Source organism: Engystomops pustulosus, chromosome 7 (genome assembly GCF_040894005.1).
Source record: "Engystomops pustulosus chromosome 7, aEngPut4.maternal, whole genome shotgun sequence".
NCBI lineage: Eukaryota > Metazoa > Chordata > Amphibia > Anura > Leptodactylidae > Engystomops > Engystomops pustulosus.
This window is the reverse complement of record NC_092417.1, coordinates 10757361-10817620: the sequence shown is the minus strand read 5'-3', so window position 1 is coordinate 10817620 and position 60260 is coordinate 10757361. Positions and strand designations below refer to the sequence as shown.

General features: G+C 44.7%; 1 protein-coding gene across 1 annotated transcript; it reads left to right on the top strand.

Moving 5' to 3' along the window:
• The first annotated feature begins 16989 nt into the window (after window positions 1-16989).
• LOC140069975 (Fc receptor-like protein 5) lies at window positions 16990-58629 on the top strand. Its single transcript, XM_072116303.1, has 16 exons — window positions 16990-17005; window positions 17154-17408; window positions 18216-18512; window positions 18602-18850; window positions 20079-20318; window positions 22142-22402; window positions 22514-22777; window positions 25341-25592; window positions 27038-27304; window positions 42880-43158; window positions 44242-44508; window positions 52692-52979; window positions 53077-53379; window positions 53464-53613; window positions 55597-55657; window positions 58303-58629. Exons 1-16 carry the CDS (start codon window positions 16990-16992, stop codon window positions 58322-58324), a joined length of 3471 nt encoding a protein of 1156 aa, XP_071972404.1. The 3' UTR covers window positions 58325-58629.
• Window positions 58630-60260: the final 1631 nt, after the last annotated feature.

The window sequence follows — 60260 nt, the reverse complement described above, 5'->3', positions numbered from 1 at the left end:
TCTAGCCAGGAATAAATAATACTATTCTCCTATATAAATATATGTTGTGCCCCCCTTAATTAATTACATAATATATAATTCCGCTTTGAATTATTTAATATACCCTCCCCCCCCCCCCGATGAATTATGTAATTGTGGTATTTTTTGTATATAATACTCCCATATTTTTTTATTTTATGTGCCGCTTATCATTTCTTTTATAGACACTGCCCCTCTAATCAATGATTAGTACATAGTGCAAAATAGTCTAATTATTCTATATTATTTGTTCCCCCCAATCAGATATTTTCTGCACGTTTCCCTCTAATCAGTTCTTTATACATATAGTAATGTGTAATGTAACTGATTAGAAACAAACAATCAGATGAAAAAGGTAAGGACAGACATGGACAGTGAGACCTAAAGCTTGTCTCACCCGGCTGTCACTACCTACTTGCCGGCCCTACCCTTAACGAAAGGTGACAACTGGGCAACGTTCCCCTCCTTCGCTAAAGTTAATTACAGAGGAAGAAAAACAGGAAAAAACAAGTAAAGAAGGATAATAGAACCAAAACAGGTAGAAAACCTAAAGAACAACTGGACACAGAGTAAGAGATGGTCAAAGCAATGGTCAGAAGACAAGCAAGGGTCAGATATACCAGAGGGTACAGATGTTAGATAATGCCCACTTAAAGGGCCAGGATGAAGGATTGTAAACCAAGCACACTAACATACTGGTGTGTGTCCCCTCTGGCAGAATCCGCTCTTCGTTTAGCTTCTTATGCGCTACTTTAATTAAAAAAAGGCTTTAAAAATTATGCAAATGAATCTGGTGATATCAACATCTATGGAGCCTGGAGCCACTCAGGCTCATTTGCATAAATTTGAAAGCCTATTTTTCATAAAAACAAGGGCCTAAGTAGCTAAGAGTAGAGCAGGTACTGCCAGAGGGGGCACACACTGTTATGTCAGTGCTTGGTTTACAATCCTTCATCCTGGTGGTAAATATCCTTTAATGGTTCTAACTATCATTGATCCCAAGATGGGGACATCTGCAGCCTCATCTCATTTCAGACAAAATTATTTAGTTATTTTTACATGACTTTGGAGGAGATTTTATAAAGTGCTGTAAGGTGTGGAGTATTGTTACTTGTTGGCGCACACTGAGGGCACATTATTAGTGGGAGTCCACAATGAGGGTGAAGTCACACATTGGGGCACATTTACTGACTTGTCCTGTCACGATCCCCGAAAGTGCATTGTCCGTGTATAATGTGCTGTGTGGGGAGTCACTAAGATCCTGCGTCCGATATCCTGCATGTGTCGCTCCCCGCTCAGGTCCCCGGAGTTCACCTTCTTCTTCCTGGTGCATGTAAGTGCATTGTCCGTGTATAATGCGCTGTGTGGGGAGTCACTAAGATCCTGCGTCCGATATCCTGCATGTGTCGCTCCCCGCTCAGGTCCCCGGAGTTCACCTTCTTCTTCCTGGTGCATGTAAGTGCATTGTCCGTGTATAATGCGCTGTGTGGGGAGTCACTAAGATCCTGCGTCCGATATCCTGCATGTGTCGCTCCCCGCTCAGGTCCGCAGGAGTTCACCTTCTTCTTCCTGGTGCATGTAAGTGCATTGTCCATGTATAATGCGCTGTGCGGGGAGTCACTAAGATCCTTCACCCGATATCCTGCATGTGTCACTTCCCCGCTCAGGTCCCTGGAGTTCACCTTCTTCTTCCTGGTGCATGTAAGTGCATTGTCCGTGTATAATGCGCTGTGCGGGGAGTCACTAAGATCGTGCGCCCGATATCCTGCATGTGTCGCTCCCCGCTCAGGTCCGCAGGAGTTCACCTTCTTCTTCCTGGTGCATGTAAGTGCATTGTCCATGTATAATGCGCTGTGCGGGGAGTCACTAAGATCCTTCACCCGATATCCTGCATGTGTCACTTCCCCGCTCAGGTCCCTGGAGTTCACCTTCTTCTTCCTGGTGCATGTAAGTGCATTGTCCGTGTATAATGCGCTGTGTGGGGAGTCACTAATATCCTGCGCCCGATATCCTGCATGTGTCGCTCCCCGCTCAGGTCCGCAGGAGTTCACCTTCTTCTTCCTGGTGCATGTAAGTGCATTGTCCGTGTATAATGCGCTGTGTGGGGAGTCACTAAGATCCTGCGTCCGATATCCTGCATGTGTCGCTCCCCGCTCAGGTCCGCAGGAGTTCACCTTCTTCTTCCTGGTGCATGTAAGTGCATTGTCCGTGTATAATGCGCTGTGTGGGGAGTCACTAAGATCCTGCGTCCGATATCCTGCATGTGTCGCTCCCCGCTCAGGTCCGCAGGAGTTCACCTTCTTCTTCCTGGTGCATGTAAGTGCATTGTCCATGTATAATGCGCTGTGCGGGGAGTCACTAAGATCCTTCACCCGATATCCTGCATGTGTCGCTTCCCCGCTCAGGTCCCTGGAGTTCACCTTCTTCTTCCTGGTGCATGTAAGTGCATTGTCCGTGTATAATGCGCTGTGCGGGGAGTCACTAAGATCATGCGCCCGATATCCTGCATGTGTCGCTCCCCACTCAGGTCCCTGGAGTTCACCTTCTTCTTCCTGGTGCATGTAAGTGCATTGTCCGTGTATAATGTGCTGTGCGGGGAGTCACTAAGATCATGCGCCCGATATCCTGCATGTGTCAGTTCCCCGCTCAGGTCCCTGGAGTTCACCTTCTTCTTCCTGGTGAATGTAAGTGCATTGTCCGTGTATAATGCGCTGTGCAGGGAGTCACTAAGATCCTGCGCCCGATATCCTGCATGTGTCGCTTCCCCGCTCAGGTCCCCGGAGTTCACCTTCTTCTTCCTGGTGCGTGTAAGTGCATTGTCCATGTATAATGCGCTGTGCGGGGAGTCACTAAGATCCTGCACCCGATATCCTGCATGTGTCGCTTCCCCGCTCAGGTCCCCGGAGTTCACCTTCTTTTTCCTGGTGCATGTAAGTGCATTGTCCGTGTATAATGTGCTGTGTGGGGAGTCACTAAGATCATGCGCCCGATATCCTGCATGTGCCGCTTCCCCGCTCAGGTCCCCGGAGTTCACCTTCTTCTTCCTGGTGCATGTAAGTGCATTGTCCATGTATAATGCACTGTGCGGGGAGTCACTAAGATCCTTCACCCGATATCCTGCATGTGTCACTCCCCGCTCAGGTCCCCGGAGTTCACCTTCTTCTTCCTGGTGCATGTAAGTGCATTGTCCGTGTATAATGCGCTGTGCGGGGAGTCACTAAGATCCTACACCCGATATCCTGCATGTGTCGCTCCCCGCTCAGGTCCGCAGGAGTTCACCTTCTTCCTTCTGGTGCATGTAAGTGCATTGTCCGTGTATAATGCACTGTGCGGGGAGTCACTAAGATCCTTCACCCGATATCCTGCATGTGTCACTCCCCGCTCAGGTCCCCGGAGTTCACTTTCTTCTTCCTGGTGCATGTAAGTGCATTGTCCGTGTATAATGCACTGTGCGGGGAGTCACTAAGATCCTTCACCCGATATCCTGCATGTGCCGCTTCCCCGCTCAGGTCCCCGGAGTTCACCTTCTTCTTCCTGGTGCATGTAAGTGCATTGTCTGTGTATAATGCGCTGTGCGGGGAGTCACTAAGATCCTTCACCCGATATCCTGCATGTGTCGCTCCCCGCTCAGGTCCGCAGGAGTTCACCTTCTTCTTCCTGGTGCATGTAAGTGCATTGTCCGTGTATAATGCGCTGTGCGGGGAGTCACTAAGATCGTGCGGCCGATATCCTGCATGTGCCGCTTCCCCGCTCAGGTCCCCGGAGTTCACCTTCTTCTTCCTGGTGCATGTAAGTGCATTGTTCGTGTATAATGCGCTGTGTGGGGAGTCACTAAGATCGTGCGCCCGATATCCTGCATGTGTCGCTTCCCCGCTCAGGTCCCCGGAGTTCACCTTCTTCTTCCTGGTGCATGTAAGTGCATTGTCCGTGTATAATGCGCTGTGTGGGGAGTCACTAAGATCGTGCGCCCGATATCCTGCATATGTCGCTTCCCCGCTCAGGTCCCCGGAGTTCACCTTCTTCTTCCTGGTGCATGTAAGTGCATTGTCCGTGTATAATGCGCTGTGCGGGGAGTCACTAAGATCCTTCACCCGATATCCTGCATGTGCGCTTCCTCGCTCAGGAACCCGGAGTTCACCTTCTTCTTCCTGGTGCATGTAAGTGCATTGTCCGTGTATAATGCGCTGTGTGGGGAGTCACTAAGATCCTGCGTCCGATATCCTGCATGTGTCGCTCCCCGCTCAGGTCCGCAGGAGTTCACCTTCTTCTTCCTGGTGCATGTAAGTGCATTGTCCGTGTATAATGCGCTGTGTGGGGAGTCACTAAGATCCTGCGTCCGATATCCTGCATGTGTCGCTCCCCGCTCAGGTCCGCAGGAGTTCACCTTCTTCTTCCTGGTGCATGTAAGTGCATTGTCCATGTATAATGCGCTGTGCGGGGAGTCACTAAGATCCTTCACCCGATATCCTGCATGTGTCGCTTCCCCACTCAGGTCCCTGGAGTTCACCTTCTTCTTCCTGGTGCATGTAAGTGCATTGTCCGTGTATAATGCGCTGTGCAGGGAGTCACTAAGATCGTGCGTCCGATATCCTGCATGTGTCGCTTCCCCGCTCAGGTCCCTGGAGTTCACCTTCTTCTTCCTGGTGCATGTAAGTGCATTGTCCATGTATAATGCGCTGTGCGGGGAGTCACTAAGATCCTTCACCCGATATCCTGCATGTGTCGCTTCCCCACTCAGGTCCCTGGAGTTCACCTTCTTCTTCCTGGTGCATGTAAGTGCATTGTCCGTGTATAATGCGCTGTGTGGGGAGTCACTAAGATCCTGCACCCGATATCCTGCATGTGTCGCTTCCCCGCTCAGGTCCCTGGAGTTCACCTTCTTCTTCCTGGTGCATGTAAGTGCATTGTCTGTGTATAATGCGCTGTGCGGGGAGTCACTAAGATCATGCGCCCGATATCCTGCATGTGCCGCTTCCCCGCTCAGGTCCCCGGAGTTCACCTTCTTCTTCCTGGTGCATGTAAGTGCATTGTCCATGTATAATGCACTGTGCGGGGAGTCACTAAGATCCTACACCCGATATCCTGCATGTGTCGCTTCCCCGCTCAGGTCCCCGGAGTTCACCTTCTTCTTCCTGGTGCATGTAAGTGCATTGTCCGTGTATAATGCGCTGTGCGGGGAGTCACTAAGATCCTGCACCCGATATCCTGCATGTGTCACTTCCCCACTCAGGTCCCCGGAGTTCACCTTCTTCTTCCTGGTGCATGTAAGTGCATTGTCCGTGTATAATGCGCTGTGCAGGGAGTCACTACGATCGTGCGCCTGATATCCTGCATGTGCCGCTTCCCCGCTCAGGTCCCCGGAGTTCACTTTCTTCTTCCTGGTGCATGTAAGTGCAATGTCCGTGTATAATGCGCTGTGCGGGGAGTCACTAAGATCCTGCACCCGATATCCTGCATGTGTCGCTTCCCCGCTCAGGTCCCCGGAGTTCACCTTCTTCTTCCTGGTGCATGTAAGTGCATTGTCCGTGTATAATGCGCTGTGCAGGGAGTCACTACGATCGTGCGCCTGATATCCTGCATGTGCCGCTTCCCCGCTCAGGTCCCCGGAGTTCACTTTCTTCTTCCTGGTGCATGTAAGTGCATTGTCCGTGTATAATGCGCTGTGCGGGGAGTCACTAAGATCCTGCCCCCGATATCCTGCATGTGTCGCTTCCCCGCTCAGGTCCCCGGAGTTCACCTTCTTCTTCCTGGTGCATGTAAGTGCATTGTCCATGTATAATGCGCTGTGCGGGGAGTCACTAAGATCCTGCGCCCGATATCCTGCATGTGTCGCTTCCCCGCTCAGGTCCCCGGAGTTCACCTTCTTCTTCCTGGTGTATGTAAGTGCATTGTCCGTGTATAATGTGCTGTGCGGGGAGTCACTAAGATCCTGCGCCCGATATCCTGCAAGTGTCACTTCCCCGCTCAGGTCCCCGGAGTTCACCTTCTTCTTCCTGGTGCATGTAAGTGCATTGTCCATGTATAATGCGCTGTGCGGGGAGTCACTAAGATCCTGTGCCCGATATCCTGCATGTGTTGCTTCCCCGCTCAGGTCCTCGGAGTTCTCCTTCTTCTTCCTGGTGCATGTAAGTGCATTGTCCGTGTATAATGCGCTGTGCGGGGAGTCACTAAGATCCTGCGCCCGATATCCTGCATGTGTCGCTCCCCGCTCAGGTCCCCGGAGTTCACCTTCTTCTTCCTGGTGTATGTAAGTGCATTTTCCGTGTATAATGCGCTGTGCGGGGAGTCACTAAGATCCTGCTCCCGATATCCTGCATGTGTCGCTTCCCCACTCAGGTCCCTGGAGTTCACCTTCTTCTTCCTGGTGCATGTAAGTGCATTGTCCGTGTATAATGTGCTGTGCGGGAGTCACTAAGATCATGTGCCCGATATCCTGCATGTGTCACTTCCCCGCTCAGGTCCCCGGAGTTCACCTTCTTCTTCCTGGTGCATGTAAGTGCATTGTCCGTGTATAATGTGCTGTGCGGGGAGTCACTAAGATCATGTGCCCGATATCCTGCAAGTGTCACTTCCCCACTCAGGTCCCCGGAGTTCACCTTCTTCTTCCTGGTGTATGTAAGTGCATTTTCCGTGTATAATGCGCTGTGCGGGGAGTCACTAAGATCCTGCTCCCGATATCCTGCATGTGTCGCTTCCCCACTCAGGTCCCTGGAGTTCACCTTCTTCTTCCTGGTGCATGTAAGTGCATTGTCCGTGTATAATGTGCTGTGCGGGAGTCACTAAGATCATGTGCCCGATATCCTGCATGTGTCACTTCCCCGCTCAGGTCCCCGGAGTTCACCTTCTTCTTCCTGGTGCATGTAAGTGCATTGTCCGTGTATAATGCGCTGTGCGGGGAGTCACTAAGATCGTGCGCCCCTATCCTGCATGTGTCGCTTCCCCGCTCAGGTCCCCGGAGTTCACCTTCTTCTTCCTGGTGCATGTAAGTGCATTGTCCGTGTATAATGTGCTGTGCGGGGGGTCACTAAGATCCTTCACCCGATATCCTGCATGTGTCGCTTCCCTGCTCAGGTCCGCAGAAGTTCATCTTCTTCTTCTCGGTGCATGTAAGTGCATTGGATGCGATACAAATTAAATGTTAAGTCCCGCGCTTACAACGACTCAGTCGGATCGTCTGACGGCACCGCCCCCCGATCTCTGTCGCATGAAAGACGGTGCCGTTGCGCCAAAATCTGATGCGGCAAAAGCCCAAGTGAACAATAAGAAATCGTCGGAATATCCTACGATAGTGCGGTCCGCGGACCCTTAGTAGATGAGCTCCAATGTGTGGGTATAAGACAACACATGGTGGCCTGGTCCTAACGGAGAAGATAAAGAGCAAAAATAAATGGTGGCTTAATGGTTAGCACTACAGCCTTGCAGCGCCAGGATATAATACAGGATGTAACTCAGGATGGCTCAGTGGTTAGCACTACAGCCTTGCAGTGCCAGGATATAATACAGGATGTAACTCAGGATGGCTCAGTTGTTAGCACTACAGCCTTGCAGTGCCAGGGTATAATACAATAACTTGCCGTACTGGGGTCCTGGGTTCAAGTCTCATCCAGGTCAGCATCTGCAAAGAGTTTGTATGTTCTCTCCGTGTTTGTGTGGGTTTCCTCCGGGAACTCTGGTTTTCTCCCACACTCCTAAATACTGGTAGGATGATTAGATTGTGAGCCCCATGGGGGACAGAGAACACTTTGGGAAGCTCTGTGTGCGCTATATAAATAAAGAATTATTATTATTACAATAAGTCACTGGATGTAATAGGTAGGTATTTCTAATAGGTTTTTGGTGTTGTGTATGATTTATATTATACCTTTTGGTCCCAGCACATGTTTGGGCAGTGTAAGTGTGGGGGGGGGGGGGCTGTATTCAGCATTTGTAAACCTGAAAACAATCCTGACACATTATAACGACCGACTCATCAAGCAGAGAGCCACCCTCCCTTCCCAGGAGAAGCTCAAATCCCCGAGGTGGGACCTGCACCCGTCACATGGGAGAATCCCCCAAACAACTAAGAGGAACTAAGAGGAGGAAACAACAGAAGGAAAAGACTTGGACATAAGGAATAGTGAGGGATAACAATGGTCCCTGCCCGATACTATACACCCCTGACACGCCTGACCCCTGATACGCCTGACCCCTGATACTCCTGACCCCTGATACTCCTGACCCCTGATACTCCTGACCCCGGATAGAGGTCGCTGTGTACATCACGTGTAATACATATGATCCCTGATATACTGCGCATCTTCCCCAGGAATCATGTGAGGGTCAGTGACAAGGTGACGGAGCAGCTTCTGTGTCCAGATATCCTGGAAACACCCCCCCCCCCCCCCCCGCACCCCCCAGGAACACCCCCCCCCCCCCCCCCGCACCCCCCAGGAAAGAGGAACAGAGATTTATCATTTACATTCTCCAGCACAGAAACATGTATGGAAAGTGTCACAGATCTACCGAGCGTCATGTCAGGGCGAGCGCTGTGCCTGCTGCTGTGTGAGTATTATACATGTAGTATTATACCGCTATACAGCTGCTGTGTGACTATTATACATGTAGTATTATACCGCTATACAGCTGCTGGGTGAGTATTATACATGTAGTATTATACCGCTATACAGCTGCTGTGTGACTATTATACATGTAGTATTATACCGCTATACAGCTGCTGTGTGACTATTATACATGTAGTATTATACCGCTATACAGCTGCTGTGTGACTATTATACATGTAGTATTATACTGCTATACAGCTGCTGTGTGACTATTATACATGTAGTATTATACCGCTATACAGCTGCTGTGTGAGTATTATACATGTAGTATTATACCGCTATACAGCTGCTGTGTGACTATTATACATGTAGTATTATACTGCTATACAGCTGCTGGGTGAGTATTATACATGTAGTATTATACCGCTATACAGCTGCTGTGTGACTATTATACATGTAGTATTATACCGCTATACAGCTGCTGTGTGAGTATTATACGTGTAGTATTATACCGCTATACAGCTGCTGTGTGACTATTATACGTGTAGTATTATACCGCTATACAGCTGCTATGTGACTATTATACATGTAGTATTATACTGCTATACAGCTGCTGTGTGACTATTATACATGTAGTATTATACCGCTATACAGCTGCTGGGTGAGTATTATACATGTAGTATTATACCGCTATACAGCTGCTGGGTGACTATTATACATGTAGTATTATACTGCTATACAGCTGCTGGGTGAGTATTATACATGTAGTATTATACCGCTATACAGCTGCTGTGTGACTATTATACATGTAGTATTATACCGCTATACAGCTGCTGTGTGAGTATTATACGTGTAGTATTATACCGCTATACAGCTGCTGTGTGACTATTATACATGTAGTATTATACCGCTATACAGCTGCTATGTGACTATTATACATGTAGTATTATACCGCTATACAGCTGCTGTGTGAGTATTATACATGTAGTATTATACCGCTATACAGCTGCTGTGTGACTATTATACATGTAGTATTATACCGCTATACACCTGCTATGTGACTATTATACATGTAGTATTATACCGCTATACAGCTGCTGTGTGAGTATTAGACATGTAGTATTATACCGCTATACAGCTGCTGTGTGACTATTATACATGTAGTATTATATCACTATACAGCTGCTGTGTGACTATTATACATGTAGTATTATACTGCTATACAGCTGCTGTGTGACTATTATACATGGAGTATTATACCGCTATACAGCTGCTGTGTGACTATTATACATGTAGTATTATACCGCTATACAGCTGCTGTGTGACTATTATACATGTAGTGTTATATCACTATACAGCTGCTGTGTGACTATTATACATGTAGTATTATACCGCTATACAGCTGCTGTGTGACTATTATACATGTAGTATTATACCGCTATACAGCTGCTGTGTGACTATTATACATGTAGTATTATACCGCTATACAGCTGCTGTGTGACTATTATACATGTAGTATTATACCGCTATACAGCTGCTGTGTGACTATTATACATGTAGTATTATACTGCTATACAGCTGCTGTGTGAGTATTAGACATGTAGTATTATACCGCTATATAGCTGCTGTGTGACTATTATACATGTAGTATTATACCTCTATACAGCTGCTGTGTGATTATTATACATGTAGTATTATACCGCTATACAGCTGCTGTGTGACTATTATACATGTAGTATTATACCGCTATACAGCTGCTGTGTGACTATTAGACATGTAGTATTATACCGCTACACAGCTGCTGTGTGAGTATTATACATGTAGTATTATACCGCTATATAGCTGCTGTGTGACTATTATACATGTAGTATTATACCGCTATACAGCTGCTGTGTGAGTATTATACATGTAGTATTATACCACTATACAGCTGCTGTGTGACTATTATACATGTAGTATTATACTGCTATACAGCTGCTGTGTGAGTATTAGACATGTAGTATTATACCGCTATACAGCTGCTGTGTGAGTATTATACATGTAGTATTATACCACTATACAGCTGCTGTGTGACTATTATACATGTAGTATTATACTGCTATACAGCTGCTGTGTGAGTATTAGACATGTAGTATTATACCGCTATACAGCTGCTGTGTGACTATTATACATGTAGTATTATACCGCTATACAGCTGCTGTGTGACTATTATACATGTAGTATTATACCGCTATACAGCTGCTGTGTGACTATTATACATGTAGTATTATACCGCTATACAGCTGCTGTGTGACTATTATACATGTAGTATTATACAGCTATACAGCTGCTGTGTGAGTATTATACGTGTAGTATTATACCGCTATACAGCTGCTGTGTGACTATTATACATGTAGTATTATATCACTATACAGCTGCTGTGTGAGTATTATACATGTAGTATTATACCGCTATACAGCTGCTGTGTGACTATTATACATGTAGTATTATACCGCTATATAGCTGCTGTGTGACTATTATACATGTAGTATTATACCGCTATACAGCTGCTGTGTGACTATTATACATGTAGTATTATACCGCTATACAGCTGCTGTGTGACTATTATACATGTAGTATTATACCGCTATACAGCTGCTGTGTGACTATTATACATGTAGTATTATACCGCTATACAGCTGCTGTGTGACTATTATACATGTAGTATTATACCGCTATACAGCTGCTGTGTGACTATTATACATGTAGTATTATACCGCTATACAGCTGCTGTGTGAGTATTATACATGTAGTATTATACCGCTATACAGCTGCTGTGTGAGTATTATACATGTAGTATTATACCGCTATACAGCTGCTGTGTGACTATTATACATGTAGTATTATACCGCTATACAGCTGCTGTGTGACTATTATACATGTAGTATTATACCGCTATACAGCTGCTGTGTGACTATTATACATGTAGTATTATACCGCTATACAGCTGCTGTGTGACTATTATACATGTAGTATTATACCGCTATACAGCTGCTGTGTGACTATTATACATGTAGTATTATACCGCTATACAGCTGCTGTGTGACTATTATACATGTAGCATTATACCGCTATACAGCTGCTGTGTGACTATTATACATGTAGTATTATACCGCTATACAGCTGCTGTGTGACTATTATACATGTAGTATTATACCGCTATACAGCTGCTGTGTGACTATTATACATGTAGTATTATACCGCTATACAGCTGCTGTGTGACTATTATACATGTAGTATTATACCACTATACAGCTGCTGCGTGACTATTATACATGTAGTATTATACCGCTATACAGCTGCTGTGTGAGTATTATACATGTAGTATTATACTGCTATACAGCTGCTGTGTGACTATTATACATGTAGTATTATACCGCTATACAGCTGCTGCGTGACTATTATACATGTAGTATTATACCGCTATACAGCTGCTGTGTGACTATTATACATGTAGTATTATACCGCTATACAGCTGCTGTGTGACTATTATACATGTAGTATTATACCGCTATACAGCTGCTGTGTGAGTATTATACATGTAGTATTATACCGCTATACAGCTGCTGTGTGAGTATTATACATGTAGTATTATACCGCTATACAGCTGCTGTGTGAGTATTATACATGTAGTATTATACCGCTATACAGCTGCTGTGTGACTATTATACATGTAGTATTATACCGCTATACAGCTGCTGTGTGACTATTATACATGTAGTATTATACCGCTATACAGCTGCTGTGTGACTATTATACATGTAGTATTATACCACTATACAGCTGCTGTGTGACTATTATACATGTAGTATTATACCGCTATACAGCTGCTGTGTGACTATTATACATGTAGTATTATACCGCTATACAGCTGCTGTGTGACTATTATACATGTAGTATTATACCGCTATACAGCTGCTGTGTGACTATTATACATGTAGTATTTATACCGCTATACAGCTGCTGTGTGACTATTATACATGTAGTATTATACCGCTATACAGCTGCTGTGTGACTATTATACATGTAGTATTATACCGCTATACAGCTGCTGTGTGACTATTATACATGTAGTATTATACCGCTATACAGCTGCTGTGTGACTATTATACATGTAGTATTATACCGCTATACAGCTGCTGTGTGACTATTATACATGTAGTATTATACTGCTATACAGCTGCTGTGTGACTATTATACATGTAGTATTATACCTCTATACAGCTGCTGTGTGATTATTATACATGTAGTATTATACCGCTATACAGCTGCTGTGTGACTATTATACATGTAGTATTATACCGCTATATAGCTGCTGTGTGACTATTATACATGTAGTATTATACCACTATACAGCTGCTGTGTGACTATTATACATGTAGTATTATACCGCTATACAGCTGCTGTGTGACTATTATACATGTAGTATTATACCGCTATACAGCTGCTGTGTGACTATTATACATGTAGTATTATACCGCTATACAGCTGCTGTGTGACTATTATACATGTAGTATTATACCGCTATACAGCTGCTGTGTGACTATTATACATGTAGTATTATACCGCTATACAGCTGCTGTGTGAGTATTATACATGTAGTATTATACCGCTATACAGCTGCTGTGTGACTATTATACATGTAGTATTATACCGCTATACAGCTGCTGTGTGAGTATTATACATGTAGTATTATACCGCTATACAGCTGCTGTGTGACTATTATACATGTAATATTATACCGCTATACAGCTGCTGTGTGACTATTATACATGTAGTATTATACCGCTATACATCTGCTGTGTGATTATTATACATGTAGTATTATACCGCTATACAGCTGCTGTGTGACTATTATACATGTAGTATTATACCGCTATACAGCTGCTGTGTGACTATTATACATGTAGTATTATACCGCTATACAGCTGCTGTGTGACTATTATACATGTAGTATTATACCGCTATACAGCTGCTGTGTGACTATTATACATGTAGTATTATACCGCTATACAGCTGCTGTGTGACTATTATACATGTAGTATTATACCGCTATACAGCTGCTGTGTGACTATTATACATGTAGTATTATACCGCTATACAGCTGCTGTGTGACTATTATACATGTAGTATTATACCGCTATACAGCTGCTGTGTGACTATTATACATGTAGTATTATACCGCTATACAGCTGCTGTGTGACTATTATACATGTAGTATTATACCGCTATACAGCTGCTGTGTGACTATTATACATGTAGTAATATACCTCTATACAGCTGCTGTGTGACTATTATACATGCAGTATTATACCGCTATACAGCTGCTGTGTGACTATTATACATGTAGTATTATACCGCTATACAGCTGCTGTGTGATTATTATACATGTAGTATTATACCTCTATACAGCTGCTGTGTGACTATTATACATGTAGTATTATACCGCTATACAGCTGCTGTGTGACTATTATACATGTAGTATTATACCGCAATACAGCTGCTGTGTGACTATTATACATGTAGTATTATACCGCTATACAGCTGCTGTGTGACTATTATACATGGAGTATTTCTGATTTTCGCAGAGATTGACCTGACTTCTAATCTAAATTACTTTTTAACTGTTTGTTCCTGAGTTTCAGCTGGACTCCCATCTGGCAAGTCGGCCAACCGAGCGTTCTCCACCACATTTACACTTTCCGCCAGCTGTGACTTAGTGCATGTAATAAGAAAAACAAACAAAGATTAACATATGAACAATATCTCTCAAAATAGGGAGGGAGGGTGGGCCACTCCGGTGCCGCAATCTGCAGAAGAGGTAGAGAGGAGAGCGGCGCAGCCTTATAATTCCCTACATCTAAGGCTACATTCACACAAACATTTATACGGCTGACGTGCCGTGCCGTTCCGTAGCCGGGAGAAAGATAGGACATGTCCTATCTTTTGCCAGAATAAGGCACCGTGCTCCATATATCACTATGGAGCGGGGCTCATCCCCTCCTCCTCTCCCCAGTGCCAATGTATGCCCACCATACTACGGTACGGCGGGCATACATTGCGTGAATGTAGCCTAAGTAGGAGGGGGAACATCATAACATCATGAGGCAGACAAAGGAGGAGGGGTAAGTGACCCAGCACAACCAATCCTGCACCCCCCCCCCCCCATTCATTAAAGTGCCAGTAACCCCTTCCCATTTTTTAACTACCTAAATCCCCATCCACCAATCCCTAGACAGCCAGGTGTTACCCCCCCACGCCTGTAGTGAGCAGAGGGACAGTGACCCGGAGGAATCCTTCTATGAGAATATATAACTGGTAGATAAAGAGGTAAGTGACCTCCACAGAAATTTTCTGTGGATCCATCTCTATGGATGATTAATGATATCATCATACAGAGCGTATACATCATCTCATGTCTCTCTATACAGAGTAATATTTAATACACTATATTACAACATATCATGATATATTTTTTGAATTTATTAAAACTTTCTCTCCTTTTCAGTGGGTTTTCCAGGTGTTTTTGGTGAGTATCTTCCAATGTTGGATATAATGATTGTGAAGTATAAAGACCCCTACGATAACTGTATACACCCCCCCCCCCCCCCTATAATAGCTTTATACAGTCCCCCTATAGTAACTTTATACAGTCCCCCTATAATAACTATATACACCCCCTTATAATAACTATATACAGTCCCCCTATAATAACTATATACACCCCCTATAATAACTATATACACTCCCTTATAATAACTATATACAGTCCCCCTATAATAACTATATACACCCCCTATAATAACTATATACACTCCCTTATAATAACTATATACAGTCCCCCTATAATAACTTTATACACCCCCCTATAATAACTGTATACAGTCCCGCTATAATAACTATATACAGTCCCCCTATAATAACTATATACACCCCCCTATAATAACTATACACCCCCCTATAATAACTATATACAGTCCCCCTATAATAACTATATACACCCCCTATAATAACTATATACAGCCTCCCTATAATAACTATATACAGCCCCCTATAATAACTATATACAGTCCCCCTATAATAACTATATACACCCCCTATAACAACTATACACAGTCCCCCTATAATAACTATATACACCCCCTATAATAACTTTATAGAGCCTCCCTATAATAACTATATACAGCCTCCTTATAATAACTAACTACATATAGTCCCCTATAACAACTATATACACCCCCCATAATAAATATATACAATCCCCCTATAAAAACTATATTTAGTCCTGGGTAAGATCTGAAAATTGTACTCGCCTTCCCTAGATGCACGCCATCCTCCTTCCCTTCTATCGTGGTGTCAGGATACTAGTGTATATCAGATGTAAACAAAGATGGCGGCGCCCTGCTACCCCCAGCTTTTTGTTTATATCCGATCGTCCATGGCAGAGCAGGGAACTTATTGTTCCCTTGCTCTGCCATGGACTTATTCAGGGCACATCGGAGGGATTCGGTCCAGGGAGCCTGGAGCCAAATACACTGTTGGGGATTCAGGCGGTCATGCGACCTCCCAAATCACCCACATTTGCTGGGGGCCCCTTTAAGGGCAAAGTGGTGGAGGCCCCGGGGCACGCACCCCATTCATCCTCCCCTTTAATCTGGCCCTGTCTGCTTGTATCAATACCCTGGAGTTTATGGGAGGAAAACTCAGAAATGAGGGGTGGAGGGAAGGGGGTTGAATGATAATACAGAGGTGGAACTACCAGCAGAGGGTCTGACATCAGGACATGGCAGCAGATTTTATAATAAATGTAAAATCCTGTGATTATATAATTTATATTTACAAAAAATGCACATCATCATAGATAATATTTTTTCCATCTCTTTGTATTTGTACAGCTCGAGACACTGACAGCCCCGGTGAGTGGCCCCATAAGAGGTCATTTATCTTATATCAGTTTGTTTTGTCTTTTTTCCGTCTGCTTGTTTGGTCATTTATCGATCTCACTTTTTCCTTGTGTTAATTTTTTTTTTCAGATCTGTTTTTGAGACATTTGTAACAAATGTCACACAAATGTCTCAAGTCACTTCTTTCCATTTTCTAAGTTTTCCTTAAGTTTGTTTTTGTCTGGAGTTTTTTGCGTCAAAAAATGTCGTAAATATGAGACAATTTTAAACGATACCTGTCATTTATCACATCAGGAATAGAAGATTAATGTGTCTCACTGAAGAAAAACAAATGTCTGGCGGCCATTTCAAAATGTCGCCAAAAAGGCAATGCGCCAAAAATGTCTCAAAAAAGAAAGGAAAAACTGGAAGAAAAATAATGATAAATGACCCCCATAAAGTATGTCATAAAGGAGTGTATTTTATACCAATAGTAGATGGACGGATAAATGAGACAGACAACTGGTTGGATAGATATGAGCACTAGATTCTTTTAGCAATAGCCAAAATGTTGTATGGAACAATTTTTTGGAAGATAGATAGAAACGAGGATATAAAGTTTATGCATCCCCTGATGGTAATGTTGGCGTCTTATCCCCCATCATATCTGTAGAGAAGCCGGTGATCTCCTTCACCCCAGACTGGAGAACCTTCTTCTACAATGAGACGGTGACCATATCCTGCCACCAGTCACCTAAGGCTCCGGAGGATGAGACATATACGTGGTATAAGAATGGCGCCAAGATGGATGTACATGCTCAGAACTTCACTATCTCCTCCATTCAGTTCTCTGACCGGGCATATTACCAGTGCCAGACCGGCAGCAGCAGTGCCATAAGTGACTCTGAACGACCCCACGTTACAACAGGTAAGTCACCTCCATGTTGTATAGTCTGAATAAGGTGTATGTTTGGAAGTTAGAAAGCTGTACTTTATCATCATTAATGCCGGCTGTGGCCTACAAATATCTCTGGTGGTGACCTCCCGGGCTGGTAGAAACCTGTCACATGGAACTTTTATACCCTTGGGTGCAGAGCTGTCACAATAGGCCTTCATATCCCTGGTGGTAATGTTTCAATATTGTTCCTGGGTCCTCATGTCTATGGTGGTGACCTGACACACTGGGGCACATTTACTTACCCGGCCCCTGCGCGATCCCTGATTTGGACTGTCCAACGAGGATGAACTCCCGATCAGATCCGCTGGAGTTCACCTTCTTCTTCCCGGTGCATGTAAGTGCTTGGGCTTGCGACACATTTTTAAGTTAAATTCCGTGCTCAGTCTGAATCCGTCAGATCGTCCAACGGCACACCCCCCGGTTTGTGTCACATGAAAGCCGGCCTGATCAAAATCCATCATATGCAGCAAAAACCCCTTTTAAATCCCTGTCCCAGTGGCGCAAAACAGAAATTGATGAGATGTCCCACGAAAATTGCGGTCTGCGGGCCCCTTAGTAAATGAGCTCCATTGGGTCTGAAATGTTGTATTGGAATTTTGCCAATTTGTTGAGTCTTACAAGCGTTGAGGTCACTTTGAAGAACCAAGTGATAAGCAGCAATGTCCATACACCTTTAGCCGGATTTGGGTTGGTAATGGAGAGTCAATTAGAGGAAGTGGGTAATATTTTAGCATCCAATGTTCCTCATGGGTCTCATGTCTTGTCTCCCTCCTCCAGACCTTACTATACTGAGAGTCCCGCTACGTGTCTTCGAAGGTGACATCCTGAACCTGACGTGTGACAGTCGTCCTGACATGAACACAACCGGCGCTCAAGCCTCATTTTCTGAAAACTTGGGATTACAAAATCCTAAAACATTGACTATTGAATTGCTAAAACCAATGACCGAGGAAACTTATTTTTATATTGGAGAAGTGCATCGAAGTTCATACATGAATTATATGTGTACAAAAAAGGTTTTCCTGGATAATGAAGTGAAGGAATCGGAAGCCGGTGAGACCATTGAAGTGACAGGTAACGTGTTGTGTGCCCCCGACTGCTACGACCTAGGTCTAAATAACTGATCCTACAAGGTGATACTTCCCATATTCTGTGTCTTCCAGATCTCTTCGCGCCTCCGGAGATAAAATACATAGGAATGGACCAGACTGTGACTTGTGAGACGTCTCTTCATCCATCAAGGGCAGACACAGAATTACAATTTGCTTTCTATGAAAACAGAGACCGGCTCGTACAAGTTGGTTCCTCCAATAAATACAAATTGGAGGATTCTGGGCATTATTCATGTGAAGTCAGAACAATGATGAACAGTGTGAGGAAGATGAGTTCATGGCAATGGCTACATATATACAGTAAGTCACCATCATCCATTGTATCAAACATAACCAAGAGTAGAACTATCAGCAACACTAATATTTGATTTGGTCTTATGTTACCCAGAGAGAAGCCCAATGACATTACACAGATGTAGTTACTGCTCTTCCTCTTAGCATAATGTTGGGTAGAATGAAGGTTTTCTGCTTGTCCTCTGTATTTTGGGTTCCTTACTAGCAAGGACAGAGAAATACGGAGCTAAATAGGCTCCGGTTTACAACTTTGATGACCTGGGAAAAGTTTTCGAGAACCTGGCACTAAAGGGATTGGCAAAGAAGGACAGGCCTAAGTATGTGCAGTCGATATTCACGAGTAACGTTAATTCACACATAGAATAGGGCAGAAACATACATTAAATGGAACCTGTCACCAGATATTGGCCTAATAAACCACTACCAGTATGTTGTTGAGCAGTTGAACAGCTTCTAGATGATGTTTTTTTTCATGACCCAGTGCGGTGGCTTCATCAAGAAAATCAACTTTGAAGTGAGATGTAAGTTAAATGAATAAAGTCAGGGAGGTGGAGAGTTTAACATTCAAGTCAAGCTCTCCCTGCCTCTGGACACCTCCTCCCATGCGATTTACATTATGCACCCGATTTGGTGATCTGATCAGTGATGTCCCTGAACACAGCACCATTAATTACAGTGAAGGGGGGATTTTAAGGCGGGGAGAGCTTGACTTCAGTATTAAACTCTCCACCTCCTTGACTTTAGTGTTAATCTCTCCGCCTCCTTGACTTCAGAAAACCAATTAACATCTCACTTCAAAGTAGATTTTCTGGATGATCACCCCACACCAGGACATGAAATAAACATCATCTAGAAGCCGCTTGACAATATACTGCTAGTGTTTTATTGGGCCAATTTCTGCTGAATTAGAGAACTAAATCTATACAAAACACCCTTGTAGGGTTCGAGGAACTAGCTACATCATTGTTCAGGCATCTTCCCATTGCAGAAGATACTGTAAATTACCAGAGAATTGGCGGTGATTGGTAAAATTACTACCGTAAGTGTTACTATCCCTAGAACGAGGAAGCGGCCAATGGACAGAGGTAAGACATGGCCCCCGCTCCTGCAGGCCATAAGCATGTGTCCAGCCCGATAGGAAACAAAGCATTGGACCCCGTGTTACCTTAGCAGAGGTTTCCATAAGTCGGATGTATATTTTAAGTAATTATATTTTGGATTTGTTTATTCATAGACAATTATAGAACAGTTTTGACAACTACCTGGGACAAAATATTCCAATTTGACACCGTAAATATGAGCTGCAGTGACTCCAGGAGTCACTCATTTTTCTGGTATAAAGATGATGTCCAGTTTCCATATCCAGCTCCTAATATAAGTATAAAGGCTCGTTCTGATTACGATATTGGATATTACCAGTGCTTGGGCAGTTATGGTGGACGCAGCAACCGTGTTTTTCTGGACATTGCCTACGGTAAGTTCCGCAGGAGATGGAGAACCATCACACAATTCTTTATGCGATAGATAAGTCTTATGCCTGATTGTTCTACTCACCAATTGACCGGTGAGTAGAGATGAGTGAACCCGGCACCGATTGTGGGCATTAACAGGAGGGGAGTGGCTGAACCAAAACCAGACCCGGACTTAAATTTTTAATTAAATTCGGAGTCAAGTGCTGGGTACCCAAACTCTGCCATTCTGGTTCATTGAGCACGATGATACGTTTACTAACTGCTCTACTTTTATGATCCAATATCTAAAAAGAAATACTTGATAGTCAATCCTAACCCTATGTAATGAGATCAGATTCTTATTTATTGAAGTCTTGGTGGTAAGTTGTTTCAAATTAAATCAAATCAAAAGACGAGGGGGCACTGTCTCCGTCTGGAGAAAACAAGGTTTAATCACCAGAGGCGACAGGGCTTTTTTACTATGAGAACTGTCAATCTGTGGAATAGCCTGCCTCAGGCGCTGGTCACAGCAGGGATAGCAGAGAGCTTAGGCACTGGACACAGCAGGGACAGCAGAGAGCTCAGGCGCTGGTCAGAGCAGGGACAGCAGAGAGCTCAGGCGCTGGTCACAGCAGGGACAGCAGAGAGCTCAGGCGCTGGTCACAGCAGGGACAACAGAGAGCTCAGGCGCTGGTCACAGCAGGGACAGCAGAGAGCTCAGGCGCTGCTCACAGCAGGGACAGCAGAGAGCTCAGGCGCTGGTCACAGCAGGGACAGCAGAGAGCTCAGGCGCTGGTCACAGCAGGGACAGCAGAGAGCTCAGGCGCTGGTCACAGCAGGGACAGCAGAGAGCTCAGGCGCTGGTCACAGCAGGGACAGCAGAGAGCTCGGGCGCAGGTCACAGCAGGGACAGCAGAGAGCTCAGGCGCTGGTCACAGCAGGGACAGCAGAGAGCTCAGGCGCTGGTCACAGCAGGGACAGCAGAGAGCTCAAGCGCTGGTCACAGCAGGGACAGCAGAGAGCTCAGGCGCTGGTCACAGCAGGGACAGCAGAGAGCTCAGGCGCTGGTCACAGCAGGGACAGCAGAGAGCTCAGGCGCTGGTCACAGCAGGGACAGCAGAGAGCTCAGGCGCTGGTCACAGCAGGGACAGCAGAGAGCTCAGGCGCTGGTCACAGCAGGGACAGCAGAGAGCTCAGGCGCTGGTCACAGCAGGGACAGCAGAGAGCTCAGGCGCTGGTCACAGCAGGGACAGCAGAGAGCTCAGGCACTGGTCACAGCAGGGACAGCAGAGAGCTCAGGCGCTGGTCACAGCAGGGACAGCAGAGAGCTCAGGCGCTGGTCACAGCAGGGACAGCAGAGAGCTCAGGCGCTGGTCACAGCAGGGACAGCAGAGAGCTCAGGCGCTGGTCACAGCAGGGACAGCAGAGAGCTCAGGCGCTGGTCACAGCAGGGACAGCAGAGAGCTCAGGCGCTGGTCACAGCAGGGACAGCAGAGAGCTCAGGCGCTGGTCACAGCAGGGACAGCAGAGAGCTCAGGCGCTGGTCCCAGCAGGGACAGCAGAGAGCTTCAAGAAGGGTCTAGATGCCTTTTTACACCTAAATAACATTGATGGTTATGTTATATAGAATTGTTTCCCATAAATCCCTTCCTCACCCAATCCTTTCCCTTCCTTGGTTGAACTTGATGGACAGGTGTCTTTTTTTCAACAATATAAACAATGATACTATGATAATGTGCTGGGCTCAAAGACCCCCTCCTGGCATTGCCCTCCAGTTTCTGTATTATGTTCCATCACATCTGATCTTCCCCGAGTTTCTATCTTCTGTTTTATATATTTATTTAAGATGGGCTCATCCTGCAAGTGCCCACTAACATCCATGAAGGGGACGAGGTGACGCTGAGGTGTAACACGTGGTACAGCGGCTCGGCTGTAAATACCACCTTCTATAAAGACGACAAGATGATAAAGTTTTTGGGATCTGAAACTGACCTGGATCTTGGAAGAGTTTACAAAAACGCCACAGGAAAATATAAATGTACAAGAGTTATAATCACGGGATCCAGCTCTAAAACCTTTGCTGCTGAGGAGTATATTTCAGTTGCAGGTAAATTTATTTTATAATTCTATAATTTATGCCTTTATGATACTTGGGGGATGTACTTAGTTCTCCTGGTGCTCACGGCTGGAGTTTATTTTATGTATCATCTCGTTTCAGAGCTTTTCACCTCTCCAGAAATCAGACTAAGTCTACAACCAGTGATGGAAGAAGCTGACATGACGCTGACTTGTCACACTACACGCAGTCAAACCAAATACACCTTGTCATTTGCCTTTTATAAAGATGGGAAAATTGTGCAAGATTTTGGTAAATCCAATAAATACATAATTACAGCCGCCGGGATGGAGGATTCTGGGAGTTATACCTGTGAGGTGTCCAGTGGGACAGTGAAGAAGATAAGTAAGCCTGTATCTGTACAAGGTGAGTCAGCCATGTGTCTGGTAAAGAAATGTGTCATTCATGGCTTTGGAAATGTTTAGTAAAATTGTGGTTCCTGTACATTACTAAATTGTAGAGTCCGTATTGTGTGCATCTGTTTTTCAAAATAGCAGACCTATTTTATAAATCCATAAACTTCTACGTTCCTCAAGTGCAGTGTGAAGAACTGCAAGTGTTTTTGAAAACGAGAAAATAAGGAATCAATGGTCAGGGATGTGACCATATTAGAGGTTGGGTTTGGCACCTCCCAAATGTTTGTTGTACCCCTGGAATCACACTGGCTTTGTGACACATTGCTATATATTCCCTGATATCTGGTTGTCAAATTTAGTTTATTAATGGGAGTCAGTAGCAGAAAAATGATAAATTGGTAGGAGTTCTACTTATCATTAGTGGTGAACGAGCCCATCAAAATTTGGGTTCGTGCAAACTTTCAAAAAAACGTTTGGTTCAGAGACCAAGACTTGAGCTCAACTCAACCAAAAACCAACAAGACACAAAGAAATGACCCATAAATGAAAAAAAAAGGACAAATTTTATTGTAAAATATACACAATATATAATTTTTTAAATATATATATGGGTCATTGCTTCGCGTCTTGTTGGTGTTTTGGTTGAAATGTTTTTGAAGGACTCTGATTATAGTGTTTGATGTTTCTCAGTGGTTTCATACTTGAAAACTCCATTGAAAATCATGTGGGCCTGAACTTGGTAGGGAAATCTACCATCAAAATCCATCATAATGAACCAGGGACACTTACTCAGAGATCTAGGCATGATGTGGTCATCATCTTATAATAATCATCCATGGACATATTTCATTCTAAAATCAACTTTTTCAGGGGTATTGTGGCTCCTCTCCGGTGGCATTTATTAATGTGCTGTGGCAGAACAGCAACCAATCCTGGCTCAGAGCTCATATTAATGTCCTGTGGCAGAACAGCAACCAATCCCGGCTCAGAGCTCACATTAATGACCTGTGGCAGAACAGCAACCAATCACAGCTCAGAGCTCATATTAATGACCTGTGGCAGGACAGCAGCCAATCACCGCTCAGCTTCCAACTGCCACAGCAGCAGCAGACAATGGCTCCTGTATATGGTGTTTAATAATTTCGGGAAAGTGCAGGGTGTAAATTTTGATTCTATACCGATTCTATGACACTTCCTGTGTCACTGGGAGCATCTGTGCAAAACTTGGTGACTGCAACCGTGCCGGTGCATACACACACATATACTCTGCTTTATATATTTGATTGGATATATATATATAATATATATATATATATATATATATATATATATTGCAATAGCTTTCCATATTAAAAGCCTGGTCGTTGAGGGGTTAACCAAAGATTTTTTTTTTTAATTGTGTGTTTGTTTGTTTTTTAAATGGGGTGATGTGTGGCAAGTTTCTAATACATATGACTCAAAAATCTTGATTCTGAAATGCATAAAATTCCTTTATAAATTTTTATTCTATTTCTAAGCCTCTTAACATCCTAATAAGAAAAAATAACATAAAACAACATGCCAACATGAAAAGAAATAAAAAAATAAATAAAACATGAAAAAATAACATAAAACAACATGCCAACATGAAAAGAAATAAAAAAATAAATAAAACATGAAAAAATAACATAAAAAAACATGGCAACTTAAAGCACACATATAATTAATGCTAATTAGTAATTAATGTGAGTGGTTAGACTATGGAGCTCATTTACTAAGGGCCCCGCGGACCGCACTTTCGTCAGACATCCCAACAATTTCCATTTTGCGCCGCTGGGACAGGGATTTAAAACGGGATTTTGGTACACGTGATCGGATTGTGTCGCTATTGCACCGGCTTTCATCCAACACAAATCGGGGGGGGGGGGGGGCGATCCGACAGATTCGGACTGAGCGCGGGATTTAACTTCAAAATGTTGTCGCAAGCCAAGCACTTACATGCACCAGGAAGAAGAAGGTGAACTCCGGTGACCTGATCAGGGAAGCGACACAGGCAGGATATCGGACTCACAATCTTCATAAAGAGTTCATCCTCGTTGAACAGTCCGGATCGGGGATCGTGCAGGGACCGGGTAAGTAAATGTGCCCCTATATGTCTGATTAGCATTTAAAATTCAGAAAATCACAATCAACCAATGCAACCCACCTATATGAAATACAACATTTTGCAAAAAAAATTATTTGGGTCATTTAAAGCTTGCTAAAGTTATTACCGCATACACTGACACATGTCAGGTGTGAGAAATAAGCCTTACCGGGGAAAATGAGACGAGTCCTTAAGGGGTTAGTAGGCCAAAATGATATCACAAGTGAATTTAAATGCACTGCCTAGACGTCGCCCCCAGCAGCTTATTGGTTTGGCTGTGCATAATTCCACCAGTCACTATCGATCACCGAGCATTCACCTGGATGTGGTTCTAGGCCCAGAGAACTTATCTACAGAACCGCTTGTGCAGCTGTTTTGCTTGTGCTCTGACTCCACCAGCTTCTTATTCCCAGCAGTCCCTTCATGTCTGTGTTACCTCTTCCATCAGGTCTGGCCGTGGTGTCTTTTACTCCCAATTTTGGAAAGATCTTGACGACAGAAAACATGACCCTGACGTGTAACGTGGATCCTAAAATCAGAGACAAACAAGAGTATTTCTGGTACAAGGACGGGATCCGGATGGACAGAACTCATCAGAGCTTCACTATTCAGGATGCGGGTGTCAGTGACAGCGGGTATTACCAGTGCCGCTCCACTAATACTCATATGAGCGAGCCCCTCAGGCTGGACGTCTCTAATGGTAAGTCAGGGGCTTGGGCAAAGGTCTTCTTACATCATGATGATGTACAAGATGGGTGGCAAACTTAGATATACAGAGGGGCAAATATTAATTTGGACAAACATGCAGGCCAACCATGATATTGAATAAAAACTGTACAATTGTGGATGTTTTTTTCTCCCCTACGCCCCCTGTAAATGGTAAGAGTTTGAGGCACCTTCCCATGTGTTGTGTCTCATGTTGTTAAAAAGATACCTTGGGACTAAAAACTGTATTTCAAAGCCAGTCTTGTCATAATTCATCATTTTAATTCTTTGTTTATAAACCTATGCGTAGGGTCCACCGATAAATGTATAAAGGTGCAGCCAGAGCACATATATAAAAGGTGCAGCCGCTAAGAACTATTGGCATTACTTTTCCTGGATTGTTCTGGCTCACAAGCCCTACATTAATTGCTGGCGCAGTGCAGGACACTGCACAACTCTACACCAGACACAGAAAAACAAAAAAAAACCTTAATCCACACTTCTCTTCGAGTGCAACCACCTGCCAGATACATTAGGAGACCGGATATAGACACATTGATACCACACAAGCTCCCACACTAGCAACTCAACAATCTCCATCTCCCACACTGAAAACAAGCAAGCTCCTCTTCCCCACTCACAACACACAGTCCCCCCTCCCCTACTGACAACAAACTCCGACTCCACAACAAATAAATCCCCATCCTCCTCTCAAAACATACAAGCGCCCCTCCCCCACTCACATCACACAAGCATTTCCTGCCCTACTCACTGCAAACAGGGCCCCCCATCCATCACTCAAAACTTCCCCAGAACTTAAGCTGTGACCCCATCAACTGTTTGTGACCTGCAGCCCACTGGGAAAACTTCTGTAATGTCCTGGGGTTGGACCATTACACAAATAACTGATTGTAGTCTTACCTAGGGAATAGTGATCACTGATCACCCCAATCGGCCTCAAGTCAAGGTAAAGCCAATTATTCAAAGGCCTCACCCACAGTTAGGAACCTACAGAGCCGGCTCAAATGATCCAGCTCACCAAGAAGAGCCGGATTTTAGTTTATAATTTTTAGTCGATCTTAAAACTGTTTATCATTACGATTTGCTTTCTTTTGTGTTTTTATAAGGGTTTGGAACTTGAGATCTAGAGCTTTTTTTGTTTTTAGATCCAGAACTAGTTTTAGTTTGAGCCACCTACACTTTCTATAAGTTCTATGGTTTCTATAAGTTTTTTTTCTATGGTTTCTATAAGTTTTATAGTTAGTTGTTAGAGTTATTTCATGTGAGAGACACTTACCTCTCCTCAGGTATGCTCGGAGTCCAGGTAAGCTTCCAAGAGAAGGACAAGCCCGCTAACTGATTCCGATGACAACTAGAAGGCGAAATGTTGCAGTGAGCTGGACGTACCATCAGATCTATACTGTGTGTTCTGTTTTTCAGGTGATGTCGTTCTGCAGGGTCCTCTTTTTATATTAGAAGGTGACAACGTGACCTTCAGCTGTCACCATCGCCAAGGCTACCACGGTTTACCACTAACTGCGTTTTATAAGAACAACATTCTCATAAGATTTCCGGAAACAAGCTCCGATCTGCAGCTCACATCAGCTGAACCCAGTATGAATGGAATATATAAATGTGTGAAACATCTCCCCGAGGACAATATTACCAAAATATTACATTCCACAGAACTTTTGATTTCGGTCAAAGGTAAAAACTTATTTTTTCTTATTTGTTCCCCTGCGTGACAATGGTGGAGGGCAGCAGTAGGGGTAGGAAGAAAGGGGTCTTTACTGGGCAGGGGTGGACTGGCCATAAGACCCACCAGGAGAAATACCGATGGGCCGATTAGTTTAGGGCCGGTCTGGTACTGGTGGGGCCGGTGGGAAAATAAAACACACGAAACTCACCTCTCCGATGCCCCGACGCTGCTCCCCTGCTTGGTGACAACAACGTACGCGCCGGCGTCGGCAAGCGGCTGACGTCATGGTCTCTGCGACGCTGGCCCTTACGGAGCTGACACCGCGGCCGGAGTGGGATCAAGCAGGGGAGCAGCGTCGGGGTATCGGAGAGGTGAGTTTCATTTGTTTTTATTTTTATGTACTGTGCAGGCGCTGTATACCGGGGGCAGGGGCTGTACACCGGGGGCAGGACTGTACACAAGGGCTATGGGCTGAACACCTTGGCTATGGGCAGCACACCTTGGCTATGGGCTGCATACCGGGGCTATGGGCTGTCAGGATGTATACCAAGGCTATGGGCTGTCTGGCTGTATACTGGGGCTATGGGCTGTCTGGATGTATACCAAGGCTATGGGCTGTCTGGATGTATACCAAGGCTATGGGCTGTCTGGATGTATACCAAGGCTATGGGCTGTCTGGATGTATACCAAGGCTATGGGCTGTCTGGATGTATACCAAGGCTATGGGCTGTCTGGCTGTATACCGGGGCTATGGGCTGTCTGGCTGTATACCGGGGCTATGGGCTGTCTGGCTGTACACTGGGTGGATACATGCAGTATTATAGTAGTTATATTCCTGTACATAGAGGGCAGTATTATAGTACAGGTAGTCCTCGGGTTACGACGGTCTCGGGTTACGTCGTTTCGTGGTTACGACGCTTTATACGTCTCATTCCGACTTACGCGGTTTTGCGTCGTAAGTCGAACCGTACGTGCGCCGGAAGTCATAGAGTACTGTACTGCACACTGTACCCGGTTACTGTACATGAGAAAAACGAGTCTCCTGCACGGCATAACACCCTTCATTATGGCTCCCAAACGAAAGGTAGACTCATCTGATAGTGTATCAAAGAAAAGGAAGGCCATCACCATGGAGGTGAAAGTAGGTATCATAAGGCAATCAGAGAAGGGGGAAACAGCAACAGAAATTGGCAGGTCATTAGGACTTAGTCGTTCTACTGTTGCTACGATTATCAAGGATAAAGATCGTATCCTTGAACATGTGAAAGGATCTGCTCCTATGAAAGCAACAGTGATAACAAAGCAGCGTAGTGGGCTTATTATTGAGATGGAAAGATTATTGGTGCTTTGGTTGGAAGACCAAAATCAACGCCGTATCCCTGTGAGTTTTATGGTTATTCAGGAGAAGGCTAGGCGACTGTTTGAGGCTTTGAAAAGAGAAAAGGGGGAAGGAAGTCAAAGTGAAGAATTTGTGGCGAGTAGGGGTTGGTTTATGAGGTTTAAGGATCGTGCCAATTTCCATAACATTAAAGTGCAAGGTGAAGCTGCTAGTGCTGATGAGAAAGCAGCAACTGAGTTTCCTAAAGAATTGGCTAAGATAATTGAGGAGGGTGGTTACTGTGCTCAACAAGTATTCAACGTGGATGAGACAGGCTTGTTCTGGAAACGTTTACCTAACCGTACGTACATTGCCAAGGAGGAGAAGACAGCACCAGGTCATAAAGTCGGCAAGGAAAGACTGACTTTGCTTCTTGGGGGCAATGCTGCTGGCGACTACAAACTGAAGCCCATGCTGGTATATCAGGCTGAGAATCCAAGGGCGCTCAAGGGTATTTCAAAAGGTCATCTACCAGTCATCTGGAAGTCTAATAGGAAGGCATGGGTGACACTTGCAGTGTTTGATGACTGGTTCACCAACCATTTTGTGCCAGACGTGAAGCGGTATTGTACCTCCAAGGATATCCCCTTTAAGGTGTTGCTAATTCTGGACAATGCCCCTGGACACCCTGCCCATCTGGATGACTTTAACCCTAATGTCAAGGTGGTTTACCTTCCACCTAATACCACTGCCCTAATACAGCCTATGGACCAAGGAGTCATTGCTACATTCAAGGCCTACTACCTACAAAGGGTCATTGGTAATGCTTTAGCAGCAACTGAAAAGGATAAGAACTTGACTCTCAAGGACTTTTGGAAAACATACAACATCCTTGATGCTGTGAATAACATTGCTGATTCCTGGGATGAGGTTAAGCAGACCAGTATGAATGGTGTGTGGAAAAAACTGTGTCACCAGTTTGTGAATGATGTCACAGAGGTCCAAGAGTCAGTGACTAGCGTCATAAAGAACGTTGTTGATATGAGTAAGACAATGAATCTGGAGGTGGAGGAGGATGATGTCACAGAGCTATTGGCATCTCATGGAGAGGAGTTATCTGCTGAGGACCTTATTCAACTGGAGAAGCAGATAATAGAGGAAGAGGAAGACAAACCAACCCCAGAACCTAAGAGATTTACAAGGCAGGGCTTGGCAGCAGGTTTTGCCCTGATACAGGAAGGGTTGTCAAGGTTTGAGGCTGAGGATCCCAACATGGAAAGGTACACTAGGGTTGCCAGAGGAGTCATGGATTCCCTTAGCTGTTACAAGGAGATCTTGGAGGAGAAGAAGATGGTCTCCTTCCAAACTAACCTGCAGCAGTACTTCAAGATCCTGCCTGCAACAAATCCTGCAACAGATCCTGTACCCTCTACCTCAGCTGCCCCTCTTGACTCAGCTGCCCCAGTATCTCCAGCACCTTCTGTAGCTTCCTCCCAATAAGTAAGCCTGTTCTCTCTTTGGAATTGTTACATTGTTTATTACAGTACAGTACACTGTTTATTACTGTTACAGCACAGTACAGTATTTCATTATTAAACGTACTATACTGCACAATATTTTACTGTACCTATGTTTATTGATAATTATGTAGGGTAGGATAGGCTAAGTATGATACAATGAACGTATGATCCGACATACGTCAAAATTCGGTTTGCGACGCCGCGCAAGAACGGATCAACGTCGTAAGTCGAGGACTACCTGTAGTTATATTCTTGTACATAAGGGGCAGTATTATAGTAGTTATATTCCTATACATAGGGGGCAGTATTATAGTAGTTATATTCCTGTACATAGGGGGCAGTATTATAGTAGTTATATTCCTGTACATAGGGGACAGTATTATAGTAGTTATATTCTTGTACATAGGGGGCAGTATTATAGTAGTTATATTCTTGTACATAGGGGGCAGTATTATAGTAGTTATATTCTTGTACATAGGGGGCAGTATTATAGTAGTTATATTCCTGTACATAGGGGGCAGTATTATAGTAGTTATATTCCTGTACATAGGGGGCAGTATTATAGTAGTTATATTCTTGTACATAGGGGGCAGTATTATAGTAGTTATATTCCTGTACATAGAGGGCAGTATTATAGTAGTTATATTCCTGTACATAAGGGGCAGTATTATAGTAGTTATATTCCTGTACATAGGGGACAGTATTATAGTAGTTATATTCTTGTACATAGGGGGCAGTATTATAGTAGGTATATTCCTGTACATAGGGGGCAGTATTATAGTAGTTATATTCTTGTACATAGGGGGCAGTATTATAGTAATTATATTCTTGTACATAGGGGGCAGTATTATAGTAGTTATATTCTTGTACATAGAGAGCAGTATTATAGTAGTTATATTCTTGTACATAGGGGCAGTATTATAGTAGTTACATTCCTGTACATAGGGAGCAGTATTATAGTAGTTATATTCCTGTACATAGGAGGCAGTATTATAGTAGTTATATTCTTGTACATAGGGGGCAGTATTATAGTAGTTATATTCCTGTACATAGGAGGCAGTATTATAGTAGTTATATTCTTGTACATAGGGAGCAGTATTATAGTAGTTATATTCCTGTAGATAGGAGGCAGTATTATAGTAGTTATATTCTTGTACATAGGGGGCAGTATTATAGTAGTTATATTCTTGTACATAGGGGGCAGTATTATAGTAGTTATATTCTTGTACACAGGGGGCAGTATTATAGTAGTTATATTCTTGTACACAGGGGGCAGTATTATAGTAGTTATATTCCTGTACATAGGGGGCAGTATTATAGTAGTTATATTCCTGTACATAGGGGGCAGTATTATAGTAGTTATATTCCTGTACATAGGGGGCAGGATTATAGTAGTTATATTCCTGTACATAGGGGGCAGTATTATAGTAGTTATATTCCTGTACATAGGGGGCAGTATTATAGTAGTTATACTCTTGTACATAGGGGGCAGTATTATAGTAGTTATACTCTTGTACATAGGGGGCAGTATTATAGTAGTTTACTCTTGTACATAGGGGACAGTATTATAGTAGTTATATTCCTGTACATAGGGGGCAGTATTATAGTAGTTATATTCCTGTACATAGGGGGCAATTTTATTAGTAGAAACAAACAAAATACATGGTACATTCCAATCAGAATTTAACAGAAATCATACATTGAAATTAAAAAATAAATGTATAATAAGTAACTTAAATGTCCATCATTGGTTAAAGGGAAAATGATTAAACATAATTACAAGATGCATTAGTCCAAACATATATGTCTCCATAACTTCCTATTCCCATCTCTTTTCCCTATCTCTATGTATCTGATCCATCTGAGCTCAGACATGATGAGTGTGACTGCGGTCATGTGCTGGAAGGTCTCGCTGTGGATGGAGACTCGGGTCCTGTTGTGCCAGTGATAATACTTTATGGTGGTGATAACGAGGTACATGGTTTCCCTGTTGATGCCATCTACATGTGATGTTACCCCATAGATGATCTCTGGGTATCTGAGAGACTGTAGACGTGGTATATTCAGCCTGCGGGACACCTACTGCCATATCTGCCTCCCTCCCTGGCACTTGGTGGTAAAGTGCTCCATAGTCTCCTCTTGGTGACATCCTAGGGGACACATACGCTCAGAGACGCTCAGAAATTTTAAATTGCGCCTAACAAAGAGCCTCCCATGCAGAGACAACCAGGCAATATCAAAGAATTTGGCTGGAAGCCTCGGTCCATTAAGGAACCTCAGACTCTCCTGCAGGATGGCCGTTGTGCAGTCCCTCAGAGCTGGCTGTAATGTATAGAAGGTCTTACAGATATTAGTGTACAGCTCCTTCCTGGTCCTACTCTCCAGATATGTCTTATCTATTCTCCACTTTTTCATGCACCTGAGACCATACTCCAGATACTAGGGGAGGAAGCCAGGAGTCCATCGGCCCCTCTTGAGACTGCCGCCTCGCACCCAAGACTCTGCAAAAGGCAATATCCAGTCCCTGACACTACTTACCCACACAAGACCATTATTTGAGTCCAGGCAACCAAAATTGACTTTCAGAAACATGGAGTCAAAAAATACCCTTGGATTTAACATATCCAGCCCACCCTCTCTCCTCTGCAGGTAGGTGATCCCTCTTTTTACTGGGTTCAACCTGTTCCCCCATAAAAGTTGGAAGAACAGGCTAAAGAGCCTAGCGGAGAAAGATTCTGGCAAAGGAAAGACGACAGAGACGTAGAGGAAGACAGGGACCAGGTAAGTCTTCAGCAGAGTGACCCTTTCTCTATAGGTCAGCCTCCAGTTCTTCCATCGCTGAACCTTTGCATTTCCGGTTTCCAACTTCTCTTCCCAATTTAGTTTGGCAATATCTTCCCTCCCAAATTTAACCCCAAGGATCTTAATATGGGTGGAGGCCTTGGCGAACTGTAGCCGATCAAAGCCAGGAGCAGTATCCAACGTCCAGAAAGCTTGACTCTTCTCAAGGTTGACCAGAGACCAGGAGGCCTCTGAGTAACTTCTGATGGCTGCAGATAACATCTCCACCTCACGAGGTTCAGATATCCCCACAGTCACATCATCCGTGTAGGCGACTACCTTCAAAGGCAAGCAATGGGGGACCGGCACCCCCTGAAAATCACACCGCTGCAGTGATCGCAGAAACAAGTCTATGGCAAACACATACAGCAGTGGACTCAGGGGACAGCCTTGTCGCACCCCGGCCTCTACCCCGAAAGTGTCCCCCTGCCAACCATTAATCAGAGGAAAGCTCTTCGCCTCTCTATACAAAGTTCTCAGCCAATCTATAAATTGTCCCGGAATACCGTACTTTGACAAAGTGGCCCATAGATAATCGTGATCAACCCTGTCAAAGGCTTTAGCCTGGTCCAGACCTACAACATATCTCCCACACCTCAGAGCTTTACATCTCTCAAACATCTCTCTAATCGAGATGACTGCTCCAGAGATGTTCCGCCCTCTTACCGTGCCGTACTGAGAGCCTGCCAACAGTGCCGGGGACAAACAGACTAACCTAGAAAACAGAATTTTTGCCAGAATTTTCCTGTCGACATTCAAGAGGGCGATCGGCCTCCAGTTCTTGATGTCACTAGGCTCCTTACCTTTGGACAGCAGAATAAGGGAGGACACTCTCATGGATGGAGGCATCAGGTGATTTTCTAGACAATTTGTAAATACATCCACAAGGATCGGGGCTAAGAGGTCTCTGAACTTTTTATAAAATTCACATGTTATACCATCAGGACCTGGTGCCTTCTTCAGATTTAACTTATCAATGGCCTCTTTAACCTCCTCCTCTGTTATTCCTGCTGTCAAAGGAGAAAAATGTCCAAATCTCTAGTGTCAGGGCCTGGAGTTTCCTCCAAGAATTGAGCCATTTTCTCTTTATCCAAAACCTTTTTCTGAAATAAGTCATCATAGTAGGATCTCACCACCCCCAGGATACCCTCCCGAGATTCCTGTAAAACTCCCTAGGAGTCAGTGAGACCTGTGATTGATTTTTTTGCCACACGTTACCGGCAATTTTCATACGGATCAGGGACGCCTAGAGTCCCGTAATCTCTTTCTATTACCAGGGACGTGTAGCGGCTGTACTGATACTGCTTTATTTCAGACTTCAGTCGGTCAATCTTTTGTTTGTCATCACCACCCGCCGAATAGAGTGACTCCAATTCTTTCCGCAGCTTGAGATACTGGCTGTACTTACTCTTCCCCTTCTTCACTGACAGTCTCTTTAAGAGGGACCTGATCTCCTCCTTGACGTTCTCCCACCTGTCAGATATGTTGTCATAGAAGTCCTGTCTCTGGAGCTGGTCCTGAAAAAGGGAGTGAACACAATTCTGGACATAGACATCATTCAGAATGCTGGAATTAAGCCTCCATAACCCCCGTCCAATATCAGAACGGTTAGTTGCGCCTAGGTGAAACAATAAGACAAGATGGTCAGAATATGGGACGACCCTCTCAATCATCCCACTAACAGTCTCTGAAGGACTTACAAACGCCATGTCAATTCTACTGTTCCTGTCAGCATATGTGTAGGTATATTTAGGTTTCCTCCCGTCCAGGGATGGGAGGAAACCTAAATGTACCTACACATGTGCTGACAGGAACAGTAGAATTGACATGGCGTTTGTAAGTCCTTCAGAGACTGTTAGTGGGATGATTGAGAGGGTCGTCCCATATTCTGACCATCTTGTCTTATTGTTTCACCTAGGCGCCACTAACCGTTCTGATATTGGACGGGGGTTATGGAGGCTTAATTCCAGCATTCGGCCTGTGATACGATGTTCTGTAGGACTTTGGAGTCTCTGACCACTGCTCTGCCCGAGGACCTGTCACCCGATGTCATGGTAACATTAAAGTCGCCCGCCAATACTACAGGGATTGAGGTGAAAAGATATTGTTTTACCTCATTAAACAGCTGGATTCTCTCTGTCACTGTCTGTGGGCCATAGATGTTGATCAGCCGGAGCCGCCTACCATGGATGGTCACTTCCAGCACCAGGCACCTCCCCATAGCGACCTCCGTCAGCCTGTGCACCGTCACGTCTGTGGTGTTAAATAATATGGCGACCCCGGCGTACGGCTCCACAGCCAGTGACCAGTAAGAAGGACCAGACCGCCACTCACGCTCAGCCTCACGGAGATGCCCTAAGGTGGTCAAACGGGTCTCCTGCAGGAAGATGATATCAGCGTCCAGATATCTCAGGTGGTCATACACAGCGTGTCTAGTCCTTCTTACTTTAATGCTGTTGACGTTGCTGGAAGCAACTTTTAGAGAGAATCCAGCCATTACAATGATAAAGAGCAGAGCAGCGACCCCCATCATCATATGTCAGAGTCAGAGTCTCCCTGTACACCACCAGTCTCCATGTCCGACTCCTCAGCAGCCTCTAGAGGAGGGGGCTTCTTCTTAGTTGGGGGGTCTCCTGTGTCCACCTCACACTCATTATCAATGCGCTGTAACTCGCGCTCATAATCACCTTCTGACTCAGACAGAACATCATATCTGTTAGATAGGACCATGACCCCGGTATCACCACTGGACTTTTTCCTGGTTTTTGGACCTAAGTTGCACTCTTCCTCTGGTTTACGGGAGGATTTATCTTTTTTCTTTCTTTTGTTTTTTTTTACCTCCTCATATTCACTAGGTGCTACAGAAGTGGCTGCCTGAGGCTGCTCCTGAGTTACCACCCCCATACTCCCCTGAGCACCATCCGACATCTGAGGTGCTGGTACAGCATCACCTGACCCCTGTACCTCCCGCCTGGTCAAAATTTGCCCTGACACCAAGGCCTCCTCCTCTAAGGCATCTGCCTCCTGCACCATCTCATTATCTGAGAAGTCCCTGGCGATGTTATGCCAGGCCTCCGGGCAATCCTTGTGTGGGTGGCCCATCTCTCCGCAGAGGTTACATTTCACCTTCTCACAGGTGGCACTGAGATGACCGACCTCCCCGCACAGGTTACACTTCACCACTGTACATATATTGGCCACGTGACCGATCTTTCCGCACTTGAAGCACTTTCTTGGTTGCCCGGGATAAAAGCAGACGCCTTTCTCTCTCCCTATGAAGAAGGAGTTAGGGAGGTGCAGGGTGATGTTATTGTACTGCCTCAGTTTTACCAGAACCTTCCACCCACCAGTCCAGATGCCGTCGGCGTCTCTGTTCTTAGTGAGGTCTGACACAGGATCACAATGGCGCCTGAGCCACACTAGAATGTCCTGAGGGGGAACAGACTCGTTCCAAAATATCACATTGACCACCACGGTACCTGGCCTGTATATGGGGACAAATGTAAATTTATTCCAGCCGTCCTTGTCCCTGAACCGGGGGAGTTTGTCCCAGAGCCTATCCAGACTAGACATGAGCTTAAAGCTGACATCATAGCCCTGTCTGTCTGGAAGGTTTATGACCGCCAGGATGTCATCTGGGGAGAACCCCATCTGGCTGCACAGGAGATCCCGCACCACAAACCTCCTATCTGGGAGATCTTCCTTTGCGCCCCTGTTTTTAAAGCGCACCACGTTCCTCCTCTTAAACGCCTGCCCTGTGTAGTGTGCGCTAGAGGTGAAGGAGGGAGCGCCGCGGCTCCAGGCATTTCTGGGAGGTTCATGACGGGGTTCACTCCGGGTATTGGGGGGAGGGTCTGAGCTAGAGCGACCTGACTCAACTGGGGGGCTCGATGTTATAGGGGGGAAGTCACTTACATTATCCTGTACAACCCCCTTTCCCCCATCCACCTCTATGTTATTCTCAGGTGACTGCACATCCCATACAGATTGAGGGTCCCCTCCATCCCCCGACCCCTCAGGAACATCATGATGACCACCAGTGTCCCCAGTGTCTGCTCCAGCAGTAGAACCGTCCTGGATCACCACATCACCCGGACACATAGGTGTATGTCCACTGTCCTGCTGCGGTGTAGTGCCTCCTGGGACTTGTGGTGCCTGTGCCTGCTGCGGTGTAGTGCCTCCTGGGACTTGTGGTGCCTGTGCATGCTCCTGCTGCGGTGTAGTGCCTCCTGGGACTTGTGGTGCCTGTGCATGCTCCTGCCGATGGATGGCTGCAGACCTTGGCAGCTGCTGTTTTCCCTTCTCGCCCTCTTGAAACACAAAACTTGGTGCTTGTAGTATGGGACGTGTTCCTCTCTCATCAGGAGACATGCTGAACACTGACGCAGCGTCAGAGGGTCTGGACATAGATGTAATGTTCTGTCTGGCAAAGCGTTCCTTATTCCTATAGGACTCAGACAGCGGCCCCATCTTCTCCAGGACACAGTCCATCTCTCCCACCACCACCGCCAGCTCTTTGCTCAGTGAGTGCAGCTTGGAGTTATACAGGGCGCTACTCTCAGGGTGCGCAGTTTTTAGTGAATACATGCAGTCTATTTGCATTTGCAGCATCTGTTTGTGGTGACTTAGCTCCCCCATCCTCCTTACCAGTGCTGGGATCTCCTCTGCCAACTGCAGCTCAGGCGCTCGGGTGGTCTCCATCACCTGCCGTGCTGGTTGCTGTAGTCCTCCAGGCTGAGTGCATCCACCTGTCTCCTTCACCTGCCGTGCTGGTCGCTGTAGTCCTCCAGGCTGAGTGCATCCACCTGTCTCCTTGTGTGTCACATCTCCAGGCTTGCTGCTTGCACCGGCCTTTGCAGGGACATGTTGTGGCTTCACAGCAGATCTGGTGCGGCCTGGAGCGGCCATGCTGGTCACCACATCCCTCTGCTGCAGGTTTTCTTGCAGGGTTTGCTTCTCTATGGACGTTCTCCTCTGTCTGGGTGCAGGAGTGGGGGGCTGTGCACCTGCTGCTGGTCTGACAATCTGCTTCACCTGTGCTCCTCCACGCTGGGCTGGTGAGGAACTTCCTTCATTCTTTGCTGCACTCATTTTCTTCACTTCAACTTTCTTTGTAGCATCAACATTACATTCATTCTGTCGATTCTCTTGCTGACTGGAAACTTTTAGATTTAAATCCATCTGTAGAATTGATTGGGAGTTCACTCCCGTTGTAGGCCTGGAAGCCTGGGCCTTGCTTGGGGAATCTCCCCACCCAGGGTGGCCCCGCCCTGGGCTCGCTCCTGACATGCAGAGGTGTCAGGAGCTCAGCTCACACACGTCCTCACAGCAAGGGGGCAGTATTATAGTAGTTATATTCCTGTACATAGGGGACAGTATTATAGTAGTTATATTCTTGTACATAGGGGGCAGTATTATAGTAGTTATATTCTTGTACATAGGAGGCAGTATTATAGTAGTTATATTCTTGTACATAGGGGGCAGTATTATAGTAGTTATATTCCTGTACATAGGGGACAGTATTATAGTAGTTATATTCTTGTACATAGGGGGCAGTATTATAGTAGTTATATTCTTGTACATAGGAGGCAGTATTATAGTAGTTATATTCTTGTACATAGGGGCAGTATTATAGTAGTTATATTCTTGTACATAGGGGCAGTATTATAGTAGTTATATTCTTGTACATAGGTGGCAGTATTATAGTAGTTCTATTCCTGTACATAGGGGGGCAGTATTATAGTAGTTATATTCCTGTACATAGGGGGCAGTATTATAGTAGTTATATTCTTGTACATAGGGGGCAGTATTATAGTAGTTATATTCTTGTACATAGGGGCAGTATTATAGTAGTTATATTCTTGTACATAGGGGGCAGTATTATAGTAGTTATATTCTTGTACATAGGGGGCAGTATTATAGTAGTTATATTCTTGTACATAGGGGCAGTATTATAGTAGTTATATTCTTGTACATAGGGGGCAGTATTATAGTAGTTATATTCTTGTACATAGGGGGCAGTATTATAGTAGTTATATTCTTGTACATAGGGGGCAGTATTATAGTAGTTATATTCTTGTACATAGGGGGCAGTATTATAGCAGTTATATTCTTGTACATAGGGGCAGTATTATAGTAGTTATATTCTTGTACATAGGGGGCAGTATTATAGTAGTTATATTCCTGTACATAGGGGGCAGTATTATAGTAGTTATATTCTTGTACATAGGGGGCAGTATTATAGTAGTTATATTCTTGTACATAGGAGGCAGTATTATAGTAGTTATATTCTTGTACATAGGGGGCGGTATTATAGTAGTTATATTCTTGTACATAGGGGGCAGTATTATAGTAGTTATATTCTTGTACATAGGAGGCAGTATTATAGTAGTTATATTCTTGTACATAGGGGCAGTATTATAGTAGTTATATTCTTGTACATAGGTGGCAGTATTATAGTAGTTATATTCTTGTACATAGGGGGCAGTATTATAGTAGTTATATTCTTGTACATAGGGGCAGTATTATAGTAGTTATATTCTTGTACATAGGGGGCAGTATTATAGTAGTTATATTCCTGTACATAGGGGGCAGTATTATAGTAGTTATATTCCTGTACATAGGGGGCAGTATTATAGTAGTTATATTCTTGTACATAGGGGGCAGTATTATAGTAGTTATATTCTTGTACATAGGAGGCAGTATTATAGTAGTTATATTCTTGTACATAGGGGGCAGTATTATAGTAGTTATATTCTTGTACATAGGGGCAGTATTATAGTAGTTATATTCTTGTACATAGGTGGCAGTATTATAGTAGTTATATTCTTGTACATAGGGGGCAGTATTATAGTAGTTATATTCCTGTACATAGAGGGCAGTTTTATAGTAGTTATATTCCTGTACATAGGGGGCAGTATTATAGTAGTTATATTCTTGTACATAGGGGGGCAGTATTATAGTAGTTATATTCTTGTACATAGGGGGCAGTATTATAGTAGTTATATTCCTGTACATAGGGGACAGTATTATAGTAGTTATATTCTTGAACATAGGGGGCAGGATTATAGTAGTTATATTCCTGTACATAGGAGGCAGTATTATAGTAGTTATATTCTTGTACATAGGGGGCGGTATTATAGTACTTATATTCTTGTACATAGGGGCCAGTATTATAGTAGTTATATTCTTATACATAGGGGGCAGTATTATAGTACTTATATTCCTGTACAAAGTGTCAGTATTATAGTAGTTATATTCCTGTACATAGGGGGCAGTATTATAGTAGTTATATTCTTGTACATAGGGGGCAGTATTATAGAAGTTATATTCTTGTACATAGGGGGCAGTATTATAGTAGTTATATCCTTGCACATAGGGGGCAGTATTATAGTAGTTATATTCTTGTACATAGGGGGCAGTATTATAGTAGTTATATTCTTGTACATAGGGGGCAGTATTATAGTAGTTATATTCTTGTACATAGGGGGCAGTATTATAGTAGTTATATTCTTGTACATAGGGGGCCATATTATAGCAGTTATATTCTTGTACATAGGGGACAGTATTATAGTAGTTATATTCTTGTACATAGGGGGCAGTATTATAGTAGTTATATTCCTGTACATAGGGGGCAGTATTATAGTAGTTATATTCCTGTAATAGGGGGCAGTATTATAGTAGTTATATTCTTGTACATAGGGGGCAGTATTATAGTAGTTATATTCCTGTACATAGGGGGCAGTATTATAGTAGTTATATTCTTGTACATTGGGGCCATATTATAGTAGTTATATTCTTGTACATAGGGGGCAGTATTATAGTAGTTATATTCTTGTACATAGGGGGCAGTATTATAGTAGTTATATTCCTGTACATAGGGGGCAGTATTATAGTAGTTATAGTATTGTACATAGGGAGCAGTATTATAGTAGTTATACTCCTGTACATAGGGGGCAGTATTATAGTAGTTATATTCTTGTACATAGGGGCAGTATTATAGTAGTTATATTCTTGTACATAGGGGGCAGTATTATAGTAGTTATATTCCTGTACATAGGGGGCAGTATTATAGTAGTTATATTCTTGTACATAGGGGGCAGTATTATAGTAGTTATATTCCTGTACATAGGGAGCAGTATTATAGTAGTTATATTCTTGTACATAGGGGCAGTATTATAGTAGTTATATTCTTGTACATAGGGGGCAGTATTATAGTAGTTATATTCTTGTACATAGGGGGCAGTATTATAGTAGTTATATTCTTGTACATAGGGGGCAGTATTACAATATATTTTACTTAGGGGCAGTAGTATTATAGTAGTTACATTCTTGTTTATTGGAGAAGGTATTGTAGTATGTTTTAGTATCTATTAACAGTTTGTATGGAGTTTAGTAACTCCACCCACATCACAATGCCACGCCTACTTGTTTTGACCACCCACAGAATGGGGCCACTTTTACCATTTTTTAAAGGGACACTTTAAATTCCCAATCCGCCCCTGTTACTGGGGCACGTAGATATATCAGAAGATGTTACGAGTGTCATACATTATATAGACACATAATGGGTGATAAATTACAAGCTACAAAAATGTTTCTTGCACTTTCTTGTCTTCACTTTTTATTTATGCCAGGACTGGCCTAGTTCTAGTTCCGGCCCAGCGTAACAGAATGGCTGCCGACGAATGCATCGGATATGGTCTATGCCCCCCATAGTGAACAGTCTCAAATGTAGTGACAAACAGAAGGACAGAAGGTCATACTACCATTGTCCAAATATTAAAGGACATCTATCCAATTGGTTTCCTGATGGTAGATGCTCACAACTCACTTCCCCATCCTTTGCCTCGATTCACTAAGATCGTGCGCCCGATATCCTGCATGTGTCGCTTCCCCGCTCAGGTCCCCGGAGTTCACCTTCTTCTTCCTGGTGCATGTAAGTGCATTGTCCGTGTATAATGCGCTGTGCGGGGAGTCACTAAGATCCTGCGCCTGATATCCTGCATGTGTCGCTTCCCCGCTCAGGTCCCCGGAGTTCACCTTCTTCTTCCTGGTGCATGTAAGTGCATTGTCCGTGTATAATGTGCTGTGCGGGGAGTCACTAAGATCCTGCACCGATATCCTGCATGTGTCGCTTCCCCGCTCAGGTCCCCGGAGTTCACCTTCTTCTTCCTGGTGCATGTAAGTGCATTGGATGCGACAAAGGGGCACATTTACTTACCCGGCCCAGTCGCGATCCAGTGGCGGGTTCTCCGACGCTGATTTGGGTTCTGCCGGGATTCACAAAGGTCCGTGCGCCGATATCCACTAGGTGTCGCTGGAGTTCACCGGAGTTCACCATCTATTTCTTGGTGCAGGTAAGTGCTTGTCAAGCGACACTTTTTTAAAACAAAAATACCACGGTTTTTCCAAATCCGTCGGGTTTTCTGACGGCCACGCCTCTGATTTCCGACGCCTGCAACCCGGCACCGAAGCGCCACAATCCGATCGAGCGCGCGCCCAAAATCCCTGTGCAAATCGGAAATTGCCATGATACCCGACGGAATCGCGCGATTCGGACCCTTAGTAAATGAGCCCCAATATTGTAAAGTTAAATCCTGCGCTCAGTCCGAATTAGTCGGATCGTCCGACAGCCCGCCCCCGATTTCCGTCACATGAAATCCGGCGTTGCCGCGCCAAAATCTGACGGCGAGCGACACAATCCCCTTCCAAATAAGGGAACTGTGATCCGCGGACCCTTAGTAAATAAGCCCTGTTGGGTACAATGAATACCATTCTAGAGTTATAATGAATATAACATCCTACATATGCGAGAGGTTCTAGTGGTACCAACACCATTTCCTTTCGCGTTTTGAAATGATTCCTTATATGATACAAATAGATTTGTGTTGTTTTTTTCTAGATCTCATACGGAACGTAATGATTTCAGGATATGGTGGTGATCTTCATCTCTTCTTCTTGTCCTGCAAAGCTGAAATAATTCCTACCTATCACCTTCTCCGAGACCGGACAAAGCTAGAATTTGCCATTTACAAGGATGGAAACATAGTTCAGGATTATGGTATAAGTCGTACATATCTGATCTCAAAAGGCGACACAAAGCCTTCTGGGAATTATTCATGTGGCGTCAAGTACTTATCTAGATACCTGAGGAGAAGTGAAGAGTTGGTAATCATGGGAGGTAAGTAGAGGTGACATTGACCGGGTGATGGGTTATTTCCATCTAGAGGGACCTGGCTGGGGGGAGGACCACATGGACATGTATCACTGGTGGCAATGGTTGGGGGGGTACCAAAGAGCTAGAGTACATAGCCGTCTCTTCACGTCTCTGCAATGTACTGTATCTAGTCGGAACACTTTTTCACAGTAGTGTAACAAGACACCAGTGGGCCCCGAAACTTTAGATTGGGGCCCACCATTGATGAACTGGGAGCTCTGGCCTTATTACCAACCACCATAGTTGTACACTTACTGAGGTGCTGTAGACCCCTTCTGGTTCCTTAGTAATTCTACAACTTAATCTTAGCTCAATTACTGCACCATGAATATACCCAGATGATTTACTTCCAGTAACCTAACGTGTTTGTAGCTAATGAGCTCAATGTTTAATAAAATAATTAAAAACAATTTACAATTTTTAAAACAACTGTAATCCCCTCATCCGCCACTATGCCGACTGGAAAGCTGAACGATTGGAATAACACATTGGGGTCATTTACTAAGGGCCCGATTCTCGTTTTCCCGACGTGTTACCCGAATATTTCCGATTTGCGCCGATTGTACCTGAATTGCCCCGGGATTTTGGCGGACGCGATCGGATTGTGGCGCATAGGCGCCGGCATGCGCGCGACGGAAATCGGGGGGCGTGGCCGAACGAAAACCCAACGGATTCGGAAAAACCGCCGCATTTAAAAAAAAAATGTGTCGCGAAAATTGCGCTTACCTTCATCCAGGATGGGCCGGTGAATTTCAGGGCATTTCGGCGCGCCTCCGGGAACTTCAGCGCAGCAGCGCCACCTTGTGGACGGCGGAGGAACTACCTTCATAAATCCCGGCCGGACCCGAATCCAGTGCAGAGAACTCGCCGCTGGATTGCAAATGGGCCGGGTAAGTAAATATGCCCCAATGTTACGCTACATAGCTCCCCCTAGTGGTGTCTAAATGAACTCAACATTTTGTAAATCTCCATGTGTTTATGTGTGATCTGTGTAGAGTGAAATATAATATTTTGTTCGTTTCTTGGTGGATTTTTTCTTTCTTTTAGAGTTATTTATTACTCCTCTTCTCGTCGTGAAGCCCCCATTTATTCAGCATGGAAAACCTATGGCTATAACCTGTGACTATCCAGACGAATTAAATAGCGTATATTTCTTCTTACGTGTGGAAATATTCAAAGATGATAAAAAAATTGCACAGTACAGAGATTATTACAGTCATTCAGCGCAGCAGTCCGATGCTGGAGAATACCGGTGTGAGATAACACGTCACACGAAAAGCAGCAGCAGCAGCACCGTCCACGTCCTGGTGGAAAGTAAGTCCTGAAATATACGTGCACCTCCTGCTCCCTACATGTCAATGGCCTAGACACACAGCATTCTGCTAAAGGGAAGGTTTCACAGCTCTGCCTCTGGTACTGGAGGACCCTGTAAACATAATGATGACATCACAAGGCCGACACCCAGAACAATGACGTGTCCAGAGATCAGAACAACAGGGGTGACATAAAAATTGTTGTCAGCCACATTGAAGTTCTGCATTGCACAGATAGAAGGTGCACATGAGCTCTGACATCATCTATTGTCAGTAGTGATGTAATGATGGGTCAGTGTTATCTATATAGAGGTCATTGTACAGGGAGGGGGAGGAGATAAGCTGTGACATCATCTATTGTCAGTAGTGATGTAATGATGGGTCAGTGTTATCTATATAGATGTTATTGTACAGGGAGGGGGAGGAGATAAGCTGTGACATCTATTGTCAGTAGTGATGTAATGATGGGTCAGTGTTATCTATATAGAGGTCATTGTACAGGGAGGAGGAGGAGATAAGCTGTGACATCATCTATTGTCAGTAGTGATGTAATGATGGGTCAGTGTTATCTATATAGAGGTCATTGTACAGGAAGAGGGAGGGGATAAGCTGTGACATCATCTATTGTCAGTAGTGATGTAATGATGGGTCAGTGTTATCTATGTAGAGGTCATTGTACAGGGAGGGGGAGGAGATAAGCTGTGACATCCTCTATTGTCAGTAGTGATGTAATGATGGGTCAGTGTTATCTACATAGAGGTCATTGCACAGGGAGGAGGAGGGGATAAGCTGTGACATCATCTATTGTCAGTAGTGATGTAATGATGGGTCAGTGTTCTCTATATAGAGGACATTGTACAGGGAGGGGGAGGAGATAAGCTGTGACATCATCTATTGTCAGTAGTGATGTAATGATGGGCCAGTGTTATCTATATAGAGGTCATTGTACAGGGAGGAGGAGATAAGCTGTGACATCATATATTGTCAGTTGTGATGTAATGATGGGTCAGTGATATCTATATAGAGGTCATTGTACAGGAGGGGGAGGAGATAAGTTGTGACATCATCTATTGTCAGTAGTGATGTAATGATGGGTCAGTGTTATCTATATAGAGGTCATTGTACAGGAGGAGAGGAGATAAGCTGTGACATCATCTATTGTCAGTAGTGATGTAATGATGGGTCAGTGTTATCTATATAGAGGTCATTGTACAGGGAGGGGGAGGAGATAAGCTGTGACATCATCTACTGTCAGTAGTGATGTAATGATGGGTCAATGTTATAATAGACTGTAATAGATGATGTCACAGCTTATCTCCTCCCCCTCCCTGTTGACTTTTATACACATTTGTAGATTTCAACTAAACAGCCCATGGCGTTTGTTGTGTATTTTTGGGAGTGAACATTTAAAAAAATAATAATTTGTCTTTTTCACAAATTTGCATGAGGGTGTCAACTGTTAATAAAGGCAAATGGAAATACCAGGTGTTGGTTTTCAAAAAATACAACAGTTTTAGGTGTATTTTTCCTTTTTCTTGTGTGTAATGGCTATATTGTATAGGTTGTGACTGTCTGAACCTTTTTAGCTGAAAAGCTGGTTTTTGGTTATTTCACTTTTGGGATGATGTAAATTTATGCCTATTAAGTATCTTTGAAATCTGCACATTTTATAGGTGTGAAAACAATTATTTCCAGTTTGGGGAACTTAGAATCAAAATTGCATGACGTTGCCAATGTCTATAAACTGTAAATGTAACAAGTGTCGGCTTTTATGGGGATCAGTATAGTTCTTTACGCTGTAATTTTAGTTTTATTTCTAAATGCAAAATTGTAAGAATTTCTCTGGCCAGTAATGGTGAAGATGACAACTATCTCCTGCCGGGGTTATGGTCAATTAAAGTTGATGAGTATTTCAGTCTTAAACTTAAAGGAACACTTCATTCAATTCATTAAATAATATATGGTGCAGGGAGTGAAAGGAGGAGCAAGACTCATTTTCATTGTAAGGGTGGTCCCTGACTTAAGCACACCCGACTTACAGACGACCCCTAGTTACAGAGGGACCCCTCTGCCCCCTGGTTAAATCTCTGGATGTTACGTTAGTCACAGTCTGCATTGATCAGCTGTAATGAAGCTTCAGTGATAATTAGAGATGAGCGAGCACTAAAATGCTCGGGTGCTCGTTATTCGAGACGAACTTTTCCCGATGCTCGAGTGCTCGTCTCGAATAACGAGCCCCATTGAAGTCAATGGGAGACTCGAGCATTTTTCAAGGGGACCAAGGCTCTGCACAGGGAAGCTTGGCCAAACACCTGGGAACCTCAGAAAAGGATGGAAACACCACGGAAATGGACAGGAAACAGCAGGGGCAGCATGCATGGATGCCTCTGAGGCTGCTTAATCGCACCATTATGCCAAAATTATGGGCAACAGCATGGCCATGACAGAGTGACCGAATGAGGCTAGATAGCATCTAAAACATCCAATAATTGACCCTGACACTATAGGGGACGGCATGCAGAGGCAGCGGCAGCAGCGGCAGGCTAGAGAGTGGCATGGCGACATACCCTAAATGGACTCAGGCTTCAAACCAATGGGTGGCAGAGAGGAACCAAAGGAGGTGAGCAAGAAGCGCTGAAATAATATCCGTAAATGGTAAAAGTTTGCCAGTATATTTTGTGAATAACACAGCAGGGTGGCGACAAAGTTAACAACTTTGATGTGGAATCCATGAAAACAACCCAAATTTCTGCCTGACACACCTCGTTTGATAAGGGGACGATGTATGGAGGCAGCTATATGGACGACTTTTGGAGGTAGCAATGGAGACAACGTGTGGAGGCTGCTATGGAGACAATTTAATTTGGATAGTGCCTGTATGTGGCAGTCCAAAAAAGTTTTCAAACCAGAGGAGCAGGTAGGTAGCCCTCCAGAAAAATGAAATAGATTGAGTGCCTGTATGTGGCAGTCCAAAAAAGTTTTCAAACCAGACGAGCAGGTAGGTGGCCCTCCAGAAAAATGAAATAGATTGAGTGCCTGTATGTGGCAGTCCAAAAAAGTTTTCAAACCAGAGGAGCAGGTAGGTGGCCCTCCAGAAAAATTGAATAGATTGAGTGCCTGTATGTGGCACTCCCAAAAATTGTTTAAAACAGAGGACCGGGTAGGTGGCCCTCCAGAAAAATTAAATGCATAAAGTTAAAGTACTATAGCTAGAGCCAGTGGGCCCTGTCAAAAAATAGCCAGTTTCCTCTGCTTTAGTGTACAAAGAGGAGGAGAAGGAGGAAAATGAGGAGGAGGAGGAGTGCATAAATTATTCAGGTTGAGCTTCCTTCACCTGGTGGAGATTGGAAATTCTGAGAAATCCAGGCTTTATTCATCTTAATAAGCGTCAGCCTGTCAGCGCTGTCAGACGACAGGCGTGTACGCTTATCGGTGATGATGCCACCAGCTGCACTGAAAACCCGCTCGGACAACACGCTAGCGGCAGGGCAGGCAAGAACCTCCAAGGCGTACAGCGCCAGTTCGTGCCACATGTCCAGCTTTGAAACCCAGTAGTTGTAGGGAGCTGTGTGATCATTTAGGACGATGGTATGGTCAGCTACGTACTCCCTCACCATCTTTCTGTAAAGATCAGCCCTACTCTGCCGAGACTGGGGACAGGTGACAGTGTCTTGCTGGGGTGACATAAAGCTGGCAAAAGCCTTGTAAAGCGTACCCTTGCCAGTGCTGGAAAAGCTGCCTGCTCGCCTACTCTCCCTCGCTACTTGTCCCGCAGAACTACGCACTCTGCCGCTAGCGCTGTCAGAAGGGAAATACTGTTTCAGCTTGTGCACCAGGGCCTGCTGGTATTCATGCATTCTCACACTCCTTTCCTCTCCAGGGATGAGAGTGGAAAGATTTTGCTTGTTCCGTGGGTCCAGGAGAGTGAATACCCAGTAATCGGTGCTGGAATAAATTCTTTGAACGCGAGGGTCACGGGATAGGCAGCCTAGCATGAAATCTGCCATATGCGCAAGAATATATATGCAAGAATTCACTCCGCTCACTGGCCTGACTGTCCATTTCCTCCTCCTCCAACTCCTCTTCTTCTGCCCATACACGCTGAACAGTGAAGGACTCAACAATGGTCCCCTCTTGTGTCTCGCCAACATTCTCCTCCTCTTCCTCCTCATCCTCCTCCACCTCCTCCGATATGCGCTGAGAAACAGACCTAAGGGTGCTTTGGCTATCAACAAGGGAATCTTCTTCCCCCGTCTCTTGTGAGGAGCGCAAAGCTTCCGACTTCATGCTGATCAGAGAGTTTTTCAACAGGCCAAGCAGCGGGATGGTGAGGCTGATGATTGCGGCATCGCCACTGACCATCTGTGTTGACTCCTCAAAGTTACTCAGCACCTGACAGATATCAGACATCCACGTCCACTCCTCATTGTAGACTTGAGGAAGCTGACTGACCTGACTGCCAGTTCGGTGGAAGTTGACATCTGGCAGTCTACAATCGCTCTGCGCTGCTGGTAAACTCTGGATAACATGGTTAATGTTGAATTCCACCTCGTGGGCACGTCGCACAACAGTCGGTGAGCAGGCAGTTGGAGGCGGCGCTGCGCTGCCCTGAGAGTGGCAGCATCTGTGCTGGACTTCCTGAAATGCGCACAGATGCGGCGCACCTTCGTGAGCAAATCAGACAGATTGGGGTATGTCTTGAGGAAACGCTGAACTATCAGATTTAACACATGGGCCAGGCATGGCACATGTGTCAGTCTGCCGAGTTGCAGAGCCGCCACCAGGTTACGGCCGTTGTCACACACAACCATGCCTGGCTTCAGGTTCAGCGGTGCCAGCCACAGATCAGTCTGCGCCGTGATGCCCTGTAATAGTTCTTGGGCGGTGTGCCTTTTATCGCCTAGGCTCAGCAGTTTGAGCACCGCCTGCTGTCGCTTAGCGACGGCACTGCTGCTGTGCCTAAAGCTAGCGACTGATGGCGCCATGCCCACGGATGGTAGTTCGGAGGAGGAGGGGTGGGAGGAGGAGGAGGCATAGTAGGCCTGAAAGACCTGGACCGAGGTAGGCCCCGCAATCCTCGGCGTCGGCAGTATATGTCCAGCCGCAGGGTCAGACTCGGTCCCAGCCTCCACCAAGTTAACCCAATGTGCCGTCAGCGATATATAGTGGCCCTGCCCGGCAGCACTCGTCCACGTGTCCGTGGTCAGGTGGACCTTGTCAGAAACGGCGTTGGTCAGGGCACGGATGATGTTGTCTGACACGTGCTGGTGCAGGGCTGGGACGGCACATCGGGAAAAGTAGTGGCGGCTGGGGACCGAATACCGAGGGGCGGCCGCCGCCATGAGGTTGCGAAAGGCCTCGGTCTCTACTAGCCTATAGGGCAGCATCTCCAGGCTAAGCAATCTGGAGATGTGGACATTAAGGGCTTGGGCGTGCGGGTGGGTTGCACTATATTTCCGTTTCCGCTCCAGCGTCTGGGGTATGGAGAGCTGAACGCTGGTGGATGCTGTGGAGGATCGTGGAGGCGACGATGGGGTTTTTGTGCCAGGGTCCTGGGCAGGGGCCTGACGATCAGCTGACACAGGGGAAGGAGCAGTGGTGTGCACGGCCGGAGGTGAACGGGCTTGGTGCCACTGAGTGGGGTGTTTAGCATTCATATGCCTGCGCATACTGGTGGTAGTTAAGCTAGTAGTGGTGGAACCCCTGCTGATCCTGGTTTGGCAAAGGTTGCACACCACAGTCCGTCGGTCATCCGGTGTTTCTTTAAAGAACCTCCAGACTTCTGAAAATCTAGCCCTCGCCACAGGAGCTTGACTACGGGCAACATTTGGCGCTGATGCACCTGCTCTGGCCCTGCCTCTCCGTCTGGCCCCACCACTGCCTCTTCCAACCTGTTCTGGTTGAGGACTCTCCTCCGTCTCAGAAGCACTGTGTTCACCCGGCCTCTCAACCCAGCTTGGGTCTGTCACCTCATCATCCTCCGATCCCTCAGTCTGCTCCCCCCTCGGACTTCCTGCCCTGACAACAACTTCACCACTGTCTGACAACCGTGTCTCCTCATCGTCGGACACCTCTTTACACACTTCTTCCACTACGTCAAGAAGGTCATCATCACCCACAGACTGCGACTGGTGGAAAACCTGGGCATCGGAAAATTGCTCAGCAGCAACCGCACAAGTGGTTTGTGACTGTGGGAAGGGTCCAGAAAAAGTTCCTCAGAGTATGCCGGTTCAAATGCCAAATTTTCCTGGGAGGGGGCAGACTGGGGGGGAGGAGGCTGAGGTGCAGGAGCTGGAGGAGTGCCGATTTCGGTGACATGGGTGGACTGTGTGGAAGACTGACTGGTGGACAAATTGCTCGAAGCATTGTCGGCAATCCACGACATCACCTGTTCGCACTGTTCTGGCCTCAACAGTGCTCTACCACGAGTCCCAGTAACTTCAGACATGAACCTAGGGAGTGTAGCTCTGCGGCGTTCCCCTGCTCCCTCATCAGCAGGTGGTGTCTCACCCCGCCCAGGACCACGGCCTCTGACCCCTGCAGTAGTTGGACGCCCACGTCCCCGCCCTCGTCCTCTACCCCTAGCCCTCGGGTTAAACATTTTGAAAATGAAAGTTATAACTTTAATTTTTTTTTAACTTTGTGTTTTTTGTGTTTTTTTTTTTTTTTTGTGTTTTTTAGTTTTTAAAACCAAACGATGCTATCCTATTGCTATGGCTATTTTCTAGCCAAGTATGAAAGCACACTACTATGCCAGATGAGATGACGCTGAGTTATGAAAAAATAAACGTAAAATAAAAGGGAAATGGCAGACTGTGCCTAATTGAAATCCAACCCCTAATAAATTTTCCCACTTCGGTCTTTGCGATGGATATGTGCGTCACTAAGCGCTAAACACAACGGTCGCAAGTCTCACTACAAATTGCTCACAATTTGCTAGTAGATGCACTGCAGCAAGTACAGCCACCAGCAGATCAACCAGAAATAAAATATATATAACGCTATTGTAGGCGTAAGTAAGCCGTTTGGATTCTCCTATGGCTATTTTCTAGCCAAGTATGAAAGCACACTGCTATGCCAGATGAGATGACGCTGAGTTATGAAAAAATAAACGTAAAATAAAAAGTAAATGGCAGACTGTGCCTAATTGAAATCCAACCCCTAATAAATTTTCCCACTTTGGTGTTTGAGGTGGATATGTGTGTCACTAAGAGCTAAACACAACGGTAGCAAGTCTCACTACAAATTCCTCACAATATGGTACTAGCTGCAAATAAAAAAAAAAAAAAAGTATAACGATATTGTAGCCCTAAGAAGGGCTGTTGGGTTCTTGTAGAATCACTCCTGCCTAACACTATTCTAATTGAACAGCCTAACGCTTTCCCTGACCAGCAGCAGCTCTCTCCCTAGCGGCATCCAGACACAGAATGATCCGAGCAGCGCGGGCAGGGGCTAGTCTATCCCAGGGTCACCTGATCTGGCCAGCCAACCACTGCTATCTACGTGTAAGGGTACCACGTCATGCTGGGTGGAGTGCAGAGTCTCCTGGCTTGTGATTGGCTCTGTTTCTGGCCGCCAAAAAGCAAAACGGCGGGAGCTGCCATTTTCTCGAGCGGGCGAAGTATTCGTCCGAGCAACGAGCAGTTTCGAGTACGCTAATGCTCGAACGAGCATCAAGCTCGGACGAGTATGTTCGCTCATCTCTAGTGATAATCCTTGTTCCCATGACAGCTAAACATTTTGGAAATCCAATTGTCACTGGGGCAAAAAAGAATTTTGTCTGGAGCTACTATTATATAATATACAGCTCCAACTTACATACCAATGCAACTTAAGAACAAACCTAAATAATCTATCTTGTCTGTTACCCCCCAGAACTGCCTGTCTTCTTAGAACCTTGTCAGAACCTAGAGTCATTCGTTTCCCTTCAGGCTGGAGTGTTCCTTTAAGTTTTCAATGTGTTGTAGCCCTTTAACATGGTGAACGATGGATGTGTAGTGGATAGGAACATAAAATCTGCCAATCCAGTGGACCCCAAAATGGATAGGGTAGCCCTGTAAACTTGTCCGGACTCCTGCAACAGGCAGAACGGTGGTGGCGAGCTCCAGCTGCAGATGATTGCCTTACAAAGACAGAAGGACATTTTCTACTTTAGTTAACTTTATATTATTTTTTTTTTTACAGAACTAGTGGCCGGTGCAAAAATAAGCATGGACCAGCAGGATCCCGATATTTTGGCTGGAAGTAATATAACGCTCACATGTTCTGTACATGAGGGTACACCTATTTCATTTATATGGTTTCACAATGACAAGGAGATAGCCAAGAACTGTAAATCATATGATCTCCAAGAAGATGGTAGAGTGCTCTACATAGGAGATCTTAGGCAGGAGCACTCTGGGGTCTATCGATGTAATGTCAGCAATCACTTCTCCTCTAGTATGAGTAATGAGCTGAAGATCACGGTCGTAGGTGAGAGACACTTCTAGATAAGATGTAATAGATCCCAACTCGACAAGCGGAGTCTAATTTTGAAGACGTCTCAATATACATCATTTCTCTGTTGCAGAGCTGGTAGGTCGGACCTTCCTCACGACTGACATAAAAGACCTCGTCTTGATGCCTGGAGACAATATCACGTTTACTTGCTCTTTGACTCAAGGTAATGGTTCACACTTCTTCTGGATACACAACGAGCAAAACCTGAAACAGGACACAGCTACATACGAGTTCAGGGGCGGAGGAAAAGTTCTACACGTAAACTCTGCACAACCTGACCATGAGGGCTCCTACCAATGTGCGGTCAAAAAGTACAGTCTCTCCGGAAGACCATTGGTTTCAAAAAGTGATATTTGGACCTTGAAAATCTCTGGTAAGTTCCCTGTATTGTATCCTACAGACATGGAAGATATTACTACCTTACTAACCTAATTTCCTAATCTTTAAATTTTTAAAGGTGAAAGTGGCTCGTACCTCACACTATTTGTGGTTGTCCTTGTGGTGGCCCTCATTCTCTTGATCGCCATCTTCATCATTGTCATGAATCTCTACCAGAACAAGATATGCAAGACTCACTTTCTGCCAGGAAAACCACAAAATGCCAGGGGTAAGAAAGAAATATTTGACCCAGACTTGATCCCTAACTTGAATCCAGACACAAACCAGATTGAACTCAATAGGGACCCAAATTTTAACATACAAAAATGGTTGTAAAATGGAGGTAGTCAGGTGTAGAGGGCTGAAAAAAATGAAAAAATAAAAAGATAAATAAGGAAATAAAAAAAATTATAAAAAAAATAAATTAATGAGGTTAAAGGCGTTCTGGGTGTTCAGACCCAGTTATTCTCATAGCGGTAAAGGAAGTAATGGGAAAACCCTACAACCTTCAGCACTGTGGTCGAAATCGACCTACCGCAACATTTGACGATATCAATTTATAATACAGTTAATTTGGAATTTGACTTACCCTCTCTCTGACTATTCTACTAGGTTCTAATTGGATCCATGCTTGGTTCATCTTAAATGAGTTGGCCATCTTCAATTAAAATATAGTTATTACACCACCCAGGCCCAGTTGTGGGTGACACACCAACCCACCCGTTCTCTTCTTCATGTCCTTAGTCCTTTCCCCTGTTTTCCACAGCATCCCTGAAAGGGCGAGATCAGTGGAGCCATCTACTTCACATTTCCCACATAGTCCCTTCATAAAATATTCATTGTATTTATATTAGCGGGACACCCTGGTATTGCTGGTGTCGGCTAGGTCTTATTAGTGGTCCTCATGATGACGCAATGTGCAAGCCTTTTTAGCATCTTATGAAATATGTGCCAGAACAAAAGTGCCGTGAAGGTTTCCAGAGCTCCTCCCTTCTTCACTCCCCAAACCCCACGTTTTACTTCGCAGTTCATCAGTGGTTTACCTGTAGTGATGGATGGAGTCCCAATCCTTTCAGCATTGAACCAGGATTCTGAGATCACATAAAAGGTCCTCAGAGCCTTTCCTTAGAATCCTTCAAAACCTGGGGGATCCAGTGGCCCCAGAGAGTTATGTTACGTCTCTACCTGTGTTATCCAGTCTATAAAGTGCGGTACTGGATAAATGTAATTACGTTCCATTCTTTCTTTGCAAGTCTGAACACTGACGCATTTCTTTCCTAGCAGTCATGATTGATTTCCACTACACCCCTCTGGTTTAACAAAAGTTTTTATCCACTGTGATATTCAGATTCTTTCCCCACTCTCTATTACAATCATCTTCTATATCCAGGGCTCTGGCATCTGATAAAAGGTTCTGTGTACTCCTGCTCTTTACCTGCTATTCTGGTATTTCTGCCCCTTTAGTGTAACAATCTGTTAACCTGCTTGCCTAGTGATTTTGTACTGCTTTGTCCTTTTGGTTGTGACCAGAGTTTGGCAAATACCCCTCTTTGTACTGAATTATCTTGCCCATGTATCCGGGTTTGCACTTGAAGCAGTGTCAACCAGTTGTCTCCTACCACTTTGGGTTGGTAGAGAAATTAGAAAGGGACAGTTGGGAAGTTAAACTGAGGGCCCACTGTCCTTGTCTGTTCACTAATCCTGCATAACATCATGCTAATAGATCACTGAGGAGTTTGGGATCAGTTAAATGAAAAATATGACTTTAATGAGCATATGTTAAAAAGCCAAACAGCAGACAAAACACAAAGTATATCATTGACTGGCAGATTGTAATTGGGGATAATCATCTTAGCCATGAAAACCCCTCATGTGTGACATATTTTCTGGGGCGACTGAAAAAGGAAGAAATATCTCTACACCTATAGTGGAGGATTAGCTTTGGCAGATGTAGGAAAGTGGGCTTTAACAGACCAAGACAGAGGGACAGACTTAAAAAGTTTCAAAATAAGGACATGACCTGAACTTTATTAATACAAAACCCCACAAAAAACAATGCAGCCTCTGGCACAAAACAGAAGAAAAAATCCCTTAAGAAACCCCCGCTGTTTTTGTGTCCTTGAAACGGTGGCAACCAACAATCTGTGTTGGTGTAGAGTTATACAATGATGTGTGTTATAAGCATAGTAGTGTCTCTTATCTTTATCTCCAGTGACCATGGAAACCATTGGAGATGAGCTGGTTGCCCTGGACAATGAGGAGAACTTTCAAAGGTCAGTATTATCCTGGTAACATCATGTCTGATGAAGAGAACTAGTATTCTCGAAAGCTCCACCATCAAATCGCCTGATTTCTTCACTCTTCTTTGACTTAGAGAAAAGGAAGCCTTCGAGGTCCAAACTAAAAGCGGATCTGTATTCCCTTAATGAAAATACAAGCCGGGTGTATACAAAGCCAGACAAAATCTCTTGAGCCCCAGATATCTAAGAACTGGTGCACTCGGCATTAGTTTTCTTTGCACTTGCTCTGTGCCAGTTTCACCACATTATATAATAGTGTTGCACGTTCTTGGTTGATCCGATCCGTTTTCAGTTGGCCTGATTTCTCTCGGTTCTCTCGGCTTCGTGCTGTTGTGCCGTAATAAACATTGAGCAAATCAGTTACCCGCACCACCGCGCCCCTGCAGCTTCAACACATTTATGGTGCCAACACATAATAAATACATGTGCTAGATCCATAGACACTTAACATCATGTAAAACGACTGGCGCAGACACAATAATGTATATGGGACAATGTGTTCCACTATGGGGTATGAAGGTGTAAAGAATATTTACAAGGAACATCTCTTCTTCTCTGGAGGACTGAAAATTTGCTCAAAGTACACAGATACCATAAGGATTTCACAGTTAACATTGGCTCATGCCTCATTTCTCCTGCGGGGGCGCTGTAGGCAGGGGTGAACCAAGCCTTTCTGCTGCCTGAGGCGAGCCATAGAGAGACGCCCCCCCCCCCATATATGTAATGTAATATATCTGGGAGTGTCAGAACAAGATCCATCATATTGATTTGGTGTTAAAATAAAGCACCACAAAATGCAAACAGGGTGCCGCCATATAGTATAAAATGCATACATCATGCCGCCATGTAGTAAAAAAAAAAATTCAGCGTACCGCCATGTAGTAAAAAATGCATTCAGCGTACCGCCACGTAGTATAAAATGCATACAGCATACCGCCATGTAGTATAAAATGCATACAGCATGTCACCATGTAGTATAAAATGCATTCAGCATACCACCGCGTAGTAAAAAAATGCATTCAGCGTACCGCAATGTAGTATAAAATGCATACAGCGTACCGCCATGTAGTATAAAATGCATACAGCATATCGCCATGTAGTATAAAATGCATACAGCATACCGCCATGTAGTATAAAATGCATACAGGGTGTCACCATGTAGTATAAAATGCATTTGGCGTACCACCGTGTAGTAAAAAATGCATTCAGCGTACCGCCATGTAGTAAAAAATGCATTCAGCGTACCGCCATGTAGTAAAAAATGCATTCAGCGTACCACCATGTAGTATAAAATGCATACAGCGTACCGCATGTAGTATAAAATGCATACAGCGTACCGCCGTGTAGTATAAAATGCATACAGCGTACCGCCGTGTAGTATAAAATGCATACAGCGTACCGCCGTGTAGTATAAAATGCATACAGCGTACCGCCATGTAGTATAAAATGCATACAGCATGCCGCCATGTAGTATAAAATGCATACAGCGTACCGCCATGTAGTAACAAATAGAAGCCCTGATAAAAATACTGCATATACATACAGCATATATACAAACATATACAAACAGTATATACAGCATAAACACACACTGCACATACATACAGCAAATATACATATACACACACACACATATATACAGAATATACATAACACTCATACAGCATATGCACTTATATACACAAACACATACATACACATATACACACACATACACATATATACACACATACACATATATACACATAAACATCTATACACACACACATACACATATATACACACATACACATATATACCCATAAACACATACATACACACACATATATACACAAACACATATATGTAAGCACAGATAAAGTTACTTTACCTGCCTTTATGGTCCTGACAGTGGGGGAGACCGGTGGCCGGCCACTCGGTGCAGGCCAGCGGACAATCCCATGGTGCCAGCGGACAGGCCAGCGTGTGGACTGGAGCTTGGTGCTGGACGGCCTGAAGATCGGTGCGTGCTGGCCAGGAGCTCGGTCCCGGCAGGAGCACGGGCAGGAGAATGGTGGTGGCCTGCAGGCGGTCGCATGGTTACGGTCGACGGGCAGTAGCATGTGTGGCTGGCAGCTTGGTTCCGGCAGGCAAGGGGGAGTGGGCGGCCAGAGCACGGGCGGGAGGATGGTGCTGGCCGGAGGCCATGCGGACGGGAGCTCGGTGCGTGTCGGCCGGGAACCCGGTGTCGGCCGGCAGAAGGGACGGGCAGCAGCTCTGTGCCGGCTGTCGCAGGGAGCCTTGGTGACGGCCGGAGCGCGGGTCGGAGAATGGGGCGGGCAGGAGAACGGTGCGGGCGGCTGGTGGGAGCACGGTGCCGCCCCCTCGGTTCAGCAGGAGGCGTGCCGCCTGAGGCGAGATTCTCAACTCGCCTCATGGCAGGTGCGCCCCTGGCTGTAGGGCAGTTAAACACTTCCTCCGAGGGTCCCTACAAGATTATAGATGATCTCATGAGATCCATACAGAAGGACACTGTCCGACGAGCTGAGTCTAAGAAGACCCTTACATTCTAGGGAGATTTCTCGTTGAATTTGAAAATGACTCAATTCTGATTCCCAATTTCTGTTATTTACTTACAGAATTACCAGTTCACAAAACTGAAAAGACAAAAAAACTATGGAAAACATGGAGTATGTCCTATGCCCATCCATATGTGTCCTACTGGCACCTACTTACTATGGACTGCAGGTGGTGGCTTGTACTTGTTCAGGGACCCATAAGATGTCCCATATGTCCTTACTGTATCCTTGATTTCCCAGCATGCCTTTCTTATGCCTCAGATGGGGCCTCTTTGCATCTCCCGTGGACCATCCGTGGACTTTATGATCTTTGCTATGGTCCAAATGTATCACTATATTAAAATGATGAGATTTTTCCAATTCTTTCTAATATTCTAAATGTGTAACATGACATTTTATTTGATTTCTTTTTACTTGATAAATCTGAGAAATGTAACAATAAATAATTCTAGTTGATCCAGTTGGGTTTATGGGTTCAGTATTACAATTGCCTAGAAGCTGGAGAACCCGTATTTATCAGGAGTCATGAAGCTCATCCCCCACCAGAGTCAGAGAGGCGGAGATTACAAGGCCCAAATGAAGCAATAGTGGACTTTCTACCCAAAACTATAAGGAAAACAAAAAAAAATCTATATGTTACTATAATTCTTCCATTTTTTTCTCTTGTCTATTTTTAGTCAAACTAGACAACATGGCCTTAATGGGTTTCTCTAGACAAACATAAAATATAAATGCTTAGAATAAAAAATCATTTTATAAAATGCTTATTTTAATCCTTCTTACTCTTGAGATGCTCGGAGAAGGTTCGTAGACTGAGCCCTCTACATACAGGGCAGGTGCTTGCTATCTTGTACAAGTGTTAAGCTGCTCATTCAAGTAGTGTATTTCGCCATTTTGTATTAGGAATCAGAGCCCCTAGGGTTCAAACACCCCGGGGGGGCCTGAAAAAACTGAAATGAAAAGTTTATGTTTTTTCAACTCAACTGAGGACTCTTAACTTTTATCTTTATAAATATGTACAAAATCAATCTCCCCCTTCCCTAGAACCATTATATAAATAGAGAAAATATACAATGCATTTATCCACATGCCCGAAAAATACCCAATCAATCTGAATATGAAATCACATGCATGATGAAATGGTGCAACATAAAAATGTCCAAATTGCTTTTTGTTTGCAATTTTTTTTTAACCTGTAAAAACAGGTAGAGAAATGACATCAATACAAAATTTCACCTAGTCCTGCAATAATGACATTTTTCATTGCTCTGTAAATGGAAGATCACAAAAGTTATTGGTGTCTTAATGATTCGAAATAATGGGGGTTTTTTTTGCAAATATTTGCAACAGTAGACTCACTAGGTGGGAACTCATTATTGCTCCTGCGCCAGAAAATGACAGATTTCCACCAAAGATAATACGTCTAAAAAGCCTTCCGACACATTTATGTTGGCTTTTAGACCATTTTTTGGCAGTTCTCTGACCTGTCCAACAAAGAGAGTGTGGTTTTTTTCGCGGCTGGCCGGGAGTGGGCTGGCGCGGCACGTTACTGTCCCCGCGCCAGCACACTCGCGGCCACCAGTGACTTTTAAGTTGCCGGCTGGGTTTATTTCTACGCCACACTGCGTGGCCTCCTGCCCCGATACATCAAGAGGCTTCCACCTCTTTATGTATACCGCTGCGAATATGCACAAACGATAGCTTATGATAAATGTCCCCGAATATCTCCAAGTAGCCAAGTCACAGTGCTCCTCCAGTAGCCAAGTCACAGTGCTCCTCCAGTAGCCAAGTCACAGTGCTCCTCCAGTAGCCAAGTCACGGGACTTCTCCATAGTCAAGTCACAGTGCTCCTCCAGTAGCCAAGTCACGGGACTTCTCCATAGTCAAGTCACAGTGCTCCTCCAGTAGTCAGGTCACAGTGCTCCTCCAGTAGCCAAGTCACAGTGCTCCTCCAGTGGCCAAGTCACAGTGCTCCTCCAGTAGCCAAGTCACAGTGCTCCTCCACTAGTCAAGTCACA

What these genes read in the sequence shown, in the direction of transcription:
- LOC140069975 (XM_072116303.1), top strand. An exon ending in TGAGACCATTGAAGTGACAG is followed by an intron (nt 18,513 to 18,601) that starts GTAACGTGTTGT and finishes TGTGTCTTCCAG; the next exon opens with ATCTCTTCGCGCCTCCGGAG. An exon ending in TAAGCCTGTATCTGTACAAG is followed by an intron (nt 22,778 to 25,340) that starts GTGAGTCAGCCA and finishes CTCTTCCATCAG; the next exon opens with GTCTGGCCGTGGTGTCTTTT.